The sequence below is a fragment of the Camellia sinensis genome, chromosome 3 (genome assembly GCF_055761805.1).
Source record: "Camellia sinensis isolate YWXY chromosome 3, ASM5576180v1, whole genome shotgun sequence".
In the NCBI taxonomy this organism is placed as follows: domain Eukaryota; kingdom Viridiplantae; phylum Streptophyta; class Magnoliopsida; order Ericales; family Theaceae; genus Camellia; species Camellia sinensis.
Window position 1 is genome coordinate 58,079,475 of NC_138963.1, and position 72,089 is coordinate 58,151,563.

The 72,089-nt window shown below is 37.7% G+C and overlaps 2 protein-coding genes across 5 annotated transcripts; one reads left to right on the forward strand and one right to left on the reverse strand.

Annotated features, from left to right (window-relative positions):
• Nucleotides 1-19,675: 19,675 nt before the first annotated feature.
• LOC114302748 (uncharacterized) lies at nt 19,676-38,273 on the forward strand. 3 transcript variants are annotated; one of them, XM_082919822.1, is made up of 10 exons: nt 19,680-19,925; nt 31,574-31,881; nt 31,986-32,085; nt 33,223-33,350; nt 36,314-36,406; nt 36,504-36,599; nt 36,716-36,988; nt 37,100-37,186; nt 37,817-38,056; nt 38,151-38,273. In XM_082919822.1, the coding sequence occupies exons 4-10, from the start codon at nt 33,279-33,281 to the stop codon at nt 38,193-38,195; spliced, it is 906 nt and encodes a 301-aa protein (XP_082775948.1). In that variant the 5' UTR covers nt 19,680-19,925; nt 31,574-31,881; nt 31,986-32,085; nt 33,223-33,278; the 3' UTR covers nt 38,196-38,273. The 3 variants fall into 3 exon arrangements, with proteins under 3 accessions (XP_082775947.1, XP_082775949.1, XP_082775948.1); XM_082919821.1 differs by lacking the exons at nt 31,574-31,881; nt 31,986-32,085 and having other exon boundaries at nt 19,676-19,925; XM_082919823.1 differs by lacking the exons at nt 31,574-31,881; nt 31,986-32,085; nt 36,314-36,406; nt 36,504-36,599 and having other exon boundaries at nt 19,676-19,925.
• LOC114302755 (uncharacterized) lies at nt 22,962-39,766 on the reverse strand. Of its 2 annotated transcripts, none has more exons than XM_028247842.2 (4): nt 39,628-39,766; nt 25,182-25,412; nt 23,904-24,004; nt 22,962-23,100 (listed from the first exon to the last, which is right to left on the reverse strand). In XM_028247842.2, exons 2-4 carry the CDS (start codon nt 25,371-25,373, stop codon nt 23,094-23,096), a joined length of 300 nt encoding a protein of 99 aa, XP_028103643.1. In that variant the 5' UTR covers nt 25,374-25,412; nt 39,628-39,766; the 3' UTR covers nt 22,962-23,093. The 2 variants fall into 2 exon arrangements, with proteins under 2 accessions (XP_028103643.1, XP_028103637.1); XM_028247836.2 differs by having other exon boundaries at nt 22,974-23,106.
• Between the last annotated feature and the right edge of the window lie 32,323 nt (nt 39,767-72,089).

The following is a 72,089-nucleotide window of genomic DNA, read 5'->3' on the forward strand; positions in this document are numbered from 1 at the left end:
CTACTGTAACACCAAATGTACATTTCTGAGGATTCAGCCGCAACCGAAATTCTCTGGTCCTTTGGAAGAACTTTTGCAAGGTGGTGTAGTGGCCCTCTCTTTCCTTGGACTTGACAATCATGTCGTCCATGTACACCTTAACCTCTCTATGGATCATGTCGTGCAATATCGTGGTCACAGCCCGTTGATATGTAGCTCCGGCATTCTTTAACCCAAATGGCATCACCCTGTAACAATATGTCCCCCACGGGGTGGTGAAAGCAGTCTTCTCCCGGTCTTTGGGTGCCATTAGAATCTGATTGTAGTCTGAGAATCCATCCATGAACAAGAGCAGTGCATGCCCAGCAGTGAAGTCCACTAACTCATCGATATGTGGCAAAGGAAAGTCGTCATTCAGACTGGCTTTGTTCAAATCCCTGAAATCCACACATACTCAAATCCTGCCATCCTTCTTCGGCACCGGAACTATGTTGGCTAACCAAGTCGGGTACTCAGATACCAGCAGGAACCCTGCGTCAATTTGCTTGGTGACCTCTTCTTTAATCTTAAGAACCCAGTCCGGGCAGATCCTTCTGAGTTTCTGCTTAATGGGTCGGGCCTCCGGGTCAAGAGGGATCCGGTGCTGTACAATCTGAGGATCGATTCCAAGCATGTCTTCGTAAGACCACGTGAAAACATCTTTGAAATCTTTTAATAAAGCGACTAAGCGCTCGCACTCCTCCAAAGATAACGTGGACTCGATCTGGACCAGCCGCGGGTCCTTCTCAGTACTAACATTAATTGTAGTGATTTCATCAACCAGGGTTTTAACAAATCTCTCCTGCTCTTGATAATTAAACATTGTAAAACCGGAGGAATTTCTTCATCGTCGTTTTCATCAAAATTTTGAAAGTTTTGATCAATACAATAAATCAAAGGCACAAAAAAGTACTCAGAAGCCACAGCCATTCCATTCTCATTAATCACTTCCAAATCGTCCGATTCTTCTGTTACAACAGACTCAAAAGAGAAAGAAAAAGATGATCTAGACAGGACTGTGGTATCCGAGTTATCATTCCCAGGAATATCGGATTCAGACTCAGACGAGCTGGAACTTGATTCCAACTCCACAGACTCAGTGGAATCAGATTTCGGCTCACTACCTGACCCGATGCTGCGTGATAAAAATCCTTCCTCGTACTGCCAGATGAGGGAGGGTGTGACGGATGCATCCAAAATGTTTGAAGGTGGGCCTGCAGCCGTTTCATTCCCAATCATGGACATCGAGAAGTTATCTCCCAAGCACTCCTGTACGATCGGAGGATCTGAAAGTAGACAAGCCAGTGCTACCCCCACTTCAATCTCGGTGCTCTCGGAATCCACTTCCTTATACTATTCAACTTTAGCTAATGGGTCTGTCTACTCCTCAGCAACGTCATCCCCGGATAACTGCAGGTCAAAGAAGATCTCAAACCCTGGCAAACGACACTTCTCTACATTCAACCATGGTTCTGGGAAGCCGCAGAATGGAAAATCCTCTCCCTCCCGGACAAAGCGTCGGTTTAGGGTACCCTGGATGGGTCGGTGCATTAGCTCATAAGGTTTCCCCGCCTGCTTTGCTCTGGCTCTCCCAGCTATCTCCTTGCCTTTCCTCACCCAGTCCTCTTTGGTGGGCAGATAACTCAAGCCAAACGTATGCGGGTTGTGCGGCACTTCGGCCGATACTGTAATGCCTTTCCGGCCACTCTTCCCTAATCCCATCCCAGGGATGTGTTGGAGCTTGTTCATGAGGTACACTGACTGTGCGCTGACATATAACCCTTCATCAACAGCTAAGATGTTTTGTACGACTCGGGCCTCGGCGAGGATAAATCCTGACAGGAACATATCCTCTGTGCCATGCTCAATTTCCAAAATCGGTGTAGACACCTCTGGCGGCGGATGGATTGACGAGTTCCCAAAAACTATAGCGACCCCCTTCCCGTGGGGATATTTCAACATCTGATGTAGGGTGGAAGAGACCGTCCTCACCTGGTGTAGCCATGGCCACCCTAGGAGTAGATTGAAGGTCGTGGGAACGTCCAAGACATGGAAGTTAATCTCGTGTTGTCCCGGACCAACCTGAGTCTGGATCTTTACGGTCCCCCATCACTTTTCTGCTAGTATTGTCATATGCCCTTATTACTTGGGCTGTTGGCACAAAGTCCGCAGGCTTTAACCCAATTGCATATGCCATCCTCGACGGGCACACATTAATAGCGGATCCCGTGTCGACAAGAACTACCGGTACCCACTTGCCTTTACATTCCACAGAGATGTAGAGAGGTTTGTTATGATTTGCACCCTCAGGTGGCAATTCCTTGTCAGAAAAGGTCAACATCAAGGAAGCCCCTCCTGGAAAAACCAATCCTACCAACTGCTCAGGCGTGGTGTCTATTGAGAGTTTGGCCTTATCCATTGCCGATAGGACAGCTTGTCTATGAACTTGTGAAGCCATAAGCAGCCCCCAGATGGAGATGTCTGCCTGTATCTTTTTCAACTATTTCAGCACAGCCTCTTCTTCGAGTAGTTTTTCTTTCTGCTTCTCCGCCTCCTTATCCTTTCCGGACGCCTCTGGTTGATCTAGGTGTAGGGGTTTGAAATACCGCCCACTCCTAGTCATGTGGTCAACTTCGCCAATATACCAGGTATCATCCGGCTGGTTATTCCCCCAGCCCTCATCGGTGTAGGCAAGACATAGGTCATCATCTTCCCACCACATGCCATCGGCGGCCGACAGACACTTGTCTGGCTCCGTTACAACTATCCTTGTACCCACAGCACCTTTCATCCATGTTCTTGTAGCACGCTCTGTCCTTGTGCACACAGCACGTTCAGTTCCCACAGGGGCTTTGGCTTTTCTAGCCCTTTCAAAATCTTTGATCCCTTCCCGTTCAAACTGCTTCAGTGCAGCCTGCTGTTCAACATCTCCTGTATTCAAAATGTCCAGATCCCGAGCTAAATTCTTGGCACCGGCGCTCCCTGGCGATGCGTTCTGAATCCCGACCCTTTCGGCCATAGCTGATGTCCTTGTCCCTGACGGGCCCTGTTTTGGCTGAGATTCTTCAACAACATCTGGTTGGTCATCAAGCCACCCTGGAGCCTCTCCTGACCCATCAAAATCAAACCAGTTGACTGTCATGTCTCCTGAATCTTGTTCGTTGAAAAACTGAAGGTTAGCAATGTCCTCTTCCAGATCCGCTAAGTCATGTAGCCTCTGATCAAATCCATCCTCCCGTACTACACAAATTTCTACCCCCACTGGCAATTCCACATTCGGCCTAGCCCGGCCTGCTGGTGGAATGTAACCACTCGGGTCCTTCACGACGCTCTCAGACCCCTCAAGCTCTGTAGAATCATTCTTATCTACCTCCACAGTCGTCCCACTTCTATCTTCGATAGCCACCACCACCGTTTCAGGTTGGGTTCAGGAGATGTCCAACATGCACAAGTTAGTGCTGTTAGGAATGAACACCTCCGGCTTGGATAGGTGAGAAGAGGTGATATATATGCTAGGGTCATATGACACAACCCCAGTTTGGATAAGATTGATGCGTTTGGCAGGTGAAGCTTGGTTATGTGGTGAGAGAGGGTTGGTTGTGACATTCGGTTTTTCCAGAGGTACAATCACCCTGTTGTCAATGAGATCTTGAATCTCGTGACGCAATCTAAAGCAATGGTCGGTGTCGTGACCATGCTGTTGGTGAAAGGCGCAACATTTAGCTGGGTTATGGGAGGGGGGAAGTGTTTCTGGCAGTGGTCGCGGCTCTAGGGGCTTCAAGTGCCCTCTCTTGATTAAAACCCCTAGAGCTTTAGATAGAGGCATGTATAGTAGAGTGAAGGTTCTTTGGCCTCGAGGTAGACACTTGGTTGTTTGTGAGTTACTTTCCGATGTGCCGGTGAATGGTGTAGCCATAAGGGTTCTTGGGGCGGTGGCAGTGACCATGCTCACATCTGAAGCTTTGGTAGCTGCAGCACTACTTGTGCCTGCATTCGAACTACGGTTGAAAGTCCTCCTAGGCTACTCTCTGTCATTGTCAATCAGATCTTGCTTCAAGGCGTCCTCGATCTGCACCCCAATCTTATGTAGATCTGAAAAAGTGGGGAGAGGGAGGACGATCATCTTCTGCATGAGCTTGGGCTGGAGGTTGTGCACAACCATCTGTATTTGATCATTGTCAGTCGGCCAAATGGTCATCATTGAGGCTTTGGCCCTCCAGCAGGTTACGAAGTCGGAAAAGCTTTCCTTCGGCTCCTATCTAGTCATCTCGAGATCACGAGTTGTGATCTCGATCTGCGTATTGTAAGAGTATTGAGCCACGAAGGCCTCAGCCATCTCTTCTTAGTTTCTCTTAACGGAGTCTTCCAGTTTTGCATACCAAATAGCCGCTACACTTGACAGGACTCAGCCAAATAGGGAAAGCTTCTGCAATCTGGAGAGGCCCATCGGCCTTAAGATATCTGAAAACAGCCGTAGGTGCACCATGGGATCCCTAGACCCATCGAAATGGTCTATGTGCGGCATTTTAAATCGGTCCGGTAGAGTCACGGCTGAGTCAGTGTACCCATCCTCAATGTCTGGAATGGATTTCACACTCTGAGATTTCTTGAACAGCTTTTCAAGCTTGCTCACCTTTAGTGCCGTAGGGTCCGCCTCGAACTCAAAGGGAGAATCCGGCAAGTTGGTCTGTGCTTTGGGTGGTTGGGGTAGGATCGGGGGCGGAGCTGGCCCTGTTGGAGCGTCCGTATCATCCTGGATGTGTATTGTCTCCCCAGGTATGGGAACTCTTGGTGGGGGAGGAACCTGGTGTGAAGCAGATGCCCCGGCTTGCTACTGTAGCCTGGTAATTAACTCTGCCTGTTGGGCTATGACTTCGGCTTATTGTTTGGCAAATTTTGCTTGACGGGCAGTGTCCTGCTGCATGGTTTTCATACTTTCCTGGAGCTGACGCATCATCTCTTCCATTCCTGCCATACTGCCCTGATCTAACTGAACCACCGGTATATCTGTCTCTGTAGTAGACTCGGAAATCTCAACCTGACTACTCAAGGACCACTGATCTGGCAACCGCGGTGTCGATACACTGCGCCTTACTGACCTTCGTCTAGCAACCGGGGGTAAAGAATGAAACATTGGTTGTCCGTCTATTAGATCCTCAGATCGATGGAGTCTACGACCTCTAGTCCAGAGTGCTTGGGGAATATCTGCTTGGTCGAAAGCAATTATGCTAAACTACCTAGCAAAAAGATAAATACAGTATGATAAGGAAATAATGAACAGAAAAACGGACAGCATAACAACTTAAATAAAGACAACACACAGTTGGAAAACATATGCTGAATGAACCGTTCTCAACCACTGATCACTGTTCCCAAATCACTGCCCCAAATCTGAATCTGATACCCGCAGATATAACGAATTCTCAAAACACTGATGCCCGCAGGCCTGATACCCAGATTTGCAGACTGATACATGCATTCCTGTAGAGATGCACTCTAAAAGCACATAGCAAGCAAGTGAGAGCTAAAACACCCCTATGGAGGGGTAGGGTTTCCTTGTCCTATTTTGTCAGGAGCTAGGGTTTCATTACGCATACAGCGGTTTCAAACAACCTATAATCGGGTAAGCAACCTGTCCTAGTTTGGAATAGTCACTACGGATTCCAAATATGCACTAGGTCAAATGGTCAAAAAGGGTGCCCCAGTAAAAACCAGAGTTTGTGTTCCCATCGTGGCAGAGCCCATAACCGATCAGCCTTATGGCACGCTTCTCAAAGCGAGCCTCTGGCAAACCGTTTAGGAATAGCAGATGGCAAACACGGTGTCCTAGGCGCACCAGTGCAAATGCAATGCAAAGAAACACATAAGTGTAATCAAAACAAGATATTATGAGTTCGAGTCAAGTTCTCCAAACTCCCCAGCAGAGTCGCCAGAAACTGTAGACGCGCCCGAACGTCCTGGGAAAATCCTGTTTTGTTCATTGGGCTCACTACAGTTCATACTCAATGTCACGGTTCTTAATCTGATCTTGCAAAGTGCAATGCGAGATTGATAAATCACCAAAGAGTCCAAATCTGGCAAATCGTTTTGAAAAACTGATTTTTAGAAAGAAGTGACAAACATGGACTGCTTTGCTAGATATAGAGTCGCCACTTAAATATTTTATTTTTGAAAAATTTAGGAAACCCTGACTCGTGCCTAAGGCCACGTGTCCGTCATCACCAAAGTTGCCTCGTCTCGGGAACTTGGGTACGAGAGGGAAAGGTCATGCAATGAGCACCCCCACTCGCCCGATCAAAAATCGGCCTTTACTAACATGATATCTTGTTTTTGAAAACATATGTGCCCTTATCCCGGTTACTAACCTAGAATTATTATGTGATGCGCATAGCATACAAGTATAGACTGGATCACCTAAGTTGGAACAAAACATCTCGTGTTTGTTTTTTAAAGCGGTTTACTACTCGCAAGTAGGCTAAAATGCGGATTTTGCCACCCTCAAGTAGGCTTAGAAAACATGGTGATTTGTCACTCTCAAGTGGGCTTAAAACTCGCAATCAATGAATTGTTCCAATTCAAGTAATCCAACCTTCACCCACAGGCATTCAGGCAGTTATATCACATAAGCAGTTAGCCTCATGGCAATCATGCTATCATGGCAGTCACTCACACACATGCAAGGATGCTAAAGCATAAACACTTACCGAGTACTCCGAGCCAAAGCAAAAGCTATGTTAGAAATCAATGCATGATCCTAGCTATGTCAAGAATGCCTAATGCAACACATACAAAATGCAACTAAGATAGGCTCAGCTATTCTAAAATGTCATGTGAAATGTAATTTGATACATGTATTCAAACATGAATTGAAATACAATGCAGTTAGCATGATGAGTCGAGCCCGGTGCATGCAAGACAGATGAATGGATGCAAACATGCGAGCATAAGGATGCTAATTGAAACATGCCCTAAAACTAACCATTGTAAGCTGGTAAATAAAAGGGAGAAAGAAATGGGGGTTGAAAGACATGCATCACACACACGCACACTTATTTACAACAGTTGTGCCCTCTCGACGGAGGGTCTGAATCAATAATACAGAACCAACTAGCTAATCTAAGCTAATCTAGTTAAACTAATTATTACACAATAGAATGAATAACAAGCTACAGCTAATTATTACACAACTCTAACTAATTAACAAATTAACTAAGTTAGCAATTGAATAAGCATGTAAACTATATGAAATAGGCTGCCTTAACTCTACCTTGGATGACGAAGGATGCGTGCCCGGTAACCTCATGCGAAAATCCATCGCGATGCCCCTATTTGCCTCTGTTTGCAACTAGTCTCAGAACACTACAAAAAGCTCCAGAAGGCTGAAACTCCATCATGGGAATCTGTAAGAGAGCTGCCGACCAGTTGTTCACATTGGAGGCCACTTGCCGACAACTTTCTGTGCTGAAAACCAGAAAAAGTGGTTGGCTAGCCACTTTATCTGGTCGGCCGACCAGTTTCTGCTGCCAGACTTTAGTTTGCTGTAATAGAGAGCAAGAAAGGGGCATGGCAAAGTATTTGAAGCACATGTATGCACAACCACCCTCCCAATCATTACGTAAGCTCAAGGGAGTATGGTTCTCGACCCTCGGGCCACCAATCACGCATCTTGATGCATGATGGCCGAGGAGCCCAAGTTGTACAAGTCAATATGAAATGAATGCACACACGAACACATAAAGCCTAAAACTCTATCATGTATAGTCAAGAGTGTCGGCGACTGAGAATTGAGGCACGTTTTATCACTTCGAGTATGAACCTGTAGACATCCCATTTTTGACCGTCCTCAAGACGTGGACGTCACCGCTCAAACACTCGGTGATTGCTCATGTTTGTGTTTCGTTTTGAGCTCCCGGAGGTCTCGGCTACGCGCCTTGCCTCAGGATCTCTCAACTCGACTGTTCTGTGTTTGGTTTTGCACCAAACACTTGTGTTTTTGCTTCTGAGGGTAGAAAGTAGCTTCTTAGCTACCCCTGACACCCACCAGCCTTAGTTTGAGGCCACCGGCCATGTTTTGAGGCTACCGGCCATTGGTGAATTATACCATTGGCCGGCCGGCACTCAGTATGGCCGATCGGCCATCTGTTTGGCTGGTGACATCCTTTTCTGGCCTGTAACACTTTTTTACCTTTTTCAGGCATGGTGCATGCCAACTGTGCCAGCTGGAATGCACCAAACCTGCCCCGGGGCATACATGTGGCTGTTTTGCCATTTTTGCCCCCTTTTGGTCAAAGCTTCTTGAGGAAGCTTGACCCTTTGTCAAAGCTTCCTCAAGAAGCTTGCCAGCTGTCCTAGCTTCCTCAGGAAGCCTTGCCCCCTTTGACCCTTTTTTTGTTTAGCTTCTTTGAGAAGCTTCAAACCTTTGTTTTGTCTATATATAGAGCCCCTCCTCCTCCTTTGTTAGGTTCAGCAAAAAACCAGAGCTATACACATATATATCTGATATATATCATCCTCTCTCTCTATATCTCCCTCTCTCTCTTCATTTTGTGTGTGTTTGAGGGCCTAAAGTGTGTGTTTGTTCTTAGTTTTGCACTAAAACACATAGCATTACACCTTACTTTGAATTTGAGGGGCTTTGGGGGTTTGTTCTTGAGGTTTTGGACTGGTTTTGATCAAAAGAAGAAGGCTGCACTTGCTGTTCATCAAGGGTTCTTCAAGGGTAACTCTTTTACTTTAGATTCCCCAATCTTGCACTAGACTTTTTCCTATCTTGCTCATTGTTTTAGACTTTGTGTATAACTGAAAAAAAGTCTTGTATTTGTATGCTTAAGATATCTCGTTAAGGTTGTTTTGGCATTGGGGGTAGACCTCCCCCTCTTAGGCCTTGTTTGGCCCCTTTTTGTGCTTCCTTTATTAAGTTTTGATTTCTTTGGTGTATTAGCCTTCTCACCACTGAAATCCAGTGGATTTTTAGTGGTGAAGAAGGGGGTTTGAGGTCTTGCATAGGGGAGGGACACCCCTCTCCCTTGGTCTCTCATTTTGTTCATGTTTTGGCTCATAAGGGTAACATGCATGTTTGGTTTGTTTTTGGTTCCACATCAGATGTTTTGGGTGTTGTTTAGGTCATATGTTGCCTCTGTCTTGGTCGGATTAATGACCCATTACATGCATATTATACTTGCTTTACATTCCTCTATGTTGTCTAAAAGTGCATCATACCATTAGACCACCATGCTCTCATATTTTGGCCTTGCTTTGTGAAGTCCTTGGTCATATTTTGCCATGTTTAGGGTCTGTGGGGTACTGATTTAATCATGTTTGCCATGTTTGGTATGACCTCCTTGCATCTTGACATTATGAGCTTTAAGTGTGTGAGGCATGAGCATGTTTTGTTGAGTCTATTTCAGTAATTTGGAGTCATTTTATATGTCATTTCAGTCCTCAAACCATGCTTGTATGCTTGCATTCATCACCTCTTTCATGTTTTGAGGATGTGTCCTTTTATGCCTAGAAATGAGCTTTGGTGCATGCATTTTGTTTAAGTCACTTAGGCTGCCATACCAGTGGATTTTGGGGGCTCATTTTACATATTGAAACTCTGATTTGTATTGAAAAGTGCATGCCATGAGTGGTTGGGGTGGTTGTAGTAGGATACTCTCTTTAGTGGCCTTGAATGCTTCCTCTTTTGTATCCATTTCTTAGCATGTTTTGGTGCCATCTTTTGCATGCATTTTAGAGTCTAACGTGAGTGTTTGGTATCCATGTACCTCACATTTGGGTGCTCTTGAGAATAGCCCTCCATGCCTTAGCTTTAGGCCCTTTTGATTTGCTTGTTTGGTATGCTTGCTGTCCATCATTTTGGCATCTTTGGCCACTGTTTTGGGGTGTGGCTGGGGCCTCCCATTTCAGCCTAAGTCCACTCTTGTATGTGGTTGCATGCTTGACTTGTTACCTTTAGTTGCATGCTTGTATTGTGCCATGTTTACATTACATTTTAGGTTGTATTGCATTGCATCTCGCATGCTTAGTACATTACATTTGCATGTTTAGGTTACCTTGCATTTGGCATACCTTGTAACTTAGCCTTATGTTGCATAGTTGAGCCACATTTGCATACATATATTGCATTGTTTGGTTTGGAGTGTCAAACCAAACATGAGAATTGAGATGCGTTCGTACTCAAAGTGACGTAACGCGCCTCGATCCTCGGTCGCCGACCCCCTTGACCTCAACATGATAGGGTGTTGGCATTCATGTGTTTTGTTTGCATGCATTTACATTAAAGTTGCTAACTTGGCCTCTTAGGCCATCATGTATCAAAATGCATAATTGATGGCCCGAGGGTCGAGGGCCATGCTCCCTTGAGTCCATTACATGACAGGGAGTGTGTCCATGCATACATTTGCCTAAAAATTCTATGCCATACACTACTTGCCCTCTGCTGCTGTCAACTGCAGGTTCTGCAGGAAGTTTTGGCCGGTCGGCTAAATACAGTGCCGACCGGCCAGGAATTTGTGGCCGATAGCTTATTCAGTGGCTGGTGATCATCCCCTTCGGCCGGTGGTGTTTCTACTTGGTCGGTGGTATCCCCCGGCATCCAAAGAGCATACCCTTGGACTTTGGCAGTCCTCAGAGGAGCGATGCAGTGTTAACAGAGGCAACAGTGCTATGGCAACAAATTTTCGGGCGAGACGAGTCAAGCATGCATCATCCGCGCACCTCGAGGCGGGGCTGTGGCCACCCTTCTTCTGCATTTAATTTGTTAATTAATTAGAATTTTTTTTTTGTAATTAATTATTTAGCTTGAGAGTTAATTAATTAGGTGGTTTGTAATATTTATTCGGACCCTCCGAGTGAGGGCAATTGTGTAATAAGTGTGCGTGAGTGTGTGTATGTCTCCCAACCCCACGTCTTTCTTCCCTTTTATTTGCTAGCTTTCAACGGTTAGCCTAGGGCATGTTTCAATTAGCATACAGTATGATAGCATGCGTGCATCCATACATTTGTCTTACATGCATCGAGCTCGGCGCATCATACTAACTGCATTTGTATTTCAATTCCAAAGTTGAATACATGCTAGTTGTAGCATCGTCACATGCCATCTTAGAATAGCCGAGCCTATTGTAGTTGCATCTTGTATGTGTTGCATTAGCCATCTTAACATGAGCTAGGATCATGCATTGATTACTAACTAGCTTTTGTTTTGGCTCGGAGTACTAGGTAAGCATTTACGCTTTAGCATACCGCATGCGTGTGGGTGTTGCCATAATAGCATGATTACCATGAGGCTAGCTGCTTATGTGATATAACTGCTTGAGTGCCTATGGGTGGAGGTCGAATTACCTAAATGGGAATAATGTATTAAAACTGTGAGTTTTAAGCCCACTAGATAGTGGCAAAACCATCTTTTCTAAAGCCCACTTGAAGGTGGCAAAACTTGTATTTTAGCCTACTTGCGAGTAACAAACCATTTTCAAAACAAACATGCAATGTTTTGTTCCAATTTAGGCGATTTGGTCTATACTTGTTTGCTGTGCGCATAACATAGTAATTCTAGGCTAATAACCGGAATAAGAACACATAACGTTTTCAAAAACGGATATCACGGTTAGTAGAGGCCGATCTTCGGATCGGGCGAAAGGGGGTGCTCATAGCTGACCTTCCCCAATCGTACCCAAGCTCCCGAGCCGAGGCAACTTTGGTGATGACGGACACGTGGCCTTTGGCACCGAGTCAGGGTTTCCTAAATTCCCCCATAAAAAATATTTAGGTGGCGACTCTGTATCTGGCAAAGCAGTCCATATTTGGCACTTCTTTCAAAATCTGTTTTTTTCTCAAAACAAATTGCCGGATTTGGACTCTTTGGTTCAGGTTTAGAACCGTGACAATTTAAGAGTCCGAACTGTAGTGAACCCAAAACGAACAGAACGGGGGTTCATCTTCCCGGGGCGTTCGGGGACGTCTACAGAAACGCCCCTCGTTTCCCGTGTTTGGACTAACTCCTATTCCAAACACAATGCAACAAATAACATATCATGGCATACACAATGCGGCTCAAGCATGCGAACATACAATGCAATGAAACAAGCATGTGAACAAGATGCAAGGGACAAGCATGAAAACATGCAATGCAACATGAACAACCTAACAAGGCTAATGGCATGCTCAATGCACATGCATACATACTCAATGCAAGGCAACACAGGCATGCAATCAAAGTGAACAACAACTAGCATACACAATGCTATGAACTACATGGCATACACAATGCACAATGGATTTAAACCAAAATGGATAGGCCTCAGTCATGCCCAAATCAGTGGCCATACATGCTAAGATAGAAACTCAAAATGCTATACAAACATGCATGCATATTGGCCCAAGTTCAAGGCACAAAATACAACTCTCCAAAGGCATTGAAAGGATGAAACATGGAGTACAATGGCGTATGTTCCAGCACTGAAATGGCATGCAAAATGACTTAGAATCATGCAAACAACCCATGTAATGCACGTTGAAAGGCTCAAGCATCGACGCTAGTGAAGTGTATTACACTAGAGGCATGCAAGACAATGCTCAAATGGTCAAACCAGCCCCAAACAGACCTTATGCAGGCCAAGACAGTAGCCAAAATGGACTGAGATGATGGCTTGAAAGGCAAGAAAATGAGGCTCATGCAATGACTCACAAACAAGGCATAAAGGTGCAACTCTCAAACACATTGAAGAAGTGATAAACACGAGAATATGGCAACGATATAACCTCTGAAATATCATTCCAAATGATGCTAAATCATGCAAATAGCCCAAGCAATGCATGCTAGTGGCTTAGAAACTCAAGGCTAGTGAGCTAAAATGCACTATGGCCATGCAAAGCATGGCATGTATGGCCAAAACAACATAAATCAAACCTTAAGCATGCTAAAACATGAACAAAGTCTTCTCAGAGCTAAGCCAAAAGCATGCTAAAATGACATGTTGAAGCATGATGCATGTTAGGCATGGAAATGCACTACAAGTGCATGGAGCATGCATGGGGCCATCAAACCAACCCAAAACAGAGTTATGACATGTCAAATAATGGCCAAAAACCCACTGAAATGGAGCCAATACATGCTAGAAAGACATGCTACTTTGATGAGCCACAAATGGAATTACACTACACATACAAGAAGCATGCAAAAGGTGACCAAACCAGCCATGGAAAGAGTCAAGAAAGGCACTAGAAGTCACCAAAAAGTGCCTAAACTAAGCCTCAGAATGGTAGAAACACATGCTCTTTTGATAGGCCAATAATGCAAGCAAACAAAACAAGAAGAGAGGGGATCACCCCCCTCTGATTTGAGACCTCAAAACCACATGCATACCACTGAAAATCCACTGGATTTCATTGGTTAAAAGGCCAAGCAAAGACTAATTCAAAGGCCTCAAGGCATGGCACAAAACAAAGCCAAACAAGGCACAAAAGGGGGTAGAACACCCCCAACACCCAAGGATTCTCAAACAAACATGTTAAGTACTCAAAAATAAAGCTTTTTGTAGTTTAAAGTTAAGCCAAGAGAAGCATGCAAATATGGCTAAGAGAGTAATCAAAATAGAGCTAAAAAGGGGGAAAAGAAGGTTACACTTGAAGCACTGCAATACCGGAAAATTTTCTGAGCCAAAGCCAACTCTTGAGCTCCCTCAAGACCCTCCAGCAACTCAGCAACAACGTAAGAGTGTTTGGCTATGAGGTTGTGTGTACAAGTGTGAAGCAAAGCACCAATATAGAGAGAGAGAGAGGGATATAGAGAGAGTGTAAGCCTATGCTCTCAGCCAAAATCAGAACCTCTGGAGTAGAGAGGGAGGCTCTCTCTTATAGAAAAACCAAAGTTAAAGCTTCTTAGAGAAGCTAAAACTTGGATGCAAGCCCTTCAGCTGCCACAGCTAGCGTCCACGCAGTCTGCCAAAATAGGGGGAGAGGTGCCGACCACTTAAAGTGGTCTCCCAGAAAAAAAGTGGTCGGCCAGGGGAATTGGTGGTCTCCACACTGAAAGCAAGCCAATGGTGGGGGGGAGACCAGAAAAGGTGGCCTAAAGACTAAGAAAACCAGTTTCCCGACTAGAAAATCGGCTGGCGGGAAGGAAAGTGGTCTTCGAGGGAAAAATTGGTCTCCCACCCTCGTATCACCTTCCAAACAGAGAATACAAGATTTGTACCAAAAACAAGCCAAAACGGATGCAAGACGAGAGTTCGGGAGGCAAAGCGCGCAGCTGGGAGCCTCAAAAACAAGCTGTCGAGCACCAAAAGTGGTACACGACCACAACAGTGGTCCCTCGAACCCCAGTGTCCCTCTAGGGAGAGGAAGCAAGGTGTGGTTCGAAAACCAAGCCAAACGGAGAACGTTAAGCGGTCCCGAGACAAGGCACACGGCCGAAAGCTCCAAAAATCGGAAACTAGTCTCCAAACGGAAAAGGTGGCCTACGACCACGAAAAAGTAGTCTACGACCACAGAGAGATGGTCTACAAGACCTCTCCCTCCCTTCGGGAAGGAAAACAAGGCTTTGGTCCACAAACCGAGCCAAAGCACAAAGAGTTCGGAGACCCAGAGGCAAGGCTCTCAGCCAAGACTCCCAGCCAAGACTCCGAAGCTCGAAACGAACACAACATGCACTATCATCGAGTGCTCAATCGATGACGTCTGAGTCTTAAGGTCGGTAAAAAATAGGGTGTCTACAGTGAGCCAACAACCCAGTAGAAATAATTTAACACAATTTATGAAGTTTAGCAAAGGTATAAATACCACGTATATAAACAATACCGATATGGAAGCATCTACAAGGCCTACATATCCAAATGCCACTATGGCCAATCTTATCCCACTGTCCATCAGTTCATTTCCAATTTATATATGCGACTCAATTCATGAGTTAAATTCATTATCTTCCAATCAACCAAAATGAGACTACAATTCAATGGTTCTCCAATTATGCAAATCACACACATAAACACTTCAAACTTTGCCATTTTACGGATATTTTGTCCGAGGGAACCAGCACCCATTTATAATAGATTTCGGGTCTTTCACCCAGGACACTCAGGCCAGCTTGCTTTAAATGGAGTCCATCCCCTTTCTCATCCCCAAACAAATATACATATGCAATGTATTAATAAACATAAATCGTATATAGAGTACATCTCCTTTCTCTTCCCAATAAACATACATATACAATGTATTTATAACATGCTCATATATGGAGTACATCCCCTTTCTCCTCCCAATAAACATACATATACAATGTATTTACAACATGGTCATATTCAATGACACCAGCAATAGATTAGCATTAAATCGCCTAATCCTCATACAATTTCTACAACAATCATAGCTATCCTCCACTGATAGCCCAATACAATTATTTCCAATATACATTCAATATCGGATCTAATGGTTTATTCAAAACTTCCATAGGTGAGATAAAACGTATCCAATATCACCATTTATATCAATAATCATCAAATTTAACATATTCAATGTTAATTCAAATTATTTATACAAAATAATCATTTTATCAAATTAGGGCAAAATTCTCCATTTTTCCAATATTAACCCAAATACCCAAAATCAACTATTTTGGTACACCAAGAGTTTATATTCAACCCCAAACATCATTTATCTCATATATATCACAAACCCCTCTTTTCATTTTACACCCAAATCTTAGATTTATCCAAACCACAACCAAATCTCATTATCTATACACAATAGTAAATAACTAAGCTAAAAACCATACTAGAGTGTAGAAAATCCCTACCTCAAGTGTAGAAGAAGAAAATGGTTGAAACCCTCAAAATCAACGATGATGAAACTCGATCTCCATTGCACACAACGAAGCCCTCGAGGAGTTACACAACTTTGACGAAGGAACTATGGCCAAAATCCCAATATATTTGGAGAAATCAAAGGAAGAAGATGATTTCTAGAGAGAGAGGCTCTAGATCTGCAGATTTGAGACTTTTAGAGAGAGAGAGAGGAAGCATAAAAAATGACCTAAAATATCACTTTCGCGACCTGTTATCACACGGTCCGCTCGAGCGTGGAAACCCCTGCTCGAGCGTTAGACACAAACTCCCGTTTGAGCATGAAACCCTGCGCTCAAACGTGAAATACGCTCTTCCAGTATTTTTGCAGATACAGTCCCTCTGCTCGAGTGTCCAAATTCTCGCTCGAGCGTCTGAATTCTCGCTCGAGCGTGGAGCAAAATTTGTGAAGCCTGCTTGAGCGGAGGAACCAAATTCTGTGCAACAAAGGCTTGGAAAAACAAGTACCTAACCTGTTCCAAACACACAACTACAACCCAATAGCCAACATTAAGGGGAAGACAAGGGAAGCAAGACATGAACCACCGTCCAAACAAATACAAACCCGACTTTGGAACACCACAAGAGACGGGTCAAAACTAGGGTCGCTATAACCCCCTCCTTAAAGAATTTCGTCCCCGAAATTACAAATCAGGCTCTAAAACATAATTGAACTACTCACAGCCATGTTATCCCCCACAAGTTCAACACCATGACTCATTCTCCGGTCATCTATTCACACCGACTCGATTCACAAGTCCCAAATTAAAATGAAATTTTCAATTTTCCCAAAACATTTATAATGTTTAACCAAAATCCAAATTTTCAAAAATCGCACATAGCATATACAATGCTTCCAAAAATGATACAACATCATCAATATTTCACATTCTCAAAACATATACAATGTTTATAATGAATACATGTTCTTCCCAAACAATTATAACATATACAATGTTTTTACAAGTTAAAACATATACAATGCTCATACTTCTCATTAACAAAATTAATTCTTAATACATGTTCATGCATCAACAAACAAATCCGGATATTTTTCTCGGACTTCTAATTCATGTTCCTAAGTCGCTTCCTCAACTCCATGATGTTTCCACAATACTTTTACCAAGGGAATTGTCTTGCATCGCAAAACTTGATCTCGTCTATCCAAGACTCTCACCGGTCTCTCCTCATACGAGGCATCCTCATCTACCTCTAAGTCGGTCCAATTCAACACGTGCGATGGATCCGGCTCATATTTCCGAAGCATACTAATATGAAACACGTCATGAACCCCAAAAATTTGTGATGGTAATACCAAACGGTAAGCAACCTCCCCAATCCACTCAAGGATCTCAAAAGGGCCAATTAACCGAAGGGATAACTTCCCACTCTTCCCAAACCTCATCGAACCCCGTCTAGGTGATATTTTCAAGAAGACATGATCACCCACCTCAAATGACAAAGGTCTCCTCCTACGGCTTAGATCCTGGCGACTCTAAGCCGTAGCTAGCCTCTTACGGATAAGTGCAACTTTCTCTGTAGTTTCTTGAACTAACTCTGGACCCAACAAAGGTGCATCACCCACCTCAGCCCAACACACTGGAGATCTACATGATCTACATGCTCTTCTGTACAATGATAAAGTTTCATGAATTTTAGTCCCTCTAGTTTCAATTAACTCGATTTTCACTATGAATTTACGAATTTACCTCAATTTCTTTCAATTGCTTATAATTGTTGAGTAAATTACATCAATAATCCTTACATTTTATTCTTCCATATAGTTTTAATTGATTCACTTTTGACACTTAAGTTTAGATTTTACGTCAATTTATTCGAATTAATAACAGCTTCAGGGTCTTTAATAGAAAATTTTCATTGGATTGGTTAAGGCTTAGTCACTGAATTGACCAAGTATTTTGTTTTACTCCGTCATCGATGACAGGTTCCATTTGTCATAAAAAAAAATGCTATAAATTGGATCAATTTGAGACAGAATAAAAAATTCAAGGTTAAAATCGATTTAATTGAAATTACAAAGACTAAAATGACATAATAGCCAAAACAACAGGACTAATAGTGCAATTAGCCCTACTTGTTAATATTTTTAAATGACAAATACGCATATAAGTGACATATGTCATACTTTTAAAGGTAAAATAATAAATTTGTTCAACTCATTGAGTTAACCTCAACAAATTCAGTGATAATTTTTTACCAAAAATATTAACAGTATTATTAATTACACTAAATTGACACAAAATTACAAGTTACAAGTGATTCAATAAGAAATATAGGGTAAATTACACTAACACCCCCTGAGATTTATATTTATTACAGTTCCTCCCCTTATTTTTTGGAAATTACATCTCCCCCCTTGAGGTTTAAAGTTTCATTATAGATTCCCCCCTTCAGAAATTTAATTTTTTTAAATACCAATTTTGCCCTCACTAAGTAAATTACATTGATACCTCTCACATTTTAGAAATTACAATCCCTTGCCTAAGGTTTAAAGTAGCATTACAAATTGCCCTCTCGGTTAGTATTAGTTGGAAAAAAAATTAATTGAAAAAAAAAATTTGTTAGTAAAATTTTTAAATTTCTGTTTAAAAATTAACATAAACTCATTTGTTGAATTTACGTTTTTTTCCTCAAATTTACAAAATGAGACAACAATTTATAAACCGAAAAAATATCAAACAGGTTTTTATGACAGTTTTTAAAATTTTTGTAAATATAAATTGAAAACTGAAAACGAAATAGTTACCAAACAGGCCTTAGATGGTAAAAATGTCGTAAAATTAACAAATAATTAAATAAGTTACTAACGTAAGAAATGACTTATCAAAAGATTCGTAGGGTATGTATGGTTTGATTTTTAAATTTTTTTAAAAAAAATTAAAAATTAATTTGGTTAAGAAATAAAAAATAAAAAATAATTATCATTTTAACTTTTGGGTAGGTTATATACATACGTATGGCTGTTTCAATTTAATTTGTAAAAAATTATCTCTAACCACTCGAAAGATAAAAATTATATAAAAATGATAATTATTTTTTATTTTTTATTTCTTAACCAAATTAATTTTTAATTTTTAAAAAAAATTCTAAAAATCAAACTATACATAGCCTAAGAATATTTTAATAAGTCATTTCTTACGTTGGTAACTTATTTAATTATTTGTTAATTTTACGACATTTTTACCATCTAAAATCTGTTTAGTAACCATTTCGTTTTCAGTTTTCAATTTATATTTACAAAAATTTAAAAAAATGTCATAAAAACTTGTTTGATAATTTTTTTGATTTATAAATGGTTGTCTTAGTTTGTAAATTTGAGAAAAAAACGTAAATTCAAAAAATGAGTTTACGTTGATTTTTAAACAAAAATTAAAAAATTTTGCTAACAATTTTTTTTTTCAATTAATTTTTTTTTTCAAATAATTTTCTTTTTCGATTATTTTTTTTTTTCAATTAATTTTTTTCCAACTAATACTAACCGATGGGACAATTGGTAATGCTACTTTAAACCTTGGGGAGGGTATTGTAATTTCTAAAATGTGAGGGGTGTCAATGTAATTTACCTAGTGATGGCAAAATTGGCATTTAAAAAAATGAAATTGCTGAGGGAGAATCTGCAATGAAACTTTAAGTCTCAAGGGGAGATGTAATTTCTAAAAGGTGAGGGAAAAATTGTAATAAATATAAACTTTAGGGATTGTCAGTGTAATTTATCCAAAAATATAAGGACCAAAATTAGTATTTACTTTTTTTATTTAAGATATGAACAAACTCTAGTTTTTTTTCCTTTCTATATTATACAACAAAGTAAATAACGAAACTGAAGAAACAAACCAAATTTGATACAGCAAAATCCGGATACCAGATCGACATAGAGACAGAGAAGGAAGTCCAAAAATTTTGAAATTGGTGAAGTAAATTTGATTTTGGCGGGTCAAAGAGACGAGAGCCAAATCATGAAGCAAGGTTTTATCAAATGCCCTCCTTATCTACCATCTACCCCACAAATTTCATGTGTTTTCATCTTCTACGATCAGAGTTCATTAGGTATTCTTTCTCTCTTTCTCATTCTCATCAAACACACACAATACCTCTATGTTTCTTACTTATTTATGATCTTCTTGTTTTAGGCATAAAACTTGATATAATCTGAAAATCTAATTTTGTAACTCATGAATTTATTAATTTTCATCTTTTAATATAAAAAGTTAGTTGTAATTTACTATTATTGTATTTATGTTGTGATTGTATATAATGTCTTGCAAGTGTTTGTTTAAATGCTTCAGTGGAATTTTGCGTTAGGTTGCTCTTTTTTTTTTTTTTTTTTTTTTTAACAAATTACTCAGTTAGATCACATAAACAAGCATCAGTATACCAGACTATGTGGTCAAGTTTCTTAGTTTAACTCTCAAGGTATACTTATAAAGTAGTTTCGTTGATGAACTTATTATTGTTTATTAAGATTTATGAGGGGTAGATGTGGATGATTTGTGAGGTTTTTATAGGCTAGCTTATCATTAAAATGAAAATAATAATAACAATGATTCTCTTTCATGTGATTGGCAAGGTGAATTATTAAATTTCCAAGCTACATTATCTGTAAATAGTATACGAATTGAGATTATACGTAGTATTGCCCTGTAAAAAATGAATTCTATTAGATCATGGAGTCATTATTACCTGTTGGGTGCAAAACATATATTAAGTATTAAAAAGTGGAATAAATTAAAGAGAGGCACATAAATAGCTGATGCATTTAATGCATGTCCAAGTGGCAGTGACCACTGTCCTATGTGAAAATACAAAGGCGTTCATCGCCTATAACAGTTCCGCTATCCAAATGAACATAAATTGATTATATTTAACCCATGTAGTTTCTAGAAGAAAAAAAATTAGAAGTAATTATTCATATTTTTATTATCTTTCTTCAATTGTTTCTAAAACCATTACAGATATATTTTCCACACTATGAATTCATCCAAATCGCGAATTTGTTACCAAGTTTTCAAGACAGATATAAAAAATAAAAACTGAAAGAAAAGTGCATGATAGATATTACAAGAAAACCATAGAAATGCAAGGGAAGCTAGTAAGTACATACATTGACCGTACAGTCTGCATAGAACAATTTGAGAAACTTGGCAGTGAGGCTCTTATCCTTGCTCCAATACAACTTCACTTGTTGCCTCACAAACGGTTCCACATTGGCACACGTATTGTGGTTCTTTTAATAATGCCTATTCAAGGGGACATCCTTCGGTGGCAATGTCACCGCAGCATCCACCACCACTGCCACCATCCACCATGAGCTCAGTGCAGTGCAGCTATGAGAGGAAGATGAACCAAAGGTACCCCATCACCTCTCCTCATCTTTTTTTTTGAACCGACCTCTCCTCATCTTCAATAATATTAACTTAGCACAACTCTCTTTGTCTTCTGCACTGCACTGGGCTATGACTATAGCTTTCTATTAGATGCAATTGTATAGAGCCTTAGACCATTGAAAATTTGACAATGTCAACCTGGCTTGACCAAACAAGGCCAACTTGGGTTATCATAAAATAAGATATATACCTTATAGTTCTAGTTAGTTCTTTTGATCCACCAATAATAATGATATTACTTGACTAATCCATTCTAAAATGACTATATCTTAATTAAGTGTAATTTATACATTCTAAAATGTCAATATCTTAATTAAGTATTATAATCAGTCATTTAATTAGGGTTTAGCATAGAACGCAATCTACCAAATATGTTTTGCAAGTAATTGTATTGCAAGTTGCAACATGACAACTTGAGAATAGCCCTTGATGTGGCATGGCTCTAGTTAGAGTGCAGAAAACAACTATCATCATTGCATATCCTTTGTGTGGATACAGAGAATGAATTAGTTCTTCATCATACTGGTCTATCACAGATTAATACTATTTTTAGCTAGTTGTTATATTCACTTCTCATGTTGCTTGTAGCAGTTCATTTAACAAATTAATTGTTGAGGATTCAACATTTGCAGTTTAGTCTAGATGGTGCTGTGAATACGGGGCCTTGTAGTATTCCTCTTTTATATATATTTTTTTCTTTTTTTCTTTGTTGTGATTGTTTGAGGTAACAACCATCAATATACCAGACTATGTGGTCAAGTTTCTTAGTTCAAGCCTCAAGGTATACTTATAAAGTAGTTTCGTTGATGAACTTATTATTGTTTATTAAGATTTATGAGTGGTAGATGTTGATGATTTGTGAGGTTTCTATAGGCTAGCTTATCATTAAAATGAAAATAATAATAAAAATGATTATCTTTCTTGTGATTGGCAAGGTGAATTATTAAATTTGTGTGCTTCACCATGGCATTTTCTAGATAAAATAAAATGTATGATCAACATGTACACTCTTTCAGCCTAAGATCAGTTTTTTTTTTTTTTTTTTTGATCGGGAAAGAAGAAGCTTTATAGATGTAAGAATCAAGTACAATGTACAAAACAAAATACATCAATAAAGAAAAGGGACGTGCAAAAGCATCACAATGAGCTAAATCATCCCAACTTGGTTGGCACCAAAAAGCCCATCCTATCATTTGCTAGCACCCCCAGAGTTAGTGAGAATCCAACGAGAAAATAGACCAATACAAATAAAAAAACAGACCTAAAAAAACAGTCACCAAAACAGCCACCAAATCAAATAATAGGATGCTTGGCAGACCAACAGGTCAAACACAGATCAACACAGATAGATAGACAAGCCAATTCAAATAACAGCCACCAAATCAAACAGAACAAATTAGACCAACTTAGCAGACCAACAGACCACAACCTAAGCAGCTAAAAAGCAAAAGGCAGTAGAAGCAAAATTAGAAGAATCAGCACATATAGATAGGAAAACAAAGATCCACCAAAATCAGCAACCCAAATCAGTCACTGGCCTCAGCAACCAGACAAGGCCACACCAAACTTGAGGCAAAATTTGACCAAAGAGACTGAAGAAAACACCTCAACAACAAAAGCACAACAAGATCTACCCACAACTTAGCATATCAAACCAACAAATCAATTAAGCCACCTATCCTGTTTAACAATCACCAAAACTTGCAGCTAGCTGCTTCCATACAGAATCTGGACCAAAAGCAGCAGCCACACCACAATTAGCAGACTCAAAAGTAGGTAGCTGCTTCCATACCTGATAGCAGATCAATACCTCCAGTTTTGATGCAATACCTCACTTGCTGCAGCTTAAATACCAAATCATTTATAGATACTCAACTACTTTAAGTAAGGTCAATCACAGCACAAAAATCAGCTACTTAATTCGATTTGATTAAATCAGTTCACCATACAAGCACAAAACAAATAGCCTCATGACCATATATCAGTACAGTCTAGTATATCAGTAGTGCACAACATTTCAGCCTAAGATTACTTGACTTGTATTGGACTGTTGAATTGTATAATAATCCTCACATTGGTATAATGGATTGATTTGTTGTTGTTGAGCAAGCATGAATGTTTCTGACTCATTAAAATTCCCATTTCATATGGTTATTCTCTTGAAAAACTAGGCTTTATTATTTTGCTTGTCCATTGACATTATAACTTATCATCTTACCTTGCTGTATGCAAAGATTGATGACTCTAGTACACCAACCTGACATGCCTTAAATTTTTTGTGTTGTACACAGCTCGATTTATTGACACTTGCTCTGCTAGATGAAATTTTTTAATTTTCTGGTTTGAGAAAAAGGTCTTTGTACTGTGTATCAATGTCTAACAGACCTTTCAAATTTTTAAATTTGAAGGTCTGTTAGATATGATAGTTTAGATATGGGTTTCAAAATTGAAATTGAGAGCTTTACCTTAGTGGATTTAAATACATATATTTTTACTCTATTTAATCTTCCATTTGAGTTTCTCAATCTATCTATAATCGTTTACTCTATTAAATTTTTATCCAAATTTAATCTCAAAATCCTTTCATTTGCAACTCACAATCCAAATGAAATCAAAAAGTTTGCAGCAGTAGGATACATACCCCAGCAAAGATGCAGAACTCTTGAGCACATGAAGAGGGGCATTATCACCAATCATAATCTTCCTTATTGGTGTGATTACTCCAATCAAAAGCCCAGTAATCTGTGACACAAAACAACAACAAATGTTAAGCTAGAGGAAAGAATTGAACAACCTACTTGATTAGCAACACAAGGATGTAACTCTTGAAAAATATTATAAACATCAACAGGATTGTATGGATGCAATGGTTGATGGTGCAAACAACATCTTCAAGTTGATCTTTTCCACAAAAATCTTCACATCCTTCTTAATCTTATTGAAAATCGGCACCTGTCAAAGGATAAGGTTCGCGGCTGCTCTATAAGTAATTAGAAATCGAATTGTACATATACCCATGTTAAATTAATACATATTACTTCCTCCAATTTTTATTATCATTATTTTTTTTTAAAGTTAAAAATTGAAGTCTACAATAGGTTTTTACTGGTCACTTGAGTGCAGATCCTCTCCCTTTGCATTACTCTGCACAACCGCATCTCAAAAACAATTGGAATCAACTGAATCATCTAGTGGGTCAATTTGATTACATTGAAGCCTTTTGAGGACATCTTGATTGAATTTTTCTTTTATTACAAAAAAGAAAAGACATTTGAAGACACTCCAAAATTGCTCAGAAAACCAAAAAGCTTTCTCTGACAATAGGAGGCTAAAAAATATATCCTACGCAACATTCTAGAAAAGGAAACTCTCACAACCCGAGAGCCTAGGAAACAAGCAAACAAAACAATAACTCTCACAACTCGAGAGGCTATTTTTAGTGGTTTTTTAATTTTTTTTTTTATACAAAAAAAGCGTGTAAAATAGTAGAAAGAATGGGTTGACTCTTTGAAGTGAATTTTTGATGTTTTTGTGTTGTTCCCTAACAACCCCTAAGTAGCCTTTAAAATTTGCCAAGGTTGGTGCATGTCTAACTTGTATTGAAGGGAAGGTGAGCGAAGTTTGGGCCTTCTAACATTATCATAAAATTTAAGCTACCAATACCCTCTAACAAACTTATAAGAAAGTATGAAAACTAAAGACTTAGTGCATGAGGCTCCCGCTAAAGCGAGGTTTGGGAGGGCAAAATGTACGCAGTCTTATTCCCATTTTTATAGAGCTTGTTTTTGATTGAATCTGTGCCACCAGGGATGCTAATAAAAAAAAGAAAGCAACCAAAGGAAAAATAGGATTTCAACAACATTGAAAAATCATTTTAGTTTACAAGTGAAGGTAGGGAAAGAGGGAGAGATATCATTACTTTATCATCAGATTCAATGAGAGGCAGTTGAGCTTGAGCTTCAGTGTCCCTAGAACTTGGGCAATCATTTGAAGGTAATGCCTGTGTGAAGCTCTCAGAGGTTTGTCTAGGAGATTGAGACTTCATGCCAATAATACTGGAAGAGCCATTTATGTTGATTTCTTCATTGCTCTTACTTTGAGATACCTGCATGATGTTATATACATAAGACCATATATAAACTGATACTGTCTAGAATATCAAAACAACAAATTATAAGACAAATTGAAATGCTCCATGGATAACAGTTGAATTATCGTTTGATAACATTTTCGTTTTTTATTTTCTGTTTTTGTTTTCTTGAAACTAGAAATGAAAACTTATTTAGTATATTGTTTTTGGTTCCATAAAAGTGGAATTGATTCTATTTTTTTTTTTTTTTTAAAGTTTAAAACAACTTTCAAAGAAAGTTTTCGCTCTCCTCCCTTTCCTACCATCTCCGTCCACCACCTCCAGCCATTGGTCACAGACAACCAATTTCTGGCAACCCTCTGATTGAGTACATTTTTTTAATTTTTTTTAACTAAAAAAAATTCCTTACTTCTGGTTTACATAAACCTGTGACATCTTAGCAAAGGCATTTGTTTAAACTGAAATCACAATGTAGAGACAGACATTATCGCCATAGAGTGGGATGTGTATGCCTGTCCATTAGTTGAGCAGGTTGATGAATCTCCAAATGGACTATTTTTCTCCTCACATACTGCCGGGATGATAATTAGAAGCAAGTTCCCCAAATTACCTGTACAGTTCAATCCCCACAAAAATTGTGATTGAAAAAACCTAAGAAGCACGAAGACCATGTCATGGACACGTGACAGGACATTTAATTTTTCAAAAATTATAGGACATGAGGACCATCTGCAAATATATAAATTTATATATTTATTATATATGCATAAACAATTATATTATGTCATTCATAAAATAAAAAAATAAAAAATATACCCACTTTAGTCCATGATGTATAAGGATCCAAATAATAGCAAACTACGTCAAAATATATACAATATCAAAACAAGTTCAAATCATGTGAGTCACCAACGAATTATAAGCAAAATGCCCACAACAATTTGGCACCACAACTATCCACAGGTACAATGTTTTAAGCGGCCAAGTGAATACACATTTACAATTTGAGAGAAAGATTTTTGCAATTTTTTTGGAGATGTTGATGTACCTGCTTAGCAGCAACCAATCACGTAGCCATGAAAATGTTTAGGAGTTTTGGTGATTTTGAACCAATAATAAATGTGAGGAGGATATTCAGAGGCATGAACCACCTACACATTAAACCCAAAAATTAAATAGCAAAATAAAGAGGAATTTTAAAAAAAGAAGAAAAAGAAGAAGAAGGTAAATAGAGAATCTACTCACAAAGAAACTATATCGTTTGCTTTGATTGTACTGGACAGATTGCTAACAATAAGTGCAAGGGGTGAACACATAGAATACTAGCTGTTCACAATCATGAAGTAATTGGATTAAAAAACCAAAATTTTGAATCAATCCTAGCTTCAATAGCAACATGTGCTATTTTGCTGATTTACTGGTTACTAATTAGATGTAATCGGTATAGAACCTTGATGTCATTTTCTTACATTGATATATAGAATGAATTGCTATTGAAATAATGTACAATGCTTTCTTCACATTCCTAAAGCTCCACTACCATATGAATTGCTATTGAAATAATGATATTGCATTGACTTTGTAATACTTAAATTCTTTTATATGTTTTCTCTTGACATGATTAGCTTATAGTCATGCACCAATATATTATTAGAGTTATGTTCTACATTGTTGTTAGTATCTTATAGTTCTTGCAAAATAAAGTTTAGTTGTTTTTGTCAATCATAACTTACAAATACTTGTTATTGATATATACATTTTTTAATGTTCTAGAAACACTTTGGACACTTGTTGAATCGAAATTGTTTACTTATGGATAAGACATGGATGTATCGATCAAGATTAAGTGATGCATACCAGAAAGGAGTTGACATGTTTCTCGATTTTGCATTTACTAATGCAAGTTATGAGGATAAGATCATATGTCCATGCATCAAGTGTGGACTTGCACTTCCCGTCACTCGGTCAGTTGCATATGATCACTTAGTATGTGATGACTTCACAAAGGGTTACACTAAATGGGTTTTACATGGTGAAGCATCATCTGTTGCTACAACAGGTCTTGATATGCACAAGTAGAATGAGCCACAATTAATATTGATACGCATGGATTAGTACACGAGGCATTTGGAATCTCAAATGACGATGACAGAGTCGATGGAGATAACCCCGTAGATCTAGGAGATAAACAAAATCCACAAGCAGAGAAGTTCTAGAATTTGATACATTTTGGACAAAAGGAGCTTTATCCTGTAGGAATTTTACAAAGCTCTCATTCATCCTTCAGTTATTTCATATAAAGAATTTAGGTGGATGGAGTAATAAATCGTTCACCATGTTATTAGAGTTATTGAAGGAGGCATTCCCAGAGGGTGTAACACTGCCTAATACTGTTTATGAAGTTGAACATATAGTCATGGAGTTAGGACTTAGTTATTCATGCATGTCCCAATGATTGCATGTTGTATAGGAATGAGCACAAAACTGATTCTAAATGTTACGTTTGCCATACATCTAGGTATGTAACAGAGCAAAATGATTCAGGCAACGAGGCATCCTCCAAAAAAGGTAGCTATAAAACACCTTCTAAGGATCTACATTACTTTTCTTTGATACCAAGGCTACAAAGGTTATTCATGTCATCCAAAACAGCATCATCTATGAAGTGGCATAAATGTAACGCCCTCAAAATAAACTCATAAATCATGCTATCTAGACATGCTTAGACATAAGAGAATAAAGCATAATTTCATTCATCAGAGTAATCATTACAAATGTATTACATGTTGACATCAAAAGTAAATGCCATACGGGCTTACAACTTTCTAAATCAATACTTGGTTACAAAAAGAGAGTACTAACTCAAAACACAAAATAAGCCCTTGGCTAGATTTACATGTAATACACAAAAATAAACAAGAGCCTTCAACTCCCATAACCATCCAAGCTAAGACCTCGGAGGCGGCATAATACCTGAACCTGAAAATGATGTCCTATATAGGATGAGCCAACGCCCAGTAGAGATATGCTAAACATAATATGAGCAATGACTAAAACATGAGCATTCGATAACTGTTTAACTCATATAAATTAACTCATTACACATTTCAGTATATGTCCATGCTTCATTCTATTTTTCTTTACTTATCAATTTCGATTTATAAACATGGCTCAGAACCTGGCTAAACAATTCCCATGAGACTACGGCTCATGTTAAAAGCTTTTCCAATATCAACAAATTTAAATGAGATTATAACTCATAACAAACACTTCCATACTTCACTCTAGATACACATATTTGCTGTATCAGTGTCATTTTCAAACACTTCCATACTTCATAAATGATACACAAATTCACTATATCAATGGAGTCCATCCCCTATCTCCTCCCAAATAACATCTGGTTTAGGAGTCCATCCCCTATCTTCCCCTAAACTGTGGAGTACATCCCCGATCTCCTCCCACACAAAACAATGTATATAAACAAGTATCATATACACGAGCAGTCAATACATAAATTTGATGTATTATTCCAACCGTCATGTTCGATAACATAATCAATTGATTAGTTTTAATTCGCCTAATCATCATGCATTATCTACAACAATCAAGATTATCCTCCACCGATAGCCCAAAGTAATTTATTTCTAAACAAATAATAAATGCATCAACAGATAATTTGACAACAATTTCATAAGTGAGCGATTAATAAATCCAACTCCACCATTCCCTCTTATAATGAGCCAATTTCATTATTTCCTACTCAATTTCATATTTCCATAACATTCCCAAATTAATTATATAAATTAATTCATACAACAATTTAGGGTTTTCTCCCCCATTTTCTCTACAATGATCCAAAGGTCCCATATATCATCAACAACATCAATACCATCATTTTAAGACCCAAGATACACATTTATGGGTCAAAATAACCAAACCCCTCTTTATTCATTTTGAAACCCTAACACCCAAAATTACCCAACTTCAACATTACATCAAAATGACCACTAGTTTGTGTCAAAGACCATAAAAATGAGTAGTTATCCCTACCTCAAATTCGGAGCTCAAAGGAGAAGATGAAGAAATTTGAAAGTGCTTCAAACCCCAATATTTTCAGATCAAAATGTAGCCCTCAACAAGCTCCACACTTTTTAAAAAGGCCCAAGGATAGAAGATCACTCCTACTAGATCAAACCCTAGAGAGAAGTGGGAGTTTTAGAGTGAGGTGCTCTCCAATGGAGGTTTTGAAAAGGTAGGAGAGAGAAGGAAAGTCAAAAAGTGATCCAAAATGTCACTTTTTGGACTGATATAAAAGTCGCCCCGCTCGAGCGTCAGACACAGACTCACGCTCGAGCGTGAAAAGCGCCGCTCGAGCGTCGATTGCACACTTCCAGAAGTTTTGCAGACCATGGTCCTCGCTCGAGCGTACGATGACCTGCAGAGAAAAAAACTGGGAGATGAATATTCATGCTCGAGCGTCAAAACGCCCGCTCGAGCGGATAGACAACAAAGGGACCACTCGAGCGTCAAAATCCCCGCTCAAGCATGAAGGCCAAAATCTGGGTATCAACTTTTGGTTTCTAAACACAACCAACTTGTTCCAAACCTGCTCAACACAACCCAAGACTCAAATACAAAGAGTAAAGGATGAAAATGAGAACAAGACAACAACATAACCACAGAACCAAGTCCGGAATAATAAACAAAGGAAGGAAAAACCGGAATCGCTATAATAAAGAAGGTCGCACCAATGATGGTTGTATGAGACATCCTGCTGATTCTCCAGCTTGGATGACTTTTGACCACCTACATCCTGATTTCGCAGCAAATTGTAGAAATGTCATACTTGGGTTGGCGTGTGATGGTGTGAACCCTTTCAGAACATTGAGTAGCACGTATAGCACCTGGCCTGTAATTCTTGTACCATATAATTTGCCTCCATGGATGTGTATGAAGCAGACCAATTTTCTATTATCATTGATTATCCCTGGTCGTAGTGCACCTGGAAATAATATTGATGTGTATCTGCAACCTTTAATAGATGAATTAAAGGAATTATGGGTGGATGGAGTAGAGACATGATGCATCAATTAAACAAAATTTCCAATTGCGTGCAGCATTAATGTGGACTATTAGCGACTTCCCTGCTTATGCTTATTTGTCAGGATGGAGTACTAAGGGGAAGTATGCATGCCCTTCATGCCACAAAGACACATGCTTCCAGTGGTTGAAGCATGGCCAAAAACATTGTTACATGGGTCATCGTCGATTCTTGGACAAACATCATGCATTCCGAGATGATGAGCAATCTTTTGATGGTACTAAAGAAAAAAGAACTGGACCCAATCCTTTAACTCGTTCTATGGTATTGGATATGTTACATGGCTTCAATATCAATTATGGAAAGATGAGTACTAATCCAGAATTACCATATAGTTGGAAGAAAAGAAGCATATTCTTTGAATTATCATATTGGAAGGATAATCTAGTACGTCACAATCTTGATGTGATGCACATTGAGAAAAATGTATGTGAGAACTTACTTGGAACACTACTGAATTTAGAGGGGAAGACAAAGGATAATCTAAATGCACGTCTTGACTTGAAACTTCAAGGTATAAGGCCTAAACTCCATCCAAAAGAAAATACAGCAAATAAAACCATCTTGCCTCCTTCTTGTTTCTCATTAAAGAAACAAGAAAAAGATGCTTTCTGTAAATTTTTGAAGACTGTTAAAGTTCCTGATGGTTATGCAGCGAATATTTTACGATGCATCGACTTAAAGCAACGTAGAATCTTTGGACTTAAAAGTCATGATTGCCATATTTTGATGCAATAATTACTCCCTTTAGCAATTCGAGGAATGTTGAGTTCACGTGGAACTTCACCTTTGATTGAGTTGAGTAATTTCTTTCGAGAGTTATGTTCTAAAGTTGGTTTGGCACAAGACTTTATGCGTCTTGAAAGGCAAATTCCGATAACACTTTGCAAGTTTGAAAAAATATTTCCCCCTAACTTTTTTGATATTATGGTGCATTTGGTGGTTCACTTAGCATCTGAGGCTAGATTAGCAGGACCTGTGCATTATCGTTGGATGTATTTTGTTGAGAGGTAAAGTTTATACTAAATAACATATTTCTTTACCATCATTATTATATTTTACTTTTGTTATTATCGAACATCATTCAAAATTTTGTTTTTTGAACTTACCAAAACAGAGGTACTTGAGTAGATTAAAGTCATATGTGCGAAATAGAAGCCGACCGGAGGGTAGTATGGCAAAAGGATACCTTACAAATGAATGCTTGACATTTTGCTCAAGGTATATGGAAGGTGTTGAGACACGATTCAACCAGATGTCTCAAAATTATGATGAGGGGGGTAATGGTACCGAAGGATTATCTATTTTTTCAATGCCTGGCCGACCATTAGGTAAGGGCGTGATGGACACAATGGATGATGGCACAAAAGAAAAGGCACATTGATATGTGTTATTTAATTGTGAGACTGTCAACAAATTTATTGAGTAAGACACTCTACATCTGTAATCAATTTCATTATTATTATTATTATTATTATTATTTTACATTCTTTTTCCACACACTCACAAATCTTTTATATGGCATACAGACAACACCGTAGACTTGTTGCCATACAAAATCCACGTCTTCGTGAAATGGCCATTGATCGTATTCATAGTGAAACATTTCCGAGATGGTTTGATAAACATGTAAGTAGTGTTCTGAAGTTCCTTAAAATTTGACTTGATATTAACTTCAATTTCATTCCACACTTACAGAAGTTATGTTATCAATCGTCTAAAAACAGGTTGAGGAATTGCATAATGCAGGGGATAGTCAAATAACTGAAGAGCTTAGATGTTTGGCTCGTGGTCCAAATAGATTTTTCACAAAATATAAGCGATACTTGATAAATGGTTTTAGGTTCCATACTAAGGAGATCGAGTGAAAGAGAAAAACTCAAAATAGTGGGGTTATTGTCATGGCAAAAACACGAAGCTTTACAAGTGGTAGAGATGGAAATCCTGTCTCTGGAGATGTTACGTTCTATGGTGTGTTAACAGATATAATTGAGTTAGATTATTTGTTTGGGAAGAGGGTTGTGTTATTTAAAGGTGAATGGGTGTCACAATCAGGAAAAAGACAAGATAAAGATTGCACATTAGTTAACTTTGCATGATTAATGACAGATGCTGAGCCTTTTGTGTTGGCTTCTCAAGCAGAACAAGTAATGTATGTAAAAGACCTCAAACACAAAGATTGGCAAGTTGCTATCAAGATAAATGTGAGAGATTTTTATGATATGAATGTGGGGTCTTCTGTGGACAATGTGGAGGCATACTTGCAGAGTGTTGTATGCAATACACAAAGTGGTGATGGGGACAATAATTTTCATTTGGTTAGGACAGACATGTCTGCTGCAATTGTAGATGCACCACTTTCTCAGGTGTTGAGAGACAACAATGTTCATGATGATGGAGATGAAGAAGAATTAGATATTATGTGACTGTTAAACTTGTTGAACATTGCTAGTTATTTATATTTGAAAACAATTTTATAGTTTCCTTTCCCTCTCTTTCTTTATCATTGTTTTTGTCAATTTAATTGATTGTTTGAAGAATGAATAATGCATTTTACATCTAACTATGTCATTTACACATGTGGCTACAAAATATTTATTCACTATATGTTAAATTTAGTCACTATGAAGATAGCAACGTAGTAACGGTGAATACACAATTTTTCTTTGTTAATTTTTTTCAAGTTTTTTGTTCATTTGCAAATAATTTATTTGGATCATTATAAATTTACAATTTGACTTGTATATTTTGCTTGAATCATACTAGGATTCATATGTAAAGCAAAAAGCCTATGGACCCATATCTTCAGTTTCGCTCAGGCAATGTTGGTGAGTTTACTGGGTCAACTCCATCTGAGATTCAGCAAAACTCTAGTAAGCCCAATGATAATGCAGGTATGCAAATTCAAATCTTATAAAAATGCCATATTATTTCTTCATATATACTATATTAGTATTATTATTATTTATTTATTTATTTTTTATTTTTTTATAACTAGATGGTGCTAGTGAAAAAAAGAAAACTAGAGGTCCTACTCAAATGCGTAATATTTGGGGTACTCGAGATGATAAGTGCCTAACAGTCAATTGGATGACAAATTGGCAACAAAATTATCATCATTCATTGGAACTATTGTACGTGATGAGAAAAATGCACCACTCACTTACAAGAATTGGTATAAAGTCCCAGAATATTACAAAGATCACATATGGGTACTTGTACAGGTAAATAACATAATATTGTGCGAGATCACATGTGAAAAGTAGTAAACATGAGTAATATGATTAAAACCAAGCTCTTTATAATTTTTTGTAATTTTAATTTTGTATGTGGAAATATTAATTTTGTATTATTTTATTCTTCTTCTTCTTCTTCTTCTTCTTCTCTCTCTCTCTCTCTCTCTCTCTCTCTCTCTTCAGTTAAAGTTTGATCTTCCAAGTCATGCTAGGACTTGGGTTATGAAGTGCTCTGGTAAGAAGTTAAAAGACTGGAAGGCAGACATAAAGAAAAATTATTATAAAAACCACTTGAGTTTTGACTAACAAAAGCATTATAAAGATAAGAGAGTATAAGCTGATCAGTGGAAACACCTTATTAAGTATTGGGCCATGTAACGCCCTCAAAATAAACCAATAAAACATACAATATTGACATGCTTAGACATAAGGGAATAAAGCATAATTACATTTCATCGGAGTAATTCTTACAAATGTATTACATGTTGACAACAAAAGTAAATGCCCTATGGGCTTACAACTTTCCAAGTCAACACATGGTTACAAAAGGAGAGTACTAACTCCACATAAAATAAGCCCTTGGCTTGATGTACATGTAATACAACAAAAATAAACAAAAGAGTCTTTAACTCCCACAGCCATCTAAGCTAAGATCTCGGAGGCGGCATAATACCTGAACCTGAAAATGATGTCCCATATAGGGTGAGCTAACACCCAGTAGAGATATGCTAAACATAATATGACCGATAACTAAAACATTAGCATTTGATAAATGTTGAACTCACACAAATCAATAACCCATTTTAATTACATGACAAATGTGTCCATGTTTTATTCCATCTTCCATTTCTTATCTAATTCTCAATTCATAACTATGGCCAAACAATTTAAATGAGATTACATCTCATATCAACCATACTTCCATTTCTATTGAGATAACAACTCATATTAGACACTTTGTACGTCACAATGGATACACATAATTGCTGTATCAATCTAAAACAAAACACTCCCATACTTCATAGATGATACACAGATTCGCTGTATCAATACTTCAATAGATACACATAATTGCTGTATCAATGGAGTCCATCCCTTATCTTCTCCCAAATAAAATCCGGTTTAGGAGTCCATCCCCTATCTTCCCCTAAATCGTGGAGTACATCCCCTATCTCCTCCCACACAACACAATGTATATAAACACATATCTTATACATAATCAATCAATACATAAATTCGATGTATTGTTCCAATTGTCATATTCGATGACATATTCAATTGATTAGTTTTAGTTTGCCTAATCATCATGCATTGTCTACAACAATCAAGACTATCCTCCACCGATAGCCCAAAATAATTATTTCTAGACAGATAATAATTTCATCCAATAGATAAATTATCAACAATTTTCAAAGGTGAGTGATTAATAAATCCAACTCCACCATTCCGTCCCATGTTATGCCAATTTCATTATTTCCAACTCAATTTCATAATTCCATGATAAATGTCATTAATTACACTAATGACCCAAATATACCCAAATATGGCATTTTCTTCCTTTTTCTCAATAATGACCCAAAGGCTCAAATATTGTCAACAACAACAATAATCCTTTTTTAAGACCCAAAATATACATATATGAGTCAAAAGGACAAAACCCCTCTTTTCAATATAACACATCTCAAACCCTAACTTCCCAAATCAAACCATTTATACAAAAAGCTCGACATTTATGTTAAAGTTCATAAAGATGAGTAGGAATCCCTACCTCGAAATGAAGAGCTCAAATGAAGAAGATGGTCAAAACCCAAAGTGCTCCGAATCCACAAATTTTCGGATTGATAGGTAACCCTCAACAAGCTCTATACTTTTTACAAAGGGACAAAGGTGTGAGATCACTCAAACTAGATCAAACTCTAGAGAGAAGGTGGAATGTAGTGAGAGAAGCTCTCAAAAATGGGTTTTTGAAAAGTAAGAGAGAGAAGGAAAGTGTGAAAAGTGATTTAAAATCACCCAGCTGCCATCTGATATACGACTAGTCCGCTCGAGCGGAGAATAGGACGCTCGAGCGGAGAACACAAAAATTGGACCCGCTCGAGCGCAAGAATACCCGCTCGAGCGCCAAGACACAACTGCAAAACACACTCGCTCGAGCGCAAAGGGAAACCCGCTCGAGCGTAGATTACCCTCTTCCAGTATTTTTACAGACATTGAACACCTGCTCGAGCGCCAAGGTACCCGCTCGAGCGTGAAAAACAAACCTGCAGTACTTTTGCAGAGGTACGAAATGCTGAAAGTGCGTAAACTCCGCTTGAGCGCAAAGGGACCTGCTCGAGCGGACAACCAAAAATCTAGGCAACAAGGAATGGGATTAAAGCGCAACCAACTTGTTCGAAACACGCCCAATACATCCTAAAACTCAAATATAAGGAATTAAAGGATGACAACAAGACATATACAACAACCAACCCCACGGAACCTAAGTCCGGATACAACAATCAAATAAGGAAGAACCAGGATCGCTATAGGCCATCGAAGAAGTAAAGGTATATTTGATTTTATGTTTTTTTTTTTACTTTCTATAGTTTGGGCGCCATTAATTTATGCATTTGTAATTTTAGGTACAAAGTGATAAAAACAAAGCAAGTCGTGCAGAGCGAAAGTATAATCATACTACTAGAACAAAAAGTTTCCCACGTGTTCGAAAGGAGCAGGTTAATTAATCTTTTCATATTGTATATTTAATATGATAATGTATGCATGATGTGACAAGAAGATATAATTTATATTTTAGAATATATTATTTTGTAGAAGAATAAGCTGGGACACTCTCCAACACGTGCTCACATGTTTAAAGTATGTTATACAAAGGAGACTGAAACCCCTGAGGCAACGAAAGTAATGATAGTATGTACCAAATAATTATCTGTCCATTTGAACTTGTAGATTAGTTAAAATTCCTACATTATAGTGTTGAGTGATTGAAATGTATATAATAAGTTATGTTTATTGCAACCTTATAGGATGAAATTAATGAGAGGACAACTTTAAATGCAAATTTATCAAATGAGGGCCCAAATGATACATTTGGGCAAGTGATAGGTAAAGAAAAACATGGACGAGTTCGCATATATGGATTAGGTGTCTCCCTGTCTAATTTATGGAGAGATACATTTGGCCATAAAGCAAACCAAGACATAACAATGGATGTTATGGAAGCTAAACATTCTGAGCTAAGGCCCAAAGTTTCCCATGTTCAGCATGTTCCGAATAACTTGACAAACACATCTAACCAGGTAATTTTGTTAATAAAATTTATAAGTTATTAATGTTTTCCTACACATATATATACATACATATATCTATGTGTGTGTGTTTGTACAATTAATTAATTCAAATTTGATTAGGTCACAACAGCTTCTAGTTCTCTTGACATGGCAACTCGACATCAAGCATGGTCCTTGTCATCGATACAAGATGCCTCTCTTACTCAGGTATCCACTAAGAGCTAATCATATATATCATATTACTTCCAACTTTATTTTAGAATAACATGCAAAAATTGTCTTACAATTAACCAAGGAATGAATACTGTGGATCTAAATTTCATTGTTTAAATCTAGACAAATTGTGCTGCATAGTCAAAATCATGACATGACGAAGCTTGTGTTTTTTTTTTTTTAATTTTTAATTTTTATGTTCTTGTCAAGCTTCAACAAGACATCTCTCCATCATTTATTACCACATGGGCTCTTTTTGATTCTCTTAAAAAATATTGCTTGAAAGCAATTAGTTGATTGTCATTTTTTACAATTACATTTGATTTACATTGTTGAGGTTAGGGGATCCTGATATTAATAATGGGCATGGTTTTGATTGTTGTTAATAGGTGTTTTTGGTTGTTATTGATTCTTTAAGCTATTATTTGATATGGTCTATTATATAATTTGTTGTAGTGTGGTGAACCAATTAAGTGATTAAATCATTTGGTATCTACTAGAAAAATGAATATCACTTTCAGTTGTTATCATCTTTACTCTGGCACTTTGTACTAGTTTATTTTTAAATATTATTTATTAATTGTAAATATATAATTACTTAAGCAATTAAATCTTGATTTACAGGTGGGGGATGTAGTTGTTCTAAAAAGTATCATTAGGCCAACAAAAACAGTTGCAATCAGAGTACTTAAAAGCACAGATGCATCTAAAGAAGTAGAAGGAGAAAAACTAGGACCTGACTATTGGAAGGTACATGTTCAAGTGCCAATCAAACCTAATGAGAGCTTGATCCGATCGTATGGACTTGTCAAAACAATTGGACAAGCTATTGGAGCTCATGTTGCTTGGCCTGCTCCATTTGTGGTATATTTCTTTCGTAAATAATAATTTCATTAACAAATTTTTATTAACTTAATATAGTGTCAATTACCTTTATAAGTTTATCTTTTGGATGTAGATTTCGCAACTTATGGATGCTAGTCGAGAATATTTGTACAAGTGAGGTTGAGAGTTTGGGAACTGATTTTATTTTTGATAATTTGTCTCTCCGGAATATGGATGTCACTATGGCTTTTCAAAACTTATGGTTGGCATAATTTTCTTTAAATTTTTTTTTTTTGCTTTAACTTTGTTAGTGTAGTAGAATATTTTATAATTTCGGCAAGGAAATTTTATTTCAATATAAATAAATTTATATTTCAATAATTAATAATTGATTGTGGTTTGAAATTTTTTTTTTATGTGATTATCCTATGGTGGTAATATTTGTTTATTGTTATGAAAATATTAAAGAATGAATGGATGTCAAATTAATATAGGATGTGGTGATTAATATTCCATTGCTTATAAAATTGATTCAATAAGTTCAAATATCGCTTATATCCATTTAATGACAAATGAATTGGATTTAATGGCATTTATATCAATTGTAAAATAACAAGTGTCATTAAAAATCCATGTAGTGGCATTTTTTAAATTGCAAAGCGTCACGAATAGTGTCTACCAAGACATTAAAGTGTCACTGAAAGTGTAGCCTTGATGGGGTAATGGCACTTAGAAGTGTCACTAACTCTTTTTTTAATGGCGTTTGATAGTGTCACAAATAGTAACTATCATGACATCAAAATGTCATTGAAAGTTTTAAGCCATGATGGTGTAGTGACACTTGCAAATATCTATCGTGGCACTAGTATCTACCGTGGCACCGGTAGAAATGACACTTGTTCGAAATGACACTTATTCAAAATGCCACAAGACTAAAAAATATCATTAGAAGAATAGTTTTGCGGCTCAAGTTGAATGCTAGTGTCTCAAGTTGAATGCTTATTGTGTGTATAAGAATCTTAAAGTATTCATAATGTGGTTTAACATATTATAAATGTGATTTGAAAGTTCAAGTGTGAAGTAGTGATAATGTTTATTTATTTATTTACATCTTCTCTATTATATGGTTGAAATGAAGATCTTTATTTCAATTTATACGGTTATATAACACATGATTCAAATTCAATCCAAAATCAAAGTCTGTAAATGTGATGCCAATATGAATTTTAAAATATCACTTAATTGTTTTAAATTTTCAAAAAATAAAGATATGTTAATGCAGTTGTTTCACAAAGACTGATCATGAAATAAACATCTACATCTCTATTGTGTGGATTTGTGATTTTGGTTCAAACAAACAAAAATTGAATAATAGTTTTTCTGGTTAGATGTCCAACTCAGGGAAACGAACAGAGAGAGTGAGAGACATAGATGAGCGATCTAAACAAACTAAGAAACAAAGTAACAAGCAGAAGCATATAAGCATTACAATATTAGCATTATACTAATGAAAATGTTCAATGAAAAATCAAGAGAAAGGAGACAAACAAGGAAAATCGATGCTTTACACATAAAAAAGGGTCGAACAAATAATTGGAATTCATGCTTACTTGATCTATTATCTATGGAATAGCTGGTGGCATTGCAGCGGTGTGCAGTGAGGATTTGGGCTAGGCTTTCAAATTTGGGGAATTTTGTGAACATGAAATTAGGGCTTGAAATGGAGAAGATTATAAATATATGAGAGAGAGGGAGAGAGGGAGGGAGGGAGGGAGAGAAATCAGAGAGGAAAATGATAGTGGGGCTGCCCATATAGGCTGCGTTTGGAAGAAGGTTTAGGTTTAAGTTTAGGTTTGGGTTTGGGTTTGGGTTTGGGGTTGGATTTATTTTAGATAAAATAGGGTTTTTAGTTCAATAAAATAAAATATAACATCTAATTTATAATTATTATAATTTTTTTTCATAAAAAATAAAAAAATTTAAAAAGTCCTTCTAAAACAAAACTTTTTAGCTTTAGGTTAAAATTGTCAAAAAAAACTAAAAAGTCAAACCCACCCCCAAACAAAACCAGAGGGAGAATTTTTTTCTATGTATTGGTAGGACGTGAGATTATCTTTCACCAATAATAGAAAATGTTTGGTGGCCCCAATTTTTATGATTCGAATGGCTCGAATGTGTTAAAATAACGTTGTTTTACACCCAAAGCAACGTCGTTTTTGGTGTTTCGAGTCATTCGAGTCATCATTTTTCGGGCCACTTAGCATTGTTGCACCAATAATCTATATAATAAAATAAGAGAATTTTTGAAAATATGTAAAATGTCTTAGAGATATATTTTGTTTTAAAAGTTGAGATTAATTCCCAAATTTATCCTAGGATAAAGATTTCTTTAATTCTCACTCATCTATCTTCTTTTGCCTCCTTTTTTTTTACTCATGCATTCTCTTTCTCTCTCCCATGCCCACCTTCCTCCATCTTGCTTTTTTATTTTTATTTTTATTTTTTTTATTTTTCCCCCTTTTCATTTTCCTGCATGTTTCTTTATTATTATTATTTTCCCTTCCTAGTCACTTATTTTATTTACACCGTATCTTCAGATACAGGCATACACTAGTAAATATATATGTCACTTATTATTTTTTTAAATATTCAATATAAATATAAATTTATTTTAAAAATTAGGTTAAAAATTAATTTTTTTATTTTTTTTATTTTTTTAAAAATGTATAAAAAAATAGAGAAATGATATAATTTTAAAAAATCAAAAAGTTAAAAAAAATTACTTTTAATCAAGTTGCCAAAACAAGTCATAATAAACCTTACTGTCAAAATCAATTACAATAGTAAAAGATACCACATGACATATACTCTATCCGTATACAAAAATTACTTTGATATAAGGATTGTTTGGAAAAATTTGTATAATTTTTGATTTTTTACGAAAAAATGTAAAATGTAGGTTGGAGTTAAAGTGATGTTGTAAAAATATAGTGATCCCGGATTTTCCTCTTTTATACATAGTTTTCCGGACTTGGGTTCCGTAGTTGAGTATTGCTATATATGTCTCTTTCCGTCCTTTAATTCTTTGTATATGAGTTTTAGGATGTGTTGGGCAGGTTTGAAACCGGTTGGGTGTGTTTTGAAACAAATGGTTGCTGTCCAGTTTTTGGTCTCTTCGCTCGAGCGAGGACTTTGTCGCTCGAGCGAGCCTTGTGTTTTTGCTTCTTCGCTCGAGCGAGGGTTTGTACACTCAAGCGAGTATTGTGGGTCTTTAGGTTTTCTTTTCAGACGCAGCCTTGGCTCGAGCGAGCTTTTCTTCGCTAAAGCGAGATTGGTCTGGTGTGTCTCTTCGCTCGAGTGTGCGTCTGCGTCTAGTTTGGACCTGAAGGTTGTGTTTCTTGGCTCGAGTGAGCTTTCCTTCGCTCGAGCGAGCGAGCTGTATGTTTTGGGTTTCTTCGCTCGAGGGAGGACTCTTGCACTCGAGCGTGCTTCTGGTTTGCAGACCTGAAGCTTCGTATTGTTGGCTTGAGCGAGGTTTCTTTGTGTCTGGTCGCTCGAGCGACCACTCCTTCGCTCGAGCGAGGCTCGAATATATCAGATCGCAGCAGCAGTCTTCTCTCTAACTTTTTGATTTCCTTTTCTTCTCAAACCCTAGATTGGCTGTCTCTCTCTCTATAATACATCTTCTCTCTAGAAAAATACTTGGTTCTTGGGTGTCTCTACCCTAGTGTCTTTGAAGAAAAGATAGAGCTTGGTATGGGCATCGCTTTGATCCGAAAAACATTGGGTTTGGAGCATCTTGGGTTTTTACCTTTATCTCCTTTGAGTCTCTTCTCTGGAGGTAGGGATAACCTACTCCTTTCTATGAGTTTTGACATAAATGTTGGGTATTTTGTATATATGGTGTTGTTTGGGGATTTTGGAAAAGTTTGGGTTTGATTTGAAGTTATAAAAGGGGGGTTTTTAATTGTTAAACTCCATATGTATGTGAGACCTTGGAAAATGGAACCATTGTTGTTAAATTGGTAAAGTTGAGCCTTAGGGTTAATATTTGAAAAAGGGGGGAAATGCCCTAGTTATGTTTGAATAATTAATTTGGGGAAATATGAAATTGAGTTGAAAATCATGAAATTGGGAAATTATGAGATTGAATGGTGTAGTTGGATTGGTTAATCACTCACCTATGAGAATGTTGGTTAATTATCTGTTTGATGAATTTATTATTTGTTTAGAAATAATTGTTTTGGACTATCGGTGGAGAATAGTCTTGATTGTTGTAGACATTGCATGTTGATTAGGGAAACCTGAAACTAATCAAATGAGTTATGTTATTGAATATGACTGTTGAATGAACACATTGAATATGTGCCTGGATTGATCATTGTATATGATAAAGCGTTTAAATACGTTGCATATGTATCTTATTTGGGAGGAGATAGGGAATGTACTCTCAAATCTGTTTGGGTGGAGATATGGGATGGACTCCATTGATAGCTAAGTTGGCCGGAGTGTCTAGGGTGAAAGTCCTGAAATCTTAATTACGTTTGCATAGCGTAGATAATTGAAGTGTTGAAGTATTAACGTAATGAGCTATAGTCTCATTTGAAATTAAAGTGTTGAAGTGTTAATAATGTGAGTTGTAGTCTCATATTAATTGATCATGATCAAAGTATTGTTAATATGAGTTGTAGTCTCATTATAAACTGTCTGGATGAATATAGAACCATATCTATGAATTGGTTTGGGTAATGAAATGGAAAGGGATTGAAATATATTTGTGAATATGAATTGGTTATGAAAGAGATGTACGTTTGTTTATATGAGTGAAACATTTATCAAATGTTAATTTTTTAGTTATTGCTCATATTTGGTTTAGCGTATCTCAACTGGGCTTTGGCTCATCCTATATGGGACATCATTTTCAGGTACAGGTGATATGCCGCTTCCAAGGATGTAGCTTGGGAGGTTTAGAAGCTGAAGGCTTATTTTTGTGATTATCTTTTGGTGTTACATGTAAATTCAAGCCTAGGGCTTAATATGTAAAGAGTTAGAACTCTCTTTTTGTAACCAAGTGTTAGCTTGAAAAGTTGTAAGTCCGCAGGGCATTTACTTTTGTTGTTAACATGTAATGCTTTTTGTACTAAACACTCTGATAAATGGAAATGTACTTTATTCTCTTATATCTATGGATGTCATGAATGTTGGGTTTATATGTATTATTTTGAGGGCGCTACAAAAAAAGTGATGTGACCTAAATAAGAGACGATATGACCTAGATAAGATGATTGTGACTCAAATAAAATAATGTACTATTTTAACACATACCAAACAAACTCTTAATCTGGGAACCTCCTAATAGGGAAATAACTATCTTTGATAACTTATAATTGGAAACACTATGCACCTTAACTAAAAAGGAAAATAGTATAATTTTAATTTTTCGAATCATAATTTAATTAAAAAATGTCATAATTGAACACAACATGAGACATAGCTAAAATAATGTTATAACTAAAAAAAAAATTAGTTATAACTGAAAATGAAAATGACATAAACAAAGGTGTATATTAGAATTTCCCAACTTATGATAAAAAAAAGAAAAAAGAAAAAGAAAGAGATGATTGGGTAAGTTATAAGAAAAAAAAATATATATTTTTTCATTTTTTTTTATAGTCAAGCTGCAGATATAAAGCTATGAATTTTTATTTTTATTTTTATTTTTTATACATAAGTGAGAAAATAAATAATATGATATTGATTTCTTTCCTATCTTGTTTGGTTACAGAAGCAAAAAAAAAAAAAAAAAAAAAAAACAAAAATGATATAATGTTATATTACCAAATTAACCTTTTTATAGGTGTTAGTTGTTGCATTTATTTTCTGGTGTGGCCCAATAGCTTATATATCTTTTACATATTTTATTTTATTTGAACTCCCAAGAATTCAAGGTTCAATTATTAGGGGTATTTTCTCAACTTCTTTAACTCAATGGCTGACAAAGGTATATTCGTATTATTCTTGAGATGTATTGAATTCAAGATCCTAAAAGTTCAATTCCGTATTGTCATTATGATTACGTGTATATTAATATTAACATGTGGTATCAGAGTGTTAATTTTATGAATCAATACAGCTTAAAATAATAATCTGTGTGTTTAGTTTGGTTTTTTGGATTAAATGTTTTGAAAACTAAGTTTTTTATTATTCGTATTTTTTTATTTTTAGTGAATATTTTTAAAATTTTAGGCATATTTTTTACTTTTTTAGATATATCTTTCTTAAATGTATCTAAAAAGTAAAAAAAAAAAAAAATTACATATTTTAAAAAATTAATAAATACATTAAAATATGAAAAAATATATTGAATTCTCATTTTTTGTATTTTTGGTATTTAGTGAATTTTTAAAAGATTTTTTTTACAAAAATTATACATTTTATGTGTATTTAGGTTAGGTGTGTCTAAATATTTAAAAAATTGCTTAAAATATTAAAAAAAATCAGTAAAAATAAAATAAAATAAACACAAAAAATAAGAAGGTAAGATTTTCTAAAAAATATTTTCAAAAAATCAAAAACAAAGGAGGGAAATATATTTATGAATATTATTATTATAATTATTCATAAAACGATACATTTATTTTTATTATCGACATCGTTTTTTAAATACGATATATTTCGTTGTCGCATCTGGTTTTGGTCATCATGATAAACGTGTTAGGTGATGATTTGTTTTGCTTTGGTATTAGTGTTTTGGGTAAATCGATTTCTCTCGAAAAGGCTAATATATGATTCATTTGAGCCGTTGCTCTGTTTCTCAAGCACTTTCAGGCCTTCTTGTTTTCTCAATGTGAAGCTGACCATTCAAGCTATTATTAATTTTAACAATAGTATTTTTTATAACCATTATAATACTATACTGAATTAAGTGTAATATTTATATTGTTTATTGTTATGACAAAGTGTATAGATTAAAAGTAATTTCAAACTTTCGGTGAATCGTTTGGTCTATTAAATAAATATATTTATTTGATTGTGTTACGTTAAAGAATTATGTTTTACTTTATCTGATTATGTATATTTATTGTCTATTATTGTTGTTAATAAATATTTACATATTTTCATGATTTAAATTTGATATCATGATATAATTTTATAACATTAAATATTAAATATTGAAGTAGTTAATTCATAATAGGTGTAATTCATGTTAACCATTATATGAGATATTTATGATTGTCATGTTGCATAATTTGATTTATATATTAGTGCATGTGTAGCCATATATAATACTAGTGTATACACACACACACACACACATACATGTATATTCATGTTTGTCTAAAATTATTATTATTGTATTGTTAATTGCAATCACATAAAAGAAATTCCAGAAATTATAAAATAATGATTGAATTAATAATAATTAAATAACTCAAATTAATGATTAGAGAATATTGTTGGTTAGTTCCGTATTCATGGGATTTACTAATTTAGTAGCTGCTAAAGTAGCCTAGATTTGTAAAACTTATGAATATACAACTACATAAAAAAAATTGTTAAAAAAGAGTAACATTAAGGTCGATAATATTCTCAATTGCAATTATAATTAAGAGATTGAGACTAGCCCAAAGGAGAGTCACTTTCAAATAATTATAAACTGGGTAGGGCAATGTAACTTATGTAATTTAACATATTAGAATTGAATACCCAAAGGTAACATGACTAATTGAAAAGTTACACAAATTACTTTAGACTTGCATAAATGATTCTTGACAAGTGGACAATAGATATACCTAAGTTTTGTCCAAAGGAAAGACTCATGTGATATCAATAGTTCATCATTATAATTCTCAAAGCTTTAATATGTATATTGTTCTATCTTATTAAAGTGACAGTTCCCATCTCATTGCACTCTCTTACATCAGGCGTCCCTCTAATTACTGGCTCAAATTTTTTAGAATGGTATGAACATGTTCAGTTTACACTGGGTGCGTTGGACCTCGATATGACATTGCTTGAAGATCAACTTGCAGACATTACTAAAGATAGTACTGCAGAACAAGTTGTCCTTTCTGAATCTCGGAAGAGGTCCAATAGACTCAATTTAATGATCATGAAGATGACCATTGCAAATAACATCAAGACCTCCTTACCTCATACTATTAATGCATTGGAATACTTAAAGGTTGTAGAAGATCGATTTAGATCTGTTGACAAGTCACTTACTGGCACTATTATGGCTGAATTGACAACAATGAAATATGATGGCAATCAATGAGTCCAGGATCACATCCTCAATATAGCTAACAAAACTGCAAAGCTTAAAACTATAGGGATGCAAGTTGATGAACCTTTCCGTATGCAGTTTATTCTTAACTCACTTCTATCACAGTTCGACGCATTCAAAATTCACTATAACACCAATAAAGATAAGTAAAGTTTGAATGAGCTGAATAATGTGTGTTTAGGAGGAATTGATGTTGATGGAGGATGGACGTCAAACTACCTTAGCTGTAACTCATGGAGCTATAAAGAAAAGGAAGGGTAATTTTGTAAAATCAAAGAAAAATCCACCCAAGAAACATAATGGGCCTGGGAAAGAAAATCAGGTTCAAAATGGTTTTATTGTCAAGTGCTACTTTTGTGGTAAGAAGGGACATGTGAAGAAAGACTGCAGCAAGCGAAAGGCTTGGTTCGAAAAGAAAGGTAAGAAATTTTCTTTTGTTTGTTATGAATCAAATCTTGCTGAAGTACCTTTTCATACTTGGTGGATTGACTCTGGGGCCACGACCCACATTACAAATTTCATGCAGGGATACCTCTCAACTAGGAAATCGAAAGAAAGTGAAAGATTTGTCTATATGGGGAACCATCTCAAAGCTGAAATGGTAGCTGTAGGAACCTATCGGTTGATCTAGAGACGGGTCATCAGATGGATCTAGAAGACACTTTTTATGTTTCTTCAATTTCTAGGAATTTAGTTTCGTTATCCAAATTAGATCGTGTTGGATATTCAATTTTATTTAGTTATGGAAAACTCAATTTAATGTTTAATTCAATAATGATTAGTTCTGGTAATATATGTGATAGTTGATATAAAATTGCCTTAAATCATGAATTTGCACAATCATTAGTAACTCTACATTCGAATATTGGTTTAAAACGTGGTCTAATTAATGAAAAATCCTCAATCTTGTGGCATAGACGGTTGGGGCATATCTCTAGAAATATAATTGAAAAATTAGTGAAGAATGGGATTTTGGAAGACCTAAACTTCACTGATTGTGAGATATGTGTGGATTGCGTTAAAAGAAAGCGAACCAAACACATCAAGAAAGGTGTCACAAGAAGTAATGAGCTTCTTGAGATAATTCATACAAATATTTGCGGGCCACTCAACATTTCATGTCTTAGTGGTGAAAAATATTTCATCACATTTATAGATGATTTCTCACATTATGGATATATGTATCTAATTCATGAAAAGTCTCAGGCAATTGACATCCTTGAGGTGTACATAACTGAAGTTGAGAGACAATTAGATAGAAAGGTTAAAATAGTGAGATCAAACAAGGGTGGTGAGTATTATGGTAAATGTGACGAGTCAGGCCAAAATTCTTGCCCATTTGCCAAATTATTAGAAAAGAAAGGCATTCGTGCTCAATATACAATGCTTGGTACGCCACAGCAAAATGGAGTTAATGAAAGGCGTAATCATACACTTAAAGATATGCTTAGGAGCATGTTAAGTTACTCAATTGTACCCATTTCACTGTGGGGTGAAGCTTTAAAGACTGCAATGTATATCTTAAATAGGGTTCTTAGTAAGGCAGTTCCAACAACTCTTTCTGAGTTATGGACTGGTAGGAGACCTAGTTTGAGACACTTACATATTTATGTTGTCTAGCAGAGGCAAGAATCTTCAACCCACAAGAGAAAAAGTTGGACTCAAGAACAATATTTAGATATTTCATTGGTTATCCAGACAAGTCTAAAGGGTACAAATTTTATTGTCCTAATCACAGTACGAGGATAGTGGAGACTGGTAATGCTAGATTTCTAAAGAATGGTGAAATTAGTGGGAGTGAGAAAACACGAGTGGTGAATTTCGAGGAAATTAGGGTGCATGTGCTAACATTTGACCTTTATCGAAAATTTGTTGTTCCTCAAACTATTCCAGAAGCTGAGGGAAATGAACAACATAATGAAAATCCTTTACCACCTTATGTTTCACCACTTCATGAAGATACCACAATTGAAAATATTGTAGAACCACCACAACCGGCAATTCTAAGAAGATCTCAGAGGGAAAGAAAGCCTGCCAATCTAGATGATTACATGGTGTATCTACGAGAATTTGATTTTGATATTGGGATTAACAAAGATCCAGTCTCATTTTCACGAGCCATGAATGATGATTCTACTAAATGGGTCAATGCTATAAATGAATAGTTAAAATCCATTGAACAGAATGGTGTTTGGGATCTCGTCGAATTGCCTAATAATTGTATAAAGGTCAGGTGTAAATGGGTCTTCAAGACCAAGCGCGACGCAAAAGGCAATATCAAACGATTTAAAGATAGACTTGTTGTCAAGGGTCTTACTCAAAAAGAAGGTATAGTGTCATGACCCGATCCCGCCCCTATGGATTAGGATCATATCCAGTTAGTAACCACGAGATTACCTACGGCCTCAGTCAGAATTCAAATCATATTTAATGATAGAGGGCCAAATTGTGTAAGCAGAACTTGCAAAGATTGTCCAATGAGCAGTGTATACATGGCTTAACCAAAAACTTCTCTCATATATGAAATAACTCACACCATACAAACATCCAAAGTATGTGTTACATAAGTCTAGGATCAACCAAAAGTCAGTCTTAACAAAAACCAAGGTGATATACAAACTTGGTCGCATATGACCACAAAAGAAACAAAACAAAAAAAAAAGAAGAAAAAAATGAAAACAAAAGCCTCTTACATGAGGTGATCTTGGTTAACTCCTTAAAACTCGATTTCTCACAGATCACTGGGGCGGGGGCTAGACATCCCACTGCTCACCTACATACATATAAATAAAGAGTGAGCTAATGCCCAGTGAATCAAAGTAAAGGAGTTCATGAATGAGATTCATTAAATCAAAATCTATGTATCTTATCCCAATACAAAACGACCTCGGGGTCCAATTCACATACAAAACAACCTTAGGTCCAATTCATGTGTACGAAACAACCTTGGGTCCATTACGTGCAAAACAACCTTGGGTCTAATTCATATTTACAAAACAACCTTGGGTCCATTCTATGCAAAACGACCTTAGGTCTAACATTTCATATTCTCAATCGTGCGCACATTCAGATCTATGATCATGTTCACATTCGTATTTATATTCAAAACGATTCAAAACGGCCTTTGGCCCATTTGATAGTCATACAAAATGGCCTTAGGCCCAATTTATATCCTCGTCAATTAAACCAAACGGCCTTAGGCCCATTTCACATTTATACATCAATCCCTTCACATTTTTCATTGCGAATCAAGCGGAAGGAATACTCATTCATAGTACTAATTCAGAAGTTTAGAAACTTACCACATAGGTAACATTTAGAAAATAATGCACATACAAAAATATCTTTACTAAGATATTACTCACAGTGTTCCGGTGCTTGATTCATCCTTGCACTTAACCCTACATAATTCATAACACATTGGGTCATAATATAATTCAATCCATTCTTTAGTTTACTTAACTTTCTTAGGCTTCTTCCGTGCCCTTAATTCATTTAGGATGCTCAATGTGTGCCTAAGAATACTCAGAAATGACATAGAATGGAAATTGGAACATAAAACAGCTTTTCAAAAGCTTTTGAAACAAGGCACTTCGCTCGAGCGCAACTTTGGTCGCTCGACCGGTCTGTAAAACTTTGTAAAAGTACTGGTTGCATGATTTTTATGCTCAAGCAAGACTTCTGTCGCTCGAGCGATGAGTCGTGCAAAATAGGGTGCACTTGAGTGCAAATTTTGCCGCTCAAGCTACCGTGCAATTCTCTGTAAAACTTCTGGGATCTTGATTTTTATGCTCGAGCGACACTTTTTTGCTCGAGCGGATTGGTCGAATTTCTGAAATTTCCAGAATTTTGTTTGAAGTTCAAAACTTGTTTCCAAAAGCTCAAAGCTTGCAAGTTGATACCAAAATCATGGAAAAACATTGTATAACATGAAAACATAGGTAATTTGAAACCAATTGTCCAAGCTCATGGTCCACTTTCCAAATCATTTCAAATTCTTTTTTGTCAATTTCAAAACTCATGCAACCAAGCTTCATAACTTCATGGATTATGCATGCATGTGAAATATATACTCTAATTCCATTTTAAATGGCACAAATAATGCTCAAAATCATGAAGCCCAACAAAATTATGCATGCATGTGTGATTTGGCACCCAATTCTTCATGTTAAGCTTGTATCCTACATTAATTCACCAGTTCCTCTTGAATACACATGATTATGGACTTAAACTCATGAATTAAAGTTCAAATACTCACTTGGAGCCTTCAATCCTTCCAACTCTAGCAGAGTCTTGAGTCTAGCTTCCCAAAACTTCAACTTCTAAGTCAATTCTTCAGGAATTTGGCCTCTTGTAGACCGCCCCGAACGCTCTCCGTGCGCCCGCCTTTTGGAGAGGGCACAAATTTTAGTTCTAGCTACTACAGTTCGGACTCCTGTCACAGTTCTGAATCTAATCTCACAAAGTGCAATGTAAGACTGATAAATCACCAAAGAGTCCAAATCCGACAAATCGTTTTGGAAAATCGATTTTAATAAAAAAAAAAAAAACGCCAAACATGGACTGCTTTGCCAGATTTCAAAGTCGCCACCTAAATATTTTGTTTTGGGAAATTTAGGAAACCCTAACTCGTGCCTAAGGCCACGTGTCCGCCATCACCAAAGTTGCCTCGGCTCGGGAACTTGGGTACGAGAGGGGAAGGTCCTGAAATGAGCACCCCCGCTCGCCCGATCAAAGGATCGGCCTCTACTAAACATGATATGTTGTTTTTGAAAACACATGTGTTCTTATTCTGGTTTATTAGCTAACCTTACTATGTGATGCGCACAACACACAAGTATAGACTAGATCGCTTAAAGTGGAACAAAACAATTCAATGTTTGTTTTCGAAAATGGTTTGAATTTGCCACCCTTAAGTGGGCTGAGAAATACAGATTTGCCACCCTCAAGTGGGCTTAAAACAATGTGATTTTTCCACTCCGCAAAGTGGGCTTAAAACGCACATTTTGATGAATTGTTCCAATTCAAGCAATAAAGCCTTCATCCACAGGCATTCATACAGTTAAACACTTAAGCAAATAGCCTCATGGCAAGCATGTTGTCATGGCAATCACTTACACATATGCAAGGATGCTAAAGCGTAAACACTCACAATGTACTCCGAGCCAAAACAGGAAACTAGTTAGAAATCAATGTAGGATCCTAGCTATGTTAACAATGCCTAATGCAACACATGCGAAAATGCAACTAAGTAGGCTCAGCTATCTAAAATGGCATATGAATGCAACACTTGATACATGTATTCAAATAGGTATTGAAATACAATACAGTTTGAATGATGCACTGAGCCCGGTGCATGCAATACAAATGAATGATGCACGCATGCAAGCATAAGGTATGCTAATCGAAATATGCCCTAAATCTAACCACCGAAAGCGGATAAATAAAAGGGAGAAAGAAGTGGAGGTTGGAAGACATGCACACACATACGCACACTTATTACAACATTTGCCCTCTCGACGGAGGGTTCGAATGAACAAGCTAAGCTAATCTAAGCTAAGCTAACTAATCAACTAATCTAATTATGCTAATTAGACTAATTATTACACAACACAAATTGAATAACTGGCTACAACTAATTATTGCATTACTTTAACTAATCAACAAATTAATTAATTATGACATCTAAGCATGTAAGACATGTAAACCAGGCTGCCTCAGCTCTGCCTTGAACAATGAATGATGCATCCTCTCGATTGTCACCTTGAAAAGCCTTCTGGATTGCTCTTGAAAGGCTCTGTTTGTAGGGTGTCTTTATGAAGTTTCTGCTCCACCTTACTAGAACAACCCTGAGGAATCCACCAGTGGCCTGCCGGCCATGAAAAGCTTCTGCCGGCCACCTGCCGGCCAATGATGTGCACTGCCGGCCACTGATGAAGCAGTACTGGCCATCTGCAAGGCACTGTCGGCCACTGATGTACTGCAACACCATTCTGCAACAGAGCACAAACTAGAGAAAAATGGAGGGTCTCCCAAGGTATGCACGTACTATGCCACCCCATATCATCTCAAAACATCAAGGGAGAGGCATCATTGGATCCAAGACCATCAATCAAGCATCGCAATGCATGATGGCCAAAGATCTAACTTGCATAAATTCAATGAATGCACAACAAACAAGACACTAAGACCACGACCTTATCATGAGTGATCAAAGGCAATGGAGATAAAGGGGATTGGCTCACTTTCATCACTTTGAGTATGAAGTGGACCAATCCACCTTGTGTTCAACATAATGTCCGGTTGAACACGATGCAATGCAACACAACACATGTTATGCAAACAACATGCTAAGGTGGTATGAACAAGACTCTATCATGTAAGCGATGCATGCAAGACATGTTAAAAGACTTAAGCATTAAAACTAATGAAAGATATAACACTAGAACCATGCAATGCAATGCTCAATGGACTAAACCAACCCCAAACAGACCTCATGTATGCCAAAACAGTGGCCAACATGATCTGAAATAATAGCATAAAAGGCAAGAGAATGATGTTCATGCATTGGCTCGCAAACAAGGCATGATGCTCAACTCTCAAACACAGTTAAAGAGTGATAAGCATGAGAGTATAACAAGGCTATATGCTTTGAAATTATGTGTTAAATGATGCCATATCACATAAACATCACAAATAAGGCATGTTAGAAGACCTAAAGCACAAGGCTAGTAAGGAGCACTACACAAGAAGCATGCAATACATGGCCTAAACAAACAAACCAGCTCTAGACAGAGCTCAACCATGCCAAAATAAAGGCCAAAACATGCTGAAATGGTGGCCCAAAAGGTTAGACAAGCATGCATACGTATTGGCTCACAAACAAGGCATAAGGCATATCTCTCAAAAAGATTGAAATAGTGGAACATGTGAGAGGGTGACTATGCTATATACACTGAAAACATGTGAGAAATGAGGCTAAGGCATGCAATCATTACATACAAAGCATGCTAGGGACTTTGAAACTCAAAGCTAGTCAAAGGCCTTTACACTATAGCCATGTAAAGCAAGGCATGCACGACCAAAACCACTTAAAATAGAGCTTAAGCATGGAAAGACATGAGCAAAAACATGCTGGAGTGTAGCCAAAATGAGCTAAAGCATGAAGCATGCTAGGCCAAAAAGCAAAATTACACTACAAGTGTAAGAAGCATACAAGCAATAGCCAAACCAGCCTAAAATAGAGTTATGGCAGGTCCAAAAAGTCACAAAAACATGCTTGGACTCAGCTTAAAAGAAGTAGAAAAGCATGCTCAAGTATGAGGCCAACAAGGCAAGGAATCAAGACAAGAGGAGAGGGGACCACCCCCTCTCATTTTGGACCTCAAAAACCCCTTTCCACTACTAAAATTCCTCTGAGTTTTAGTGGTAGAAAGGCCATGCAAAGGTTATTACACAAGCTTCAAAGGATGGCTCAAAGGCTTAACAAATAAGGCATACAAGGGGGTGAAACACCCCCAACTCCCACAAGGTCTCAAACAACCATTTTTAATACTTACAAATAAAGCTTTTTGTAGTTAACAACCAAGCCTAAAGTAGCATGCAAAGGTGGTTAGGATGATATGCAAAAATAAGCTTAAAAGGGGAATATACTCACCCTTGAAGAACAACAGCAAGGTAGGTTTTCCTCTGAGTCAAAACCAGCCTTTTGAGTTCCAAACAAACCTTCAAGAACCTCAGCTCCAAGGTAGTGGTGTTTGACTAGGTGTTCCTTTGCAAAAATGTGAAGAAAACACACTTTAAGGCACTATTGAGCACAATATAGAGAGAGACAGTGAAGATTCTAGAGAGAGGGAGAGATTTTTGCCTCTAAATTTTATGAACCCCTGGAAACGGAGAGAGAGGTCCCCTTATATAAGCAATGCAAGCAAAAGCTTGCTTGACAAGCTTAAACCTGCCTCCATCCCTCTATACACGTGTATAGAGGATGGCTCAGTGAGCCACAACTGGCTCAAAGATTTAAAAAAAATATCTGTTGAAACAAGGTGGCTTGCCGGCCATCAGTGGTGGCCGACAGTGCCTCATTCATGGCCGGCAGGGTCTATTAATGGCTGGCAGGGCCTAACCCATGGCCAGTAGCCCTCTCTGATGGCCGGCATGCCATCAAGGACATAATAAAGCAAAGACCAACTCATGGTCCAAAAATGAGATAGAATGGAAATGGGGTTTGGAAGGATCAAACCTGGAACATTCTGCCGCAAAATTTGAGTACTTGGCGAGCAATCAAACTTGTCATTGGATGTACTTGCAAGCATATTCAAGTCTTGAGGACGGTCAAAAATGGGGTGTCTACGCCTCTCTCTCTAAAACTCAAGTGTTCTCTCTCTAAAACTCTCTCTTGACAGACTTTTGAGCTCAAAGATATGAGCTAGCCCCTTAATTAGCATATATGTAGGCTTCCTTAATCTTTTTGGCTAATCAAAGCTTAGGCCTAATCAAATAAACTTAATTAAATCAAATCAATCTGATTATTTTGATCCGAATCAATTTTCAATTAAATTTCACCATAAGCTCTAAAAAATTATGCTAATCACAATGGTACAATCAATTTTGGTTTCTGACGCCTCTACGGCCCTCAATTTCAGTTTATACTAGCATACTGAACAGATTTTCCTACGGTGGACAAATGTGAATTCAAAACTACACATAATCACATATTTAGCCTCTAAATTCACATCAAGAACATAATCACAAGTATAATCAGCAATTAATAGTATATCACAGAACGGGGTTTCACATATAAACTATAAAGAGACATTCTCTCCAGTATCTAAGAAGAACTCGTTTAGAATCATCCTAGCATTGGTAACTCATTATGACATAGAGTTGCATCAAATGTATGTGAAAGTTGCTTTTTTAAATGGGAATTTGGATGAAGAATTTTATATGGAGCATGTCACGCCCTCGAAAATAATACAAATAATCCATGTGATGACCAGTTCGAAAAACCGTCTCGTTTCTATTTATGTTATGACGGGTAAGTTGTTGAAAATTTCTTCTTAAAATATTTTCTGTTGTAATCGTCTCAATTCGAAGTTTTCACTAGTTTCGGAAGGTGCGGGGTTGGGTCCGGGGCATTGGGAGTGAAGCTGAGGATTTTTTCGGGCTGGGGGCCAGGGTCACACGTGCGGGAGGTCAGGCCGCACGTGCGGGAAGTAGAGGGTTGGGCTGTGTGCACACTGCCTAAAAGATAGGTGTGGAAGTAGAGGTGCGGGGGAGACCGCACGTGCGAGGGTGAGAGCCGCGCGTGCAGGGCGGTCACTCTGCATGTGCGGGAGAGGGCGCCGCACGTGCGGCCATGCGCGTTTTCTGCCTCATTTTTCATGCTTTACAGTTATATTTTGCTTTTTTCGCCATTTTTCATCCATATCTGATCGTATCACTCTCTCTCTACATTGTTTCTCTCTTTTTTCTCTCATCTCTCTCTACCAAAACCCTCAAAGTTTTACATTTCCTTTTGCTCCCATAAATCCATTGGGATTTTGGTGCTAGTTCCTTATACCAAAATGATGAGCGTGTCGAGGGCTTTGTCTTGACCAGTGGAGATCGCATTCTGGCGAGGTTGATTTTTGAGCTCCTTCTCCTTCTCTCTTGAGGTAGTGATTTCCTTGGTCTTTTTCAATATCTCTTTTATAGATAGACATGTGGTAAGTTTTTATTGTATAAAAACCATTTTGTTATGGATTTCTTTTCAAAATCATGAATGGGGATCTAAGATGGGTTGTGTGAGGTTGAGATTTGGGAAATTTATTGTTGTAGGATTAATTTTGGGAAGTAGTTAAATTTGTTTATGTAGAGAGGGAGGTGAAGCCCAAAATTTTAATAAAAATGCTCATTTGATAAAACGGATTTTAATTGTGGAATAAGCATGTTATAAACTTAGGGATTTAAATGATGAATTGTTGAATTATTAGAGATTAATTGAGCCTCACAAATTCTTAACATTGACTTAGTATTGCGTTGTTCAAGTTGATTGTGGTGAATTGATAATGTGTACATTGAAAAGAATGGAATTAACCTTGAGATATGAATATCATTGGGTTACACTACCGTTAAATAGAAATTGAGTAACTTATAACTGTGTTACCATGATTGGAAATCCTCTATTTGAAATGAAGGAGAAATTGTGTCGGTCATATTTTTTTTTGTGAAAGGAAATTAATGGAGTGAGGCAAAGGGTGGAGAATATAAATGAGGAAGAATAAGATAGTTGATTTTGAATGGAAGAAATGAAATGCCAACGCTGTGTGAATTTCAGAAATTAACTTGAAATTGAATCACAAATATATTTTATTTTTACTATTGTTGTAATTGGATCTAACGTTCCATGGGAGTTGGTTAATGGTATTATGTGTTTAATACATACTGTTAGAGGTTTTGTCCTTGGTCATCGGTGGAGGATGACATTGTGAATGTTGAAATGATTATGTGTCTGTAGTACACTTGCGTTATCTATGAATGTTGTATAAAGTGATGGATGGAGAATATGTAATGCGTTGAGAATCAGAGGTACCATTACCTTTCAGCTAGAGCCTGCAGAATTGGTAGAGGTACCATCCCCTTCCCGCCGGTGTTTGGTAAATTGACAGTTCATTGTAGAAAGATGTATCATTAGCTTACCATGCTTCGAGCAGGTAGAGCAGTGATTATTTATCATTTGTTGTTTCAATTTGACTGTGTGTGTCATGTGTTATGATGATTATGGTTTTGTAGGTTGAATTGTCTTATATGTAGAGTAGATGTGTTCATGTATATTTGGACGTGCTAGAGAGTGGTTGAGGGTGTTTCCTACTATAAATTATTTTGTTGAAGGTATCTCCTTGAATTTCGAGTTTAAGATTGAGAAAGTGATGAAAGTGTGGAGACAGGCTTTGGTGGTATATTGGGTATAAATAATGCGAAGAAATCGAATTTGGCGAACGTACTCCAAAAAAAAAAAAAAAAAAAAGAAATAAAACGGATGTTATGTGGTATTTTGTCACAAATGGAAAATACTGTTACTATGTAATAATTGTTTAAATGGGAAATGGGTAGTAAAAGCGAACCTTGGTGTTGTTGAATAAACTGAATGTTTTTGAGAAAAGTATTTATATAAGTATACTTTGGTTATAAAATGTCATAATATTTATATGGTATGAGACTAGCATTCATGATCATAACTATCTGTAAGTTGTTATTGTTGAGGATCATGTTGAGATCCCTACTGGACTTTATGTTCATTCCATATTGCTAATCTTTTTTCAGGTGAATATTGAAATGTTCTACAAGGTCACGGATCTTTCTTATTTGTTGGCCACAAGGCCTTTTATGTGTAGGCGGAATGCCATTGATGTAAAAGGGTTAAACCCTTCCTTTTGATTTAAAGGATGTAAACCTACGGGCAATTTATTTAGATATAAATTCATGTTACATTCATTTTATATTCGAATGAGAGAATTCTTACTCATGTATTCTATATATACATAATGAGCTTCTGTATGCAATCTCTGAAATTGAACTTATAATAATGGCTTTGGTAATGGAAATTCGAGTAATAAAAAGTGGGGCATGACAATCCAACTCATAAGCAATGAGAATATAAGCGGAATTAGTATACTTTCATATATCAAAGTTTATATTACAAAAGATATTACATGCATCATACTTTCATAAATGTTCATTCTGAAACTACAACATGTAACACTAATTAATAACAATAAAATAAATTCCCTACGGGCTTACATCTTTCCAAGACATAACTTGGTTACAACAAAAGAGAGTCATAAGCTCTATACATTTAAATCCCTTGCCTTGAATAAACAGTTAAACACAAAAATAACAAAAAATAGAGCCTCCAGCTCCTAAGTCTTTCCAAGCTATGTTCTTGGAGGAAGCATATCACCTGTACTTGAAAATGGTTTCCCAAATAGGGTGAGCCAAAGCCCAGTAGAGATAGGCTAACACAATATATGAGTGTTAGATAAATGCTCAATATACATAACCAACTTACAACTTTCCATGACCATTCAATATTGATATTCACATCTCAATCTATTTCCACTTATTCATTTTAAGTCAATTCATGAGTCTAGTTCATTGTTATTTAAACAAGCCAAATGAGACTACAACTCATTGGTTCACAATTCAACAACATCTATTATTCATAACACTTCAACATGCCATTTTACGGAATTTTTATCCGAGGGAATCGACACCCATATATATATATACAAGATTTCGAGACTTTCACCCTAGACACTCCGGCCAACTTAATTTTAAATGGAGTCCGTTCCCTATCTCCTCACAAACAATGAAGTACATCCCCTTTCTTCTTCTAAACAATTATACATATATAATGTATCAAAAACATCATCATATATAATGACTATCTACAATACGTGGTCAATGATCTAATCATACCGTCATGTTCAATGACATAATTTAAATGATTAGTTTCAATTCACCTAATCTTCATATAGTTTCTACAACAATAATAGCTATCCTCCACCGATAGCCCAAAACCGATATTTCTAAACAGATATACAATCTATATAACAGATATTTTATCAAATTTCCATAGGTGAGTGATTTAACAAATCCAACTACACCATTCATTCATACATCCTCTCAATTTCACATTTTGCATAACCATTCCATTATTTATACAAAATAATTATTTAACAAAAATTAGGGCAAATCTCTCCCCTTTCAAATATCAACCCTAAGGCCAAATTACCATTTTAACCCAAGGTAACCTCATGTTCAAAGCACCAAATCCATTTATAGAACCCAACACAGAAACCCCTCTTTCAATTCGAGTCCAAACCCTAACTTTACCCAAACCACACCCAAAACTCGTCATTTATACATAACAACAAATAACTAGCTTAAAGATGATAACGAAGTGTAGAATATCCCTACCTTAATAGTAGAAGCCCAAAGAAGAAGAAGAAGAAGAAGAAGAAGAAGAACTTCAAAAAATGCTCAAACTCGTTTTTACTCGGATCAAATGGAAGCCCACAGAATGCTCTACGTTTTTCTCAAAGGAAGTAGGGTAAAGATGTTTAGATCTTGGAGTATTTATAGAGAAAGAGAGAGAGATAGAGGTTTGATTTAGGGTTTTGGGGTGAAAAGATACAAAATTTTTGTGTAAAAATGAGCTGCTGCGAATTGATATACGCGAGCCTCGCTCGAGCGAAAGAGTTGTCGCTCGAGTGACCAAACATAATAAGTGACCTCACTCGAGCGCAAGAAGCGTCGCTCGAGCATAGAATACACACCTTTAGAAGTTTTACAGATGCACACCGTCGCTCGAGCGCAAGAAACCTCGCTCGAGCGAAGAACTTTACTTTTCTAGAAATTCTGCAGGTCTAGGGAAAAATACTGGGAACACTTAAAGCTCGCTTGAGCGCAAGAAACCTCGCTTGAATGAAGAAGCAAATTTCACAAGGCTCGCTCGAGCGCAAGAAGCCTCGCTTGAGCGAAGAAGCAATTTTCTGGACAACAACAACTTGAACAACTAGCAACTAACCTGCTCCGAACATGCCCAAGGCATTCCAATACTCAAACCCAAAGACAAATGAAGGAAAACAACACATAGATAACAATATTAAACCACGAAACCCGAGTCCAGAATATAACAAAGGTCAGGTCAAAACTAGGATCACTATAACCTTCCCCTCTTAAAGAATTTCGTTCCTGAAATTTTAAATCATGTTTCAAGATCAATTAAACAATTTCCAACCATGATAGTTTATTAATTCCAATCATCATGCCTCATTTCCCAGTCATTCAATCCTTTCACAAGAGAACAAATCCACAATAGATATATCTCAACATATATTACCAATATGTATCTTCCGAAATTTAGTCAATTTCAATATGTACATCTCATATTTCCAAAACATATTCAATGTTTATGATAAATTTCCATTTCCAAAACTTAAACAACATATACAATGTTCAAATTAAACTTGTTTTTCTGAAACATATTCAACATATACAATATTCCCATAATTCAAAACATATACAATGTCTTTATAGTTCATGAACAAAACTAAAATCTCAGCATATACTCAAACATCAACAAATAAGTTCGGATATTTCTCTCAGACTTCCAATTCTCGTTCCCAAATTACTTCCTCAACCCTGTGATGTTTCCACAATACTTTGACCAAAGGAATTATCTTGCCTTGCAAGACTTGGTCCCATCTATCCAAGACTCTCATTGGTCTCTCCTCATACGAGGCATCCTCATCTACCTCTAAGTCAGTCCAATCCAACACGTGCGATGGATCTAGCTCATACTTTCGAAGCATACTAATATGAAATATGTTATGCACTCCGGAAAGTTGTGGTGGTAACGCCAAATGATAGGCAACCTCCCCAATCTGCTCAAGGAGCTCAAAAGGTCCAATAAACTGAGGGGACAACTTCCACTCTCCCCAAATCTCATAAGACCCCCGCCTAGGTGATATCTTCAAAAAGACTGATTACCCACCTCGAAAGACAAAGGTCTCCTCTTATGGTCGGCATAACTCTTCAGGCGACCCTAGGTTGTAACCAACATTTTACGAATAAGTGCCACTTTTTTCGTCATTTCCTGCACTAACTCTGGACCCAACAGAGGTGCATCACCCACCTCGGTCCAACACACTGGGGATCTATAAGGTTGACCATACAAGGCCTCAAACGGTGCCATGCCAATACTCGATTAGAAGCTGTTATTATAGGCAAACTCCACTAAGGGTAAGTGTCTCTCCCATGATCCTTTAAAATCAAGAACACAGCCTCGAAGCATAGCCTCAAGGATCTGAATAGTACGCTCGGACCTCTCGTCAGTCTGAGGATGCGCAGTACTAAAAGTCAACCTAGTGCCCAAGGCACTCTATAAGCTCTGCCACAATCCAGCTGTGAAAGGCAGATCTCTATCCGAAATAATTGTCACAGGGACCCCGTGCAACCTCAGTATGTCCCTGATATACAAGTTAGCAAGATAGTCTATCGAATCACTTACGCGCATAGGAATAAAATGCACCGACTTGGTCAACCAGTCAACTACCACCCAGATGGCATTACTACCCCGTTGAGTCCTCGGAAGGCCCATAACAAAATCCATCGTGACATTCTCTCATTTCCACTCAGCTATGGGCAATTGCAACAAACCCGCTGACCTCTGATGCTTGGCCTTCACTTGCTGACAAGTAAGGCACTTCGATACAAACACGGCCACATCCTTCGTCATACCTTTCCACCAAAACTGGTGACTCAGATCATGATACATCTTTGTGCCTTGTGGATGCACCGCAAGGCGTGAATGGTGAAACTCTCGGCGTACTTCTTCTCCGCAAGACTCCGACATGAACAAACGATCACGGTTTCTTACACTTTGGTCCGGACACACAATCAAGCCCTTCTCTACCTTCCCATTGGAGATCTTCTCCCAAGGGATTCTACGTCAAGGTCACCCTTCTGTGCTTCTAACACTCGGTTCACAAGTGTAGGTTGTGCAACTACAGAAAACAAGGCTGCAGACTCAACAAACTCACCTAGATGTAGGTTAAACTCACCAAGAGTACCCAACATTTCCCATTCTCAGATGGCAATACAAGCTACACTACTAATAGGCTTCTTGCTCAAGGCATCGGCTACAACGTTAGCCTTCTTGGGATGATAATGCAACTCAAAGTCATAATCTTCTATGAACTCCATCCACCTTCTCTGCCTCAAATTCAAGTCGTTCTGTGTGAACAGATACTTCAAACTCTTATGATCAGAAAACACCTCAAATTTCTCACTATATAGGTAGTGCCTTCAAATTTTCAAGGCAAAATCACCGCCGCTAACTCTTAGTCATGGGTAGGGTAGTTCCTTTCGTGGGTTTTCAACTACCGTGAGCCATAGGCAGTAACCTTCCCCTTTTGCCTCAGTACACAACCTAAACCTCCCCGTGAAGCATCATAATACATTGAATAGCCCAAACCCCTCTCTGGAATAATCAAGACTGGAGCGGTGGTAAGTCTAACCTTAAGCTCTTGGAATGACTTTTCACAAGTCTCACTCCACACAAATTTGACCCCTTTCCTCCTTAATCTAGTCAAAGGCGAAACTAATCTAAAGAAATTTTTCACAAACCGACGGTAATACCCGGTCAATCCCAGGAAACTACGGATCTTGAAAGCATTCTTAGGTTGTGCCCAATCTTGCACTGCCTCTATTTTGGATGAATCTACAGTCACCCCTTCCCCAAATACCACATGGCCTAAGAACTGAACTTCCTTTAGCCAGAACTCACATTTTCCAAACTTAGCATATAACTTGTGGGCTCTAAGCAACTTAAGCACCACTCGCAAGTGTTCCTCGTGTTCCTCCTTAGAGGGTGAGCAAATCAAAATATCATCCACAAAGACAACTACAAAATGGTCTAAAAACTCTCAGAAGATTTGGTTCATCAAGTCCATAAATACAGTTGGAGCATTGGTTAGCCCAAAAGGCATCACAAGAAACTCATAATGGCCATACCGCGTACGAATTGCCGTCTTTGGAATATCCTCCTCCTTTACCCTCAACTGATGGTAACCCGATTTCAGATCTATCTTAGAGAAACAACAAGATCCTTTCAACTGATCAAACAAGTCATCTATATGTGGCATTGGATATTTGTTCTTAACAGTAACTGTAGACACCCCATTTTTGACCGACCTTGAGACTCAGACGTCATCGATTGAGCGCTCGGTGATTGTGCATGTTGTGCTCATTTCGAGGTTTCGGAGTTTTTGGCTGAGTGCCTTGCCTTCGGGCCTCTGAACTTTTTGTGATTCGGCTCGGTTTGCGGACCAAGCCTTGTTTTCCTTGCCTGAGGGAAGGAGAGGTCTTATAGACCACTCTTTTGTGGTTGTAGACCACTTTTCCCGCTTGGAGACTAGTTTTCGATTTTTGGAGCCTTCGGCTGCACGCCTTGTCTCGGGACCTCTTAACGTTCCTGAACATATTTTCTTTACAGCTGGCACAACTAGAAAGCACCAGAACCATCCTCCAAACACGTGTATGAAGAGATGGCCTTGGACCCTTAGCTTCTTCAAGAAGCTTGAGGCTTTCTTTCCTATAAGAGGGAGCCTCCCCCCTCCTTCTCCAGGTTCAGATTTTAGTGGCTTGAGAGATAGATACACCCTTGTCTCTATAATCCTTCATCTCTTTCATTTTTGTGCCTTAAAGTGTCATTTTATCACACTTTTGTACACAAACACACACTCAAACACCATCCTTTTATTGTTGAGGCTTCTTGAGGTTTGTTTTGCTTGTTTTGGACTAGTTTTGGTTCAAAAAGTGTACTGGAGTTACAGTCTTGAAAAGGTTCTTCAAGGGTGGGTCAACTAACCCTTTAACCCTTTGTGTTGCTTAAGCTTTCAGGCTAGTTTGCATGCTGATTTAAGCTTAACTTTAAACTACAAAAAGTTCTATTTTTGCATGTTTAACATCTTTGTTTAAGGTCACTTTTATGTTGGGGGTGGTCTACCCCCTCCTAGGCCTTGTTTGGCCTTGTTTTGGTGCCTTCTTTTTGAGCTTTTGGGACCACCTTGTTTTGGTCTTCTCACCACTGAAACTCAGAGGAATTTTAGTGGTGGAAGTGGTGTTTTGAGGTCCAAAATAGGAGAGGGTCCCCCTCTCCTTGTGTCTTGTTTACTTGCTTCATTAGCCTTATGTGCGAGTATGTTTGTTAAGCTTATGTTGGCCATATTTTAACATGTATTCAGGGTTATTTTTCTGTGGCATACCACTGTTTTTACTTGGTTTTGTCACAAACTAGCCTTGTATGCTTCATGAAGTAGCATGTCATTCTAGCTTGTTTTGAGTGCATTTCAGCATGTTTTTGGTGATGTTTTGCCATGTCATACCTCTGTTAAGGTTTGGTTTGGTTAGCCTTTGCATGCTCCATGCACTTGTAGTGCATTTCTATGAACTAGCCTAACATGCATCATGCTTTAACATGTCATTCTAGCATGCTTTTGGATTAACTTCAAGAAGCTTTTGTCCATGTGTTAACATGCTTTAGCTCTAATTTGTATTGTTTTGGTCATGCATGCTATGCTTTGTATAGCCATGATGCATTCTAGCTTGTTTGCTTTGTGTATCAAGTCCACTAGCATACTTTACTTGGACTATTTGAATGATTTGGCATCATTTATTATGTGATTTCAGTCCATGTTTCATGCTCATGCACTTGCATTTATCACTCATTCAATGCGTTGGAGGGTTTGCCCCTTTATGCCTAAACATGAGTCATTGCGTATGCCTTCATGCCTAAGCTTGCGAGCTATCATTTCAATGTGTATTTGGGGTTATTTTGCCATGATATGACTCTGATTTTTTCTGGTTATGTCATCTCATGTTTGGTAGTGTAATCCACCTTGTTTGCCTTGTATGCATCATGCCTTATGCCTTTCATGCTAGCATATTTTGGCTTCCTTCCTTACATGTTTTAGACTCATTTTAACATATTCTAGGACTGTTTTGGGTTTTCTTGATCACATGCTTCATGTTTTGCATAGTTGTAGTACAAGTGTCTATGCTAGTTTCAAGCTTTGAGCTCCATAGCATGCTTCATGTGTGTTGTGTACATGATTTGGCATCATTTGAAATGTTATGTTAGAGCATGTAGCATTGCCATGTTCCCACTTCATTCACCCTTTGAGTGCCTCTAAGGGTTGTGCATTTATTGCCTTGCTTTTGGCCTAGCATGTATGCCATCTTGCCTAGGTCCTTGAGCCCCCGTCTCAGCATGTTTTGGTCTTTGTTTAGACCTATTTAAGCTCTGTCCATGATTGGTTCAATCATTTGTGCCATGTATTGCATGCTCTTTGTGTAGTCCCTTTAATGGCCTTGTGCCTTAGGCCCTCTTGCACGCCTTACTTGTGTTGTTTGAATGATTTGACATCATTTCACACTTGATTTCAGAGCCTTTAGTGTTGTTACACTTTCATGTTTATCGCTTCTTCATCATGCTTGAGAGTTGTGCTCTTGTGCTTAGTCAATAGGCCTTTCCCTTGTGCATGTTTGCTTGGCCCTTTTTGTGCCTTAGTTTCATCATAATGGCCACTGATTTGGGCATGGCTGAGGTCTATCCACTCTTGGTTTAAGTCCATTTAGCATTGTGTATGCCATGTTGTTTGCATGCTTAGGTCACATTGCATTGAGTATGCCATGTTGTTTGCATGTTGATTCATCGCATTGTATATGCCATGTTCTTTGCATTGTGTATGCTTATATTACATTGCATTGTGTATGCATGCCATTAGCCTTGTTAGGTTGTTCATGTTGCATTGCATGTTTGCATGCTTAAGTCATATTGCATATTTGCATGCTTGTGTTGCACTGCATTTTTGCATGCTCCATGTTACATAGCATTGTGCATGCCATGTTATGTGTTGCATTGTGTTTGGAATAGGTGTTAGTCCAAACACGAGAAACGAGGGACGTTTCATACTTGAAGTGATGAAACGTGCCTCAATTCTCGGTCGCCGACGCTCTTGATCATACATGATAGAGTTCTAGGCCTTATGTGTTTATGTGTGCATTCATTTTCATATTGAATTGTGCAACTTCGCCTCTCGACCATCATGCATCGAGATGCGTGATTGGTGGCCCAAGGGTCGAGAATCACACTCCCTTGAGCTTATGAAATGATAGGGAGGGTGGTTGTGCACACATACCTTGCAAATACATTGCCATGCCCTTTCTTGCTCTCTGTTGCAGCAAACTGGAAGAGTGTAGCAACAACTGGTCAACCAGCCAGAAAAACTAGCTAGTCGACCACTTTTTCTGGCCTGCAACAACAAAAAGTGGTCGGCAGGTGGTCTCCCACACCAACAACTGGTCGGCCACCCACCTACAGGTCCCCAAGATGAGTTAGAGGCTATCTGGAGCTTGGTGCAAGTTTCTGAGAGCAGTTGCAAACAGAGGCCAGTTGGGGCATCGCGACGGATTTTTGATCGAGGCGACCGGGCATGCATGCAGTCTTCTTCCTCTGAGAGCATTGTTTTACTGCTTTACTTAGCTAATTTGCTTGGCTAGTTCATGCTTTGGATTCTGTACTTAAGTAGTTAATGCGTTTAGCTGCTTAATTGTTTTGTAATAGTTAGTTAACTAAGATTAGTTAATTAGCTTCGTTGTGATGTAATAATCAGTTTAATTAGCTTAGATTAGCTAGTTAGCTTCTTATTCAGACCCTCCGTCGAGAGGGCCAACTGTTGTAATAAGCATGTGTGTATGTGATGCATGTCTTCCAACCCCCCCATTTCTTTCTCCTTTTTACTTAACCGCTTACGATGGTTAGTTTTAGGGCATACTTCAATTAGCATACCTTATGCTTGCATGCATGCATCATTCATCTGTTTTGCATGCATCAGGCTCGGCGCATCATACTAACTGCATTGTATTTCAATTCCAATTTGAATATATGTACCAAGTTGCAGTTCACATGCCATTCTAGGTAGCCGAGCCTATCTTAGTTGCATTTTCACATGTGTTGCATTAGCCATCTTAACATGAATTAGGATCATGCATGATTTCTAACTAGTTCTCTGTTTTGGCTCGGAGTATACTGTGAGTGTTTATGCTTTAGCATACTGCATGTGTGTTATTGATTGCCATGAAAGCATGCTTGCCATGAGGCTAATTGCTTATTTGATATAACTGCCTGAATGCTTGTGGGTTAGATTATTTGAATTGGAACAATTCATCGAATCCCCGTTTTAGCGTACTTGCGAGTAGCAAACTTCTAGCCATTTTCCAACAAATATGCAATGTTTTGTTCCAAATTAGGCGATCTAGTGTATACTTGTATGTTGTGCGCATCACGTAGTAAGATTAGCTAATTAACCGGAATAAGAACACATGTGTTTTAAAAAACAAAATATCATGCTTAGTACAAGCCGATCTTTGATCGGGCGAGCGGGGGTGCTCATTGCATGACCTTCCCCTCTCGTACCCAAGTTCCCGAGCTGAGGCAACTTTGGTGATGACGGACACGTGCCCTTAGGCACGAGTCAGGGTTTCCTAAATTTCTCCCAAAATAAAATATTTAGGTGGCGACTCTGTATCGGGCAAAGTTGTCCATGTTTGGCACTTCTTTATAATAATTAGTTTTCCAAAGCGATTTTCCGGATTTGGACTCTTTGGTGATTTATCGGTCTCACATTGCACTTTGTGAGATTAGATTCAAAACCGTGACATTGAGTCCGAACTGTAGTAGCCTCAGAACAAAATGAGATTCGCGCCCTCATCACGCTCAGATATCGGAGAGTTCTCGCGGGGCGCGTCTACAGTAACCCGGTTCAACTTCCGGTAATTGATACAAAGTCGTAAGGCTCTATATTTCTTTTTAGCAAAGAGGGTCGATGCTTCCCAAGGCAAAGTACTAGGGCGAATAAAACCCTTATCTAGTAATTCCTGGAGTTGAATCTTCAACTCACTTAACTCAGCTGGTACAAATCTATACGGTGCCATAGAAATCGGTGCCGTGCCAGACACTAAATCAATAGAGAATTTGATCTCTCGATGGGGTGGTAAACTAATAAAATCCTCGGAAAAGACATCCAAGTACTCATAAACCACTCCTGGCAACTCAACTCGGGCCTTATCACACTCACTACTCAAAAAGCTAGCGAGAAGACAGCTAAATTCATTCCACCCACGTAGATCATATATCGGTGATAAGACTCTATCCACCCGGTCACCCAAGAAATAAAAGCAATCACCACTCAAGGTACATACAGTAACCCTCTGACGGTAGCAATCTATAACAGCCCGATATGTCGATAACCAGTCTATACCCAAGATAACATCAAAGCTAGTCATATCAAGCAAAACAAATGCAAATGGAATTCAATGATCGGCAACCTTTATATCACAACCTCGACACCCCTGTTTCAAAATAACCTCACCACCAATAGGTGACTCTACACAAATAGAGGATGATAACTGTGCCAACCCCAACCCCAAAACTGATGCAAATGCAGAAGATATAAAGGAATAGGATACACCTATATCAATCAACACACTGGCAACTGAATTGCAAAACAAAAAGGTACCTTTTATAATAGATGTAGTCGGTACAAGGTCTAGTGCTGTAACAACATACACTTGCCTTGTTGGCCTCTGATCTACCTGCTCACCCCTTGGAGCATAAGATTGCTACATTGATTGAGCCGAAAAGGCTCCATGATTGGCTTTCGAGGCTTGTGCTGATTGTGCTGACTGGTGACTTTGTGTCTGCCTCAAGCCAGATGCACCAGGTGTGCCACCCAACTGTGGGCAAAACCTCTTTAAGTGCCCCGCCTGCCCGCACTGATAACAAGTGAGCGGCTGTCCTCTTCCCTGACTTTGACCCTGAGAATGAGTCGAAGATGATTTTGTTTGCTGCCCTCCTCCCCTTTGTGGGCAAGCTGGAGACTTGTGGCCCAACTGGCCACACTTGAAACAAGTGATGTCTCCATAACCACTTCTCCCAGAACCTGAACTCGAACTCGGCACTGGAAATGTAGACCTCAAATGCATTCCCTGGGACTGTTGGGGATTTGAACCCCTCAGCCTTTTACTGTCCCCATGTTCATCCTGACTCCTCCTAGAGCCCCTCATCCTCTCCTCCTCTGAATGCATGATAGACTCAAGATGGGCTGCAGCCTCCACAAGGCGCCCATAGTCCCTAATCATGGATCTGGCCACTCTAAACATGAGCCCGGTCCGCAATTTCTTCTCGAACTCCAAACATTGGCACTCCTCTATCGCCACTAACTTTGGTGTAAACCTCGACAAACTAGTAAACGTGGCTTCAAACTTAGCCACTAGTGTGTTCAACTGCTTGAGCTGAGAAAACTGATCCCTCAACTTCTCCCTTACCGTAGCAGGTAAGTACTTATCCTGGAAGGCATCAACAAAGGCCTCCAAAGTCCCTCCAATGCGCCTCCGCGCATACTTCCACTACTGACCTAGATCTCCCTTCAACTAGAAGGATTCCAAGGTCACTCTCAAACCTCCTTCTTCGATGCCAAGCATCTCAAAAGTTTTCACCATCTGTTCCAGCCACTTATCAGCCTTCAGTGGTTCCTTAGGGTCACCCAAAAACTCGTCCGAATTTGACCGGAAGAATTCTCTCTTCAGGAAAGACGGCCCTGCCTTAGCTACTTGGGCCTGGCCTTGATTATCAGCCTTGAGAATGTCCATGGATTCCTGCAATGCTCTGGCCATCTCGCGGGCTAAGATGCCAATGACACTAACTGGTTCGGCCACATTGGCTTGACTAACTCCCTCCTCATGTGCCAGAATTTCATTCGGTATAGGCATCTCGTGCTTACCACGCCTACCACCACTACGTCCACATCCTGACATCCTAATAAAGGTAATGAAAGACGTTTGCACATTTACAAATGTGCCGAAGCTAATTCACTCACGTTCTAATACGATGGACAACTATAACTCAATCCACATAAGCACATAATCAGATAGACACATACGAATTTCCTTCTTAGATAGTGACTGTTCCGCAGCGTTGCTAGAGTTCCAATTAGAAACAACAGTGATCAAGTGCTCTTCTAATAGGACTTCTAGATACTCGTAGACCCAATCAACATCTTAGGAACTAAATCCCATACCCATATAATCACATAAGCATGTTATCATATAAGCAGATAACCTCCATACTTAAGTCTCTAACAAGCGAGACAAACCAATTATGGTACTAACCACTTCCCACGTACCCAAACTATTCAAACTCAGTACGCTCTGATACCAAGTTGTCATGCCCCCCCAAAATAATACAAATAATCCAACTCATAAGCGATAAGAATATAAGCGGAATTAGTATACTTTCATATATCAGAGTTTATATTACAAAAGATATTACATGCATTATACTATCATAAATGTTCATTCTGAAACTACAACATGTAACACTAATTAATAACAACAAAATAAACGCCCTACGGGCTTACATCTTTCCAAGACATAACTTGGTTACAACAAAAGAGAGTCATAAGCTCTATACATTTAAAGCCTTCGGCTTAAATAAACTATTAAACACAAAAATAACAAAAAATAGAGCCTTCAGCTCCTAAGTCCTTCCAAGCTACGTTCTTGGAGGAAGCATATCACCTGTACCTGAAAATGGTTTCCCAAGTAGGGTGAGCCAAAGCCCAGTAGAGATAGGCTAACACAATATATGAGGTTTAACTAAGATATGAGTGTAAGATAAATGCTCAATATACATAACTAACTTACAACTTTCCATAGCCATTCAATATTGATATTCATATCTTAATCTATTTCCACTCATTCATTTTAAGTCAATTCATGAGTCTAGTTCATTGTTATTTAAGCAACCCAAATAAGACTACAACTCGTTGGTTCACAATTCAACAACATCTATTATTCATAACACTTTAACATGCCATTTTACGGAATTTTCATTCGAGGGAATCGACACACACATATATATATACAAGATTTCGAGACTTTCACCCTGGCCACTCCGGCCAACTTAATTTCAAATGGAGTCCATCCTCTATGTCCTCCCAAACAATGGAGTACATTATACATATACAATGTATCCAAAACATCGTCATATACAATGACTATCCACAATACGTGTTCAATGATTTAATCATACCGTCATGTTCAATGACATAATTTAAATGATTAGTTTCAATGCACCTAATCCTCATGCAATTTCTACAACAATCATAACTATCCTCCACCGATAGCCCAAAACAGATATTTCTAAACAGATATACAATCTATATAACAGATATTTTATCAAATTTTCATAGGTGAGTAATTTAACAAATCTAACTACACCATTCATTCATACATCCTCTCAATTTCACATTGTCCATAACCATTCCATTATTTATACAAAATAATTATTTAACACAAATTAGGAAAAATCTCCTCCCTTTTCAAATATCAATCCCAAGGCCAAATTTCACTATTTTAACCTAAGGTAACCTTATGTTCAAGCCTCAAATCCATTTATAGAACCCAACATAGAAACCCCTCTTTTAATTTGAGTCCAAACCCTAACTTTACCAAACCACACCCAAAACTCATCATTTATACATAACAACAAATAACTAGGTTAAAGATCATAGCAAAGTGTAGAATATCCCTACCTCAAGAGTATAAGCCCAAAAAAGAAGAAGAAAAACTTCAAAAATTGCCCAAACTCGTTTTTACTTGGATCAAATGGAAGGCCACGGAATGCTCCACCTTTTTCTCAAAAGAAGTAGGGTAGGGATGCTTAGATCTTGGGGTATTTAGAGAGAGAGAGAGAGCATTTTAGAGAGAGAAAGTGACTTGATTTAGGGTTTTAGGGTGAAAAGATACAAAATTTTTGTGTAAAAATGAGCTATTGTGCACTGATATATGCGAGGCTCGCTTGAACGAAGGAGTTGTCGCTCGAGTGACCAGACACAATAAGTGACCTCGCTCAAGCACAAGAAGCGTCGCTCGAGTGCAGAATACATACCTTCAGAAGTTTTACAGACACACACCGTCGCTCGAGCACAAGAAGCCTCGCTCGAGCGAAGAAGCAATTTTCTAGACAACAACAACTTGAACAACTAGGAACTAGCAACTAACCTGCTCCGAACATGCCCAAGACATTCCAATACTCAAACCCAAAGAAAAATGAGGGAAAACAAGACATGGATAGCAATATTAAACCATGAAACTCGAGTCTGGAATATAACAAAG

Coding starts and splice junctions, on each gene's coding strand:
- LOC114302748 (XM_082919821.1), top strand. CDS start 19,835: ATGAAGCAAGGTTTTATCAAATGCCCTCCTTATCTACCATCTACCCCA. Junction 19,926..33,222: donor CTACGATCAGAGTTCATTAG/GTATTCTTTCTC, acceptor GAATCATACTAG/GATTCATATGTAAAGCAAAA. Junction 38,057..38,150: donor CTTGGCCTGCTCCATTTGTG/GTATATTTCTTT, acceptor TTTTGGATGTAG/ATTTCGCAACTTATGGATGC.
- LOC114302755 (XM_028247836.2), bottom strand. CDS start 25,373: ATGCAGGTATCTCAAAGTAAGAGCAATGAAGAAATCAACATAAATGGC. Junction 24,005..25,181: donor TCATTGAATCTGATGATAAA/GTAATGATATCT, acceptor TTTGTGTCACAG/ATTACTGGGCTTTTGATTGG.